Genomic DNA, 72,089 nt, shown 5'->3' with positions numbered 1-72,089 from the left:
ACACATCGGCATTCCTCGCATGTCGTGCTTTGCTCGAGTTGTGACACGTTTACTTCAAGATGCCCTAACTTTAATATAAATTCTAAAATTATTTGATTGTTGGGTTTTGGTTAATTTTAGTATAAAGTGTTTTGGAGATTTATACTAATTATGCCATGCAATGTTTTATTAACAAAATTTCACAAAAAAATAAAAAAGACTAAATTTTAAAAACAATCAAAGTTTAGTGTATATGGTGACACAAAAAAAATAAAAATAAAAAAAATTACCATTCCATTACATAGTGCAAAGTTTAATAAATTTATTTTCGCAATGGATTTTTCTGTTGGAAAATTTGCTTAAAACTAGAAAATTTATGACCAAAAATTCATTGCAGATATTGGAAGGAGGGACCTTTAATGAGTATTTTTTGTGATGCAAAATCCATCACAAATCTGTCTAAGAACTAAGTTTTAATGTGTATTTTTTATTTTATTCATATTATTTAAGACACAAATATTAACATGGTTTGGACTTGGTGCTTATATTCACTCACTATTTCACAACAATGAGATAATACATTGGTGCAAGTTTGCATGAAGAAAGTACAAATCCTCCCACAACACAATTTTTATATGGATAAAATTGAAAACATCCTCTCTCTCTCTCTCTCTCTCTCTCCTCCAAATAATTAGTCACGCACCTTTTAGGACTCTATTTTATCTCGTTGTACCACTAATTTGGGGCACACAACTATAGTAATAAAGCTATTATTGGTATAAATTAGGGATTAGCTATTTATAGAAAGGGACTCCCTCGAATTAGATTTTCTATATCTATTCCTATCCCTAATTCACAGTCATATTGACTTATATCCGAAAACTCGTATCTCCATCAAACTTGAATTTGACAAGCCTTTCAATAGTTTAAGTGAACCCGATGAATAGAATTAATACTGCAACAAATTTGGTCTTTCTTTATGAATTTATTTCTTACACTAAAAATTTCTTAGCAAAAAGTCTAGAATTTGCTATTAAATTGTTAAATTTTAGGCAAGTGAAAGCGTTAATATATTTTTACTACCCAAAGAATTTTTAGCACCATAAGTTTCTTTTTCACTAAAAAAACAAATCTGTCTACTATTAAGTAAAGTAAAGGATTAGAATTGGTTTATTAAAAAAAATTGACAAGCGGATAATGATAAGGGCAAATTACTTAAGAAAACCTAAATTTTACTATTATTTAATTTTTTTAATCAAGGGATTCTATTAAATGCTGCCTGCGCTTTTAATTTTGATTTGTGGGCTTGCCATGTCACCATGCTCCCAGTTCCCCACTCTGCCTGTTTCTCTCGATTGAGCCTTTTATGGGATTTCGCTGTCGCCATTATCCCATCCCTACCTCTCCTCTCTGTCTCTGTGAAGTTTAGACGATGGAAAAGAATATCACTGACGATTACCCAGTCACAGCCAGGTGAGCAAGATGAAGGAAGGGTAGCGGCTCTACAAGCTCACCAACTAGAGGCCCGACCACGTCAGACCAGTCCTCGGCGACTGCCAAATCTCCTAAAGGTCATCGTCGCCACTAGGCCTCTCCGGTCGGCCCATCTCCTTTGGCCACTCGCAGAGCATCCATGGGATCTAGCTAATATATGTGTCTGTGAGTGAGTTGTTTTTGTAGTAGCCCACTTATTTAGTATAACAGATCAAGACATACTCCCAGCGTAGATATTTTGGATGGCAGACTACATGCACAATGCTTTTATTTTCTCTTTTTTTTTTTTGGCAAATTGATATTGGAAGGCCCAAAATCCCCAATATATATTTATCAGAAACAAAAACGAGCTATATATTTAGATACAGAACCAAAACGCACAATCTTTCACTGTTAGAGATTATACTGGTCCATTATCAAATTCTCAACAAAACATAAAAATGAATCCATAGAAAACCCATCAAAGGAGTCTAAATTAAAATCCAGTCTTTCCTTAATCTATTAATTCTAATAAGAGAAGTTCAAGTTGGTGGAAACCCTTGGAGATGATCAATGACGACACAAACAAAATATAATCCGTCATCTCCATTTTCACAGAGAGAGAGAGAGAGAGAGAGAGAGAGAGAGGTTGCCACGACGGGAGCCGACGACTGTAGGAAGGAGGAATAGAAGGCTCAAGCGAGAGAAATGGGAAGAGATACAGTGGGAAAGTGGGGAAAGGTGGGATGGCATGACCACTAATCAAGATTAAAAGTTCAGTCGGCATTTAATAGAATCTTTTAAAGATAAAAGTAACCTCAGTCCAAAATTGAAATGTTGGAAGAATGGATGAATGGAAACAAATAAAATTAAAATTAAAATTAAAATGGATGAATGGAAACAAATAAATAAATAAAGAGGTGTATTTCACTTGCTCTCTTCTTCTCATTTAATATTTGCATTCTCTTACAAGCGCAGCGTCCATCAACTTTTCATTTATTCTCTCTCCCTCTCTTTCAATGATCCACAACACAAAGTATTATTGGTTTGCATTAGTTTCTTAAATATTGCTGTGACAAGAAACTCCTTTTTTTTTTTTCTTTTTGAAGTTTGGATCTAGATAATTATGTAGACAGTTTTAGATACATCCATGGAATTAATTAATCTACAATTCTTTGAATTTAATTTGGAATTGTCTTCCCAATTCATGTAGAGAAGTCAAGTCTGCCTTTTATGCGAATCGTTCTCTGGGCTTTGACTTTGTATTTTTTATGTGGAAAACGTCTTTAGAAAATAAAATCTAAAATCAAAGACCAACGATAGCAAGAATATTAAAATGTTGGAAGAATGTAGATGCTCATTGGGATAGAAAATTATGATAGAAATTATGTTAAATGATGATTGGAATAGTTCTTCTAAGATTATTACTACTTAGACACTTTGTGAGCGACTTTACCTTAGATACAACTCATCAATATATAAATATTATGATCCTAATTAATATATCAAGTTTGAAAAATCAATCATGTCATTTTAGATTACAGAAGTTGTCTTATACGCAGTTGTCACATTCTTTACTTTCAAGCCCTCCCTAGAATTGTTACGCATTTGTTATTCATAGTGATGATGCGGAGCCGATCACCTTCATCTGTCTCGGACCAAGTACCTGCAAAAAGGGTGGGGACTCGCTCCCCGTGATCCCTCCGACGCCCAAGTCAGTTCATAGGGCTTTTGAGGAGTATAATAGTAATGGAAAAATAATATATGAGTCCCTTAGGAGTTAGATCAGATCCGATTGTCATACCTGTAGAGGTTGCCTTCTATTTATAGATGTCCCGTGGCCTTTCCCTTAGGAGATAAGATATATTTCAAAAGGAGAGGTTGATCCCCTTTCCATGGGGAGAAGAGATAATCTTCCCTAATAGAGATAATTCAATGATATTTAAAGATATCATTGGTTGACTTAATCTCCTTCTTTATCTCTTTCCAGTTCAAAATCATAATAAAGATTATAAAGATAAGCAGAGCTCCTAAGTCTTGACACGTGGCGATTGCATATTGGTCTTTACTGGCACACATGGCTCCGAGTTAATGGTAACCTCCCAGGGGTAGTACAGTAAAATTGCCCCCCTGTAAATATTCCCTCATCACTTGCCCCCCACTCCTTGAGCTGATCGAGTAAGGAGGTTGGGCAGCTGAAGGAGTAGTTGTCACTGTTTTTCTAAGCCTCTGTAAAAAAGTTCTACTAAAAATTTGGGTTAGTAGTCTCGGATGCTAAATTCGCTTTTTAAGTCTCCCGGTGCCTTTTCAGTCTTCCCATGCAAAGGGTGATTAGGTCGCTCGAGGTGATAGTGACGTTCGAGAATTTTCCTTATCTTCGAGGCCGCTGGCCGAGGCTGTGTGCCTTGTCTTCGGGGGCCACTGACCGAGGCTATGGTGGCCGAGGCCACGTGCCTGATCTTTGGGGGCCGCTGGCCGAGGCTGCGGTGGCCGAGGCTGCGTGCCTCGTCTTCGGAGGCCGTTGGCTGAGGCTGTGGGGGCCGAGGCTGCTTGCCTTATCTTCGGGGCTGTTTGGCCGAAGCTGTGTTGGTCGAGGTTGTGGTCCCCTTTGGTCTTCGTTTGGCGGAGGTTCGTAGCCTCCGAACTAATGCCTTTTGGTCTTCATTTGGCGGAGGTTCGTAGCCTCCGAACTGGTGCCTTAATTAGTAGGGGTGGTCCCCTTTGGTCTTCATTTGGCGGAGGTTCGTAGCCCCCGAACTGGTGCCTTAATTAGTAGGGGTGGTCCCATTTGGTCTTCATTTGGCGGAGGTTCGTAGCCCCCGAACTGGTGCCTTAATTAGTAGGGGTGGTCCCTTTTGGTCTTCATTTGGCGGAGGTTCGTAGCCCCCGAACTGGTGCCTTAATTAGTAGGGGTGGTCCCCTTTGGTCTTCATTTGGCAGAGGTTCGTAGCCCCCGAACTGGTGCCTTAATTAGTAGGGGTGGTCCCCTTTGAGTCGTTCATGTTTTCTGGTTAAGGGTTCGAGGCCCTGCGAGGATCACATTTGATCCTTTCATCTTGAGTGTTCGGGGGTTCGAGGCCCCCCGAGGATCATATCTGATCCCTTCATCTTGAGTGTTCGAGGGTTCGAGGCCCCCCGAAGATCATATCTGATCCCTTGTTTTTCGGTGTTCAGGGGTTCGGGGCCCCCCGAGGATCACATCTGATCCTTTACTCTTGCGTTGTTGAGGCCTTTCGGACCTTCGGTTTTCATGCGCACATGCTGGCTTGGGTTGTAGTTGATGACGAGATTTCAAATAATATCCTTATTTTATTTTCGCGGTTCGGTGAAATGCCTACGTCCGCAATTAAAGAATAATAATATTTTATCTTCGCGGTTCGGCGTAACGCCTACATCCGCAATTAAAGAATAACAAATATTTTGTTTTCGCGGTTCAGCGTAACGCCTACATCCGCAATTAAAGAATAACAAATATTTTGTTTTCGCGGTTCGGCGTAACGCCTACATCCGCAATTAAAGAATAACAAGTATTTTGTTTTCGCGGTTCGGCGTAATGCCTACGTCCGCAATTAAAGAGAGTATTTTATTTTTGCGGTTCGGCATAACGCCTACATCCGCAGGTGTTCGGGGCGAGCCTTTCGTCTGCTAACATTATTAATCTCGAACATTTTAACAGAATCAATTAAAATTCAAGTCATTGGAGCATATCTATCAAGCAATTCAAATTAAAACCTTTTGTCTCTGCCTATATATCTAGCAATTCTCCAATAGATAGTAGTTAAAACACTAGAATGATAAAACAAGGGAAATAAGTTTTAACCAAAGCGACATTAACGGAGCTTCCGTCACCGCCATTATCGCTACTTATTGCGGCCATCGCCTAGCTCATCCATGGTGATTTCTGGGTATATACCCCTTTTCCAGGAAGTCTTCCCTTTTAATATTATAATATAACACCTATTTTCTTACTTACTCTGCTAGGCTTCTATGAGGAGTTTTTCTCCAACATATATATATATAATATGAATGTAAATGTGTATCATGTATGTATGTGCGTGTGATCTACAATAAAGGCAGAATTACGCTTCTTTTATGTGATTGAACATATATATCCATATATATATATGAATCTTTCGGCCTTCTCTTTCAATTATTTTTACATAAAACAATAATTGAAAAATAAAACTGTAGGAGGCATAGAAAATATTAAATGAGAAACAAGCGTACCCATGATGTACTTGAATAGATTTCCTACGGCTTGAAATTGTACTTGGAAAGCAGAAGGAAAAGACGAAGGCCCCACGGTGGGCGCCAATTGATGATGCGGAGCCGATCACCTTCTTCTGTCTCGGACCAAGTACCTGCAAAAAGGGTGGGGACTCGCTCCCCGTGATCCCTCCGACGCCCAAGTCAGTTCATAGGGCTTTTGAGGAGTATAATAGTAATGGAAAAATAATATATGAGTCCCTTAGGAGTTAGATCAGATCCGATTGTCATACCTGTAGAGGTTGCCTTCTATTTATAGATGTCCCGTGGCCTTTCCCTTAGGAGATAAGATATATTTCAAAAGGAGAGGTTGATCCCCTTTCCATGGGGAGAAGAGATAATCTTCCCTAATAGAGATAATTCAATGATATTTAAAGATATCATTGGTTGACTTAATCTCCTTCTTTATCTCTTTCCAGTTCAAAATCATAATAAAAATTATAAAGATAAGCAGAGCTCCTAAGTCTTGACACGTGGCGATCGCATATTGGTCTTTACTGGCACACATGGCTCCAAGTTAATGGTAACCTCCCAGGGGTAGTACAGTAAAATTGCCCCCCTGTAAATATTCCCTCATCACATAGTTAGCATGTCGTTCTCCGTATGCTGGAACTGCCTATCATTATTCTTGTTGATGCAGTGATAAGCTTGACTCAAAATTCAAATTCATCTACGATTGAGATTCCTAATTTAACTATGATTAGGAGTTTAAATTTGACTGTGATTAAGATATCAAATTTGATTTTGATTGAAATTTATCTCATCTAAAAAAATATTCTCTTGACTTATCTTTTGATCAGGATATAATTTTTTATATATATTTACAGATGAATTTAAGTCTACAAATAGATGCCCAATGCTCTAGAATTAGTATGACTATATCACTTTTGTTATACCAATATAATCTTAGTGATATTTTGTTCTTTTTGCCCGAGATTTTTCCAAATTTGGGTTTCCACATTAAATTATGTGCTTGTTTGTGTGGTTGATGGTTTGATAGTTGTTTGTTTTCGATCTAAAATCATAACAAACTGGTATCAAAACTGTTGGATCAAACCATCAACTGTTGGTAAATCACAGTTGTTGGATCTGCAACTGTTCTTCATCATCTTGGGTATGGTTTCAAATTGCCTAGCTGCTACCATCGACCATCTCACAACTGTCTAGCACTTGCGTCGTTGACCCACAACAACCCATCCTCATCGTCAAACTTCTTTACAGCTCAATTGAATGACCATTACCAACGGTCGACCTCTACCATCGCTGTCGATGTTGACTCCCAAGCTCTCAACCATCGCCAATGACCATTATCTTCGTCCTTAACTTCCAAGCTCTCGGCCATCCTTGACTCGCAAATTCTTTGAGGAAATCTCTTAAAATATGACTTTATAAAAAATATGTTTGTATAAATATGTATAGATGAGATTATTTGAGATTTTGATAAATTTATGCCACAAGATAAAACAAATAATGTAAAGATAAAACAAGACAAACTTGTAGTGGTTCGATGATCCACACACACTTACTTCACTCTCCCAAGGTCTAACCACTCTTAGGGTTTCACTATATCCAAACACCAGGTTTTCACCCTAGTTCATCTTAGAAACTAAATACATACCTAGATTTTTGAAGGTTCTAGGCACCCAATGTGACAACTCGCCTCTCAGAGCCCCTGCTAACATAGAGGATTCGTGAGAAGATTATCATAAGTAATAGTGCAGAAACATCTTGAACAAGGACAAGCAACCTCGAGTCACAAGATCATATATGAGGACAACACAACTCAACAAACTACATAATTCTTCGTTTCCATTGCCAACATATACAACCATTCAAGATAAAAGATACACGGGAGTTAGGCTCCCACTAATTGCAACATATTAATCCATGATCATAAAGTATATACAAGTCCCCAAAATACAAGAATCCAACCAGAACTGGACACACAAATAAAAGACTTCCAAACTTGGTCTTTAGGTGAGCTCTGTACACGTTTAATCCCACAAAGATTTTCCCCTGCTAGGCTCGCCCTCTGCCTTAGCTTTGCCTTTACTTGGAATTATGTAAGTAAGAAAATAAGCCACAAGGCTTAGCAAGTATAACAACAAGATATGGAAAACATGATCAACAAGAATAAGCCACAAAGAAATACAACCCAATATGAGTAAGCCATAATGCCCTATACAAGGTACACCTACCAGAAGGTGAAACACTACCCCAACCACACCATGCACACAAACCCAAGAACAAGGGATGATACATGTACACCCATATCCTAACACTATATACCCATTTAATATCGAACACTCAGGGCTAGACAGATCCACTCCCAAGGTGATGCCCAAGGCCAGTCAACTCCACCTAAGATTTATATACATATCAAATGACACTTGGGGCTAGATAACTCAACTCTAGGTTAACTCCTGAGGCCAGCCAGCTCCACCCAAGGTTTACGCACCACTTATGCCACGAGGTCGTCGAGGCCAGATAACTCAACATCTAGGGGCATGCTCCCATATGCACGCAACCCTAGAGGCCAATCAACTCCACTCAATGCCTTAGCTCCTCCATATAGCATACCCAAATTAACATATGTAAACAACCTTATAATATTCCACCAAATTATCAAACTTGTGTAACCCCAAATCATGCACCAAACCATACCCAAGAATGCCTAGGTAATCCCCTGAGAGCATCTAAATATTCTTAGGGATCCTGAAGAAATCAACCCAAACTCATCCTTTCAAACATAAGCCTCTCATGAATCCCAACTCACATAATACCTCACTAATGAATACATAATTATTTCAAAGAAGAACCCACTCATAACGTGTCCAAATAATTTGAATTATATACCAAATCGAATCTTATTGAGTCTAATTTACAACACAACAAACAGATCTCGAATTGGATATTTCTACTGAAAGTTATGCTCAAAACAGTAGAGCATGTGTAGGTTGCCACAGGGTAAAAACGGTTGACTGATGGGGAAAGCATCTGTCAATCGACAGAGGTTTTTTTTGTAGTTAAATGGTCGACCGATTAAGGCAAATTGTTGATCGACAGAGGCCTAGAATGTGAATAACGAGAAAAAAATCACAAATATAATAAGATACACCCAAAATCTTGCCTAAATCAAAGCTCTAACCAATATAAGTGTAACACCCCGCTTTCTCGGGTGCGTTATGACTTGGGACAATTTTGGGACAATAATTTTTTTTTTTCAAACTTAAAGTTAAATCATATCATTCCTCAAATCCGTCCCAGAATTCTCATCTATTAATCTCGAAAGAGAATCATTATACATATCAAATACGGAAGTAAAGATCGAAACCTGATATCTTAACATTAATCATAAATAAATTCTTACATCTTCAAACATTCCTCAAAACGTTCAAAATCTAAAGTAGCAGAACTTAAATACAGGAGCTATGTTACATACATTTCATTTATCATGCACTCTGCTAAGTGTCATTTCATGCCTCATTCATCCTCGTATCTACTACAATCTCCATCTGGAACGTTTGAATATTCCATGGGCAAAGCCCAAGTTAGATGATGAATCATCTAAGTAAGGGTACATAAAACATATTTCGTGCATGAATGCAATGTCTTTCCTCGTAGGTGTCAACTGCACCCCTCATGCTACCTACCATTTTTGCGACCACCTCTTTCGAAGCCGAGGTGTATGGGTCACTACAAAAAAATTGATTTTTAGCGGCAGTTTCTAAAACTGAGGTAAAAAATGAAATTTTGCGGCGGTTTACAAACCGCCGCAAAATGCTATTTTAGCGGCGATTTTTTTAATATTTTGCGGCGGTTTTCAAAAAACTGTCGCTAAATTTAGAAAATAATTAAATAATTAAAAAATTAAATTAAATTTAGCAATGGTTTTTGAGAAATCGTCGCTAAATTAAAAAAATAATTAAATAATTTAAAATTAAAATTAAATTAACATTTGCGGCGGTTTTCAAAACCGCCGCAAAATTCATCAAAAAAATTTAATTTAACGATGGTTTTTCAAAACCGTCGCTAAATTAAAAAATAATTAAATAATTTAAAATTAAAATTAAATTAATATTTGTGACGATTTTTCAAAACTGCCGCTAATTTAAAATTAAAATTAAATTAATATTTGCAGTGATTTTTCAAAACTGCCGCAAAATTCATTAAAAAATTTAATTTAGCGGCGGTTTTTGAAAAACCGCCACTAAATTCAAAAATAATTAAATAATTTATAATTAAAATTAAATTAATATTTGCGGCGATTTTCAAAACCGCCGCAAAATTCATCAAAAAATTTAATTTAACGGCGATTTTTCAAAACCGTCGCTAAATTAAAAAATAATTAAATAATTTAAAATTAAAATTAAAATTAAATTAATATTTGGGGCGGTCTTTCAAAATCGCCGCAAAATTCATTAAAAAAATTAATTTAGCGGAGATATTTGAAAAAAACTGCCGCTGAATTCAAAAATAATTAAATAATTTATAATTAAAATTAAATTGAATTAAATTAACAAAAAGAAATATAAAATCTTAAAAGAAATTTAAAATTTAATTTAAATTAATTACAAAATCTTTATATATATAAAAGTATGATAGTCTTGAAAAAAGAAATTTCGCCCCAAAACTTGCATTAATGATTTGCAAATAATACTTATTGTATTAATAATTTATATTTTTTAATTTACATTAATAATTTAAAATTTTCAATTGCTTTGAGATAATAAGTAGTAATAAAAATTTTCCCCAAAACTTGCATTAATGATTTGCATTTAATACTTATTGCATTAATAATTTACATTTTGTAATTTGCATATTTATATATATATAAGTAGGATAATCTTGAAAAAAGAAATTTTCCCCCAAAACTTGCATTAATGATTTACAATTAATACTGATTACATTAATAATTTGTATTTTTTAATTTGCATTAATAATTTAAAATTTTCAATTGCTTTGAAATAATAAGTAGTAATAAAATTTTCCCCCAAATTAATGATTTGCGTTTAGTACTTATTGTATTAATAATTTATATTTTTTAATTTGCATCTTTATATATATAAAAGTATGATAATCTTCAAAAAAGAAATTTCCCTCCAAAACTTGCATTAATGATTTCCAATTAATACTAATTGCATTAATAATTTGTATTTTGTAATTTACATTAATAATTTAAAATTTTCAATTGCTTTGAAATAATAAGTAGTAATAAATTTTTCTCCAAATTAATGATTTGCATTTAGTACTTATTGCATTAATAATTTACATTTTGTAATTTGTATTTTTATATATATAAAAGTAGGATAGTCTTCAAAAAAGAAATTTCTCTCCAAAATTTACATTAATGATTTACAATTAATACTTATTGCATTAATAATTTACATTTTGTAATTTGCATTAATAATCTAAAATTTTCAATTGCTTTGAAATAATAAGTAGTAATAAAATTTTCCCTCAAATTAATGATTTGCGTTTAGTACTTATTGTATTAATAATTTACATTTTGTAATTTACATATTTTTATATTTAAAAGTAATATAGTATTGAAAAAAGAAATTTCCCACCAAAACTTGCATTAATGATTTACAATTAATACTGATTGCATTAATAATTTACATTTTGTAATTTGCATTAATAATTTAAATCTTTCAATTGCTTTGAAATAATAAGTAGTAATAAAATTTTTTCCCAAAACTTGCATTAATGATTTGCGTTTAATACTTATTGCATTAATAATTTATATTTTATAATTTACATTAATAATTTAAATCTTTCAATTATTTTGAAATAATATGTACTAATTATTGTAAAATTAATAATAAATTTTAAATATACGACTTTTTCAATGCTAATTGTTTTGTATTAAATTTGCATGAGTTTTATGATAAATATTAATAGACAACTTAAACTATTAATTAAGTCATAGAAAATTATCTATTTATTTAAAATATTATTTTTATATATTTATTCTATGTATATTTATATAATATTAAAATATGATAGTCAAATAAAGTATTTTGCCAAGTGTCAATCAATGGTGAATTTTTTCCCTAAAAAATTTTCATTAAATCAAAGGTAGTGATTAATTAATTATTAATTACTTTTAATAATTATATTATAATCTAGAAAATGTGATGTTTTAACAAATTCATAAAAAATTATTTAAGATTGTCAAATACTAGGGTTTTTCAATACTAATTAATATTTAAGATATCACATTTTTAAGACTGGAAGAAATCAAAATTATTTTTTTTTTAAATTTTGTTATTATTGAAAAAACTTATTCTTACTCATATTTAAGAATTTTAATTTATATTTATAATTATAATATAATAAATAGAAAATAACGAACGTCTTTCAGTGGAAATATTATAGATTTTATGATATTTATTTATAAATAAATAAATATAATATAATAAAAAAATTATAAGTATATTGAATTAAAAATATTCTCCATTAGCATATTGAATAGTGAATAATTAAGTAAACTTAAATATTTTCAACATGATTAAAGATTAAAAAAATTATAATTATCAATTTTGTTAAAATTATTTAAAATAATAAATTTATTTTTTTATTTTTAAATTAAACTCTCCCATATATCACATGGGTTCACCACTAGTTAACTAAAAATTTAATTTAAAAAAATAAAAATAAATTTAACAAAATTTTAATAATTTTAAAATATATATATTTTTTATTTTTAATAAATTAATTTAGCACCTGTCTCGAAATACGTGCATCACCTCGATTTATGTGCCAACCTCAAAATTTGCACAAGTCTCTTCAACTTAAGCCTTAAAGCATCTTAATCACTATAATTATTTAAATAAACATTAAAACCTATTTTTCCATAATTTCTGACATTTTTTTTAATTTTCTTTCTATTTCTTCCTAATTTTCCTCAATAAATTCAAACTAAATATTTCTTAAATATTTTCTCAAATATTCTTCTACGAAAATTGATAAAATAATATTTTTGAATTTCTGAAATTTTTTGGAAAATTTTACTTACCTTAACTTAGCATCTCTGACTTCCTTGGTATGCGTGCCATATCATCGAAATGCGTGCTTGAGCCATTTTCCTCGCTAAAATCTCTGTGATATTACCGAAACACAATTTCCTATTTTTCAAAATTTTCTATGATTTTTCCTCATCATTTTCCTATTTTCTTTTCCTTTCTTTCTTTTTCTTTTCTTTCTTCTTTTCTTCCACTATTCATCATCTTCTCTGCTCCTTTTTCACTGCACCCGCGCACTGCTCCCTCTTCTCTTTTTTCTCCTTTCTTCTTCTTCTTCTTCTTCTTCTTTTCTTTACCTCATTCTCTTCTTTCCCCTACTTCTGTGTGCGCGAATCAGCGCTTGCGCGCTGCCATGGCTGAAACCAGCCATCCCAGCCACCTCCGACTGCCCCTGCTGCTGCCGCTCGAGCCTCCGGTCACCTCCGCGCCGCCCACCATCGCGGCCTCCTCCGTCGCGGCTACTGCCATGCTCGCACTTGCTCGTTGCGCATCGGCCATGGCCAATCGAACCAGCCACTGCCGAGGCTTTCGGCCACCCACGCCGTCGCACCAGCCTCCTCAGCCTCGCCGACCGTTGCCCATGCCCCCGCCGGCCTTCGACTTAGCTGCTACATGCTGAACACGGTCGCGACCGTGGCCCCCTGCTCGCTGGTCGCGGTTCTTCCATCGCTGCCATGGCCGACTTCGACCCAGCTCTCATGAGCTTCTCTTTCTCTCTCTCTCCCGATCTCCCACTTGCTTGCTGCCCTCAATTGGCCAAAATGCATCCCAATTTATACCCTCCACTGCCTTGGCCGCTACTCCATTCGAACGTGTATATATATATATATACACATCCATCATATTAATTCCTCCATCCCTTAAATCTTGCTGCCATATCTTTCTTAAATCCAGCTACTCAAATCCTGCTGCCATAATCTCCCCATTTTGCAGCCGAAATCTCGGCCATTAAAGCTTCACAGAAGCTAACCATAGCCACTCACGCGCACACACATATGCTCTGTATATATATATATATTACATTATCATAATATAAAAATTACATATTAAACCTCAACTTTATCATAATATCACTTGGGCAACTCCATAATTTCAATTATACCCTCAAACACTAGATTAAATTGCATTTTAATACTGAAAACGCAAAATTAATAATTTCAAAACTTAGTTAAAAAAGACGATTTCGCCCCAATGTTCTCACCGGACTGTTGTTTCATCTCGAAACCACTAAAGGATTGCTCATTACGTAAAATCGGAGCCCCCCTAGGGTTCCGTTGATTTTTCGAGAGCCTCATACCACGATTCGGTTTTGCAGCCTAAATGGCAGTTGTATCTTTAGCTGTACCGAAAACTGTTCCCGATCCGATTTCTTTCGATACCATAAATCCTAACTCGAAATGCATATCGAGACCATATCATTTTTCTTAGACAATTTCACTCCGAGGCATTCCCTGCAGTTGATTCGGTACTTATAATTGCTATTAAGCTAATTTTTCGATATTCTAAACTCATTAAAATTACGTGGCAACCTTATACAAAGATGGGGTATTACAATAAGCATCATTCCTTGAGGATTATAGGGTGAAACAAACTTTATTTCAAAACTCAAAAGAGGCCAACAAGATCAAGTAAGAGAAAAAAGAGATTTACAAGATTTTGACATAAATGTCATCCAAGAACAACCTTTTTGAAAAACATGGGGGTTTCATATTTAAACTCTTGATATGCTAAAATCAAACGTTTAGAAGAGGAAGGGAGGAGTAGAACTTGCCTTGATCAAGCTTTCCTTAAAGTCTTGCTTGAAGAAAGACCATCATAACCTCCACACCACTAAAACTAAGAAACCAAGCTAAGAGAAGGAGGAAAAGAAAATGAAACCACTTCTAGCTTACACAAACTTCACTTGAAGCACCAAAAATGAAGAAAACTGGAGAAGTTGAGCCCTAGCTTACTCTCCTTGGTTTCTCGATCCCTCTCTCTTCTCCTCTTTTAATTGCCTTCTAATTCTTGCAAAACTAGCCTCTTTATATATACACACATACACACATGGTACAATTACTTAAATGCCCCCAATGACATATCAACTTAAATGAAAAATTGCTTACATTCCAAGGGCACTTTAGATATTAACTAAACTCCATAAATTTCAAATAACACTTCATGGAACACCTTAACTTATTGTTAGTCCCATTTCCAACAAAGTCAAACCTTTGACTTTTCCATCATGTTGCCTTCTTCGCCAAATCACCTAAAAATATCACATAATCTTTTAAAAATTATGGTTCAAATAAAATAAATATTTTATTCCATTACATATCCCCCGGACCCACTAACGGGTTGTTTCACCCAACCAATCCAACAAATGAGTTTAGTAAATACAGATTTTCTCCACACTTGGACACAAATAAATCAACAATTGAAGCACAATAATAGAAGGCAATCAAGTAAAATGTACAATGGACCTCAACAATTTGGATACTTGGTGTTAGAACAAGAATAACATAAATATCTATATTTAAAATTCAATAGGCCAAAGATAATGTTTAATCAAATAACACATAGTTAATCATGTAATAATCAACCACAGCTTACTCCTAAAATATTCAAACATTTCTTTGTCAAGGAGCTTTATAAAGATATCTGCTATTTGATGATTGTTATCTATGAATTCAAGGTTTATGTCCCCTTTTTAAACATAGTCTCTAATAAAATGATGTTTTATTTCTATGTACTTAGTTCTTGCATGAAATACATGATTTTTTGTTAGAGCTATAACACTTGTATTGTCACATTTTATGGGAATATTTTGAAGTTTTATGCAATCTTCTATTTGATATTTCATCCATAGGATTTGAGCAAAACAACTACCATCTGCAACATATTCAACCTCAGTAGATGATAGTGCCACAATATTTTGCTTCCTACTCGACCAAGATACTAATTAATGCCCTAAAAGTTGTTTGATTTAGGATAAAATAGTTCTAAGCTTGTAGTTCCTTTTAGGTATCTCAAATTCTCTTGATTGCTTTTAAATGAGATTCTTTCAGATTGGATTGGAACCTAGCACACAAACATACACTAAACATAATATCAAGTCTACTAGCTGTTAAATAAAGTAATGAACCAATTATGCTTCTATAAAGTTTGTTATCTATAGCCTTGCCTAACTCATCTTTATCTAGGCTTAGAGAACCACTTATAGGTGTAGCTATAGGTTTGCAATCTTGTACATCAAATTTCTTGAGAAGATCTCTTATGTATTTTTGTTGCGAAATATAAATACCTTCATCTTCTTGTTTTATTTGTAATCCTAGGAAATATTTTAGTTCTCCCATCATATTCATTTCAAATTTTCCTTGCATAAGATTTGCAAATTGATCACATAGAGATTTGTTTGTGCACTACAAAAAAATTGATTTTTTGTGGCGATTGTTTTGTGGCGGTTTTAAAAACCGCCGCAAAACATGGTATTTTGCGGTAGTTTTGAAACCGTTGCAAAATATGATTTTTGTGGCGGTTTTTTTAAAATTTTGCGGCGGTTTCCAAAAAATCGTCACTAAATTTAAAAAGTAATTAAATAATTAAAAAATTAAATTCAATTATGCGGCTGTTTTTGAGAAACCGTTGCTAAATTCAAAAAATTAAATAATTCAAAATTAAAAATAAAATAATATTTGCGGCGGTTTCAAAAAATCGCCGCAAAATTCATTAAAAAATTAAATTTAGCGGCGATTTTCGAAAACCGTCGCTAAATTCAAAAAAAATAAATAATTCAAAACTAAAATTAAATTAATATTTGCGGTGATTTTCAAAAATCGCACAAAATTAAAAAAAAATTAAATTTAGAGGCGATTTTGAAACCGCCGCTAAATTCAAAAAATTAAATAATTCAATATTAAATATAAAATAAGATTTGCGGCGGTTTTCAAAAACCACCGCAAAATTCAAAAAAAAAAAAAATTTCGCGGCGGTTTTTGAAAAGCTGCCGCCAAATTAAAAAAATTAAATAACTCTAAATTAAAATTAAATAAAAATCTTAAATATTAAAATTCATTATTTTCATTAAAAAAATTAAATTTTGCTAGAGAAAATAATTAAAAATTAAATTAATAAAAATAAATATAAAATCTTAAAAATAAATTTAAAATTGCATTTAAATTAATAGCAAAATTCATTAAAAATCTAATTTAAAAAAATAAAAATAAATTTAACAAAATTTTAATATATAAAATTTTAATAATTTTTAAGAAATATATAAAATCTTCTTTTTTATTTTTAATCAATTAATTTATTTAATTTAACTCAATTAATTTATTTTTAATTTATTCTATTATTCTTTTAAAAAATAATCAATTAATAAATATTTTTAATATATATTAGAAAATATAAAATATAATTCAGAAAATTAGTTGTTAGATTAATATATAATATATATATGTCTATATATGTCAAGGGGTGTTTCGCAGATCAAGTGGTTCGGGTGCGCGCTCGTGCACTATGGGTCTTGGGTTCGAAACTTGGGGAGGAGGAAGGTGCTGAGATTTAATTTCCAGCATCGCCACGTGGCGCGTGCACAAATGGCCACATGGCACGCAAGGGTTGGGCGGGGGCAGGGCAGGCGGGATGGGGTCCAGCGGCCGGGCGCAGACTGGGATGGCTCGCGCGGGTAATTAAAAAATTAAAATTTTAATTTTAGCGGTAGTTTTGAAACCACCGCTAAAATTAAAAATTTAATATTTTTATTAATTTTTGCGACGGTTTTGAAACCTCTGCTAAAATTAAAAAATTAATTTTTGCGGTGGTTTTGAAACCGCCGCTAAAATTAAATTTTTTTTTTTAAATTTTTTGCGGCGATTTTTAAAACTACCGCAAAAAATATAATTAGCGGCAGTTATTCCAGCAGTTGCTAAAAATCGCCGCTAAATGCTGATTTTTTTGTAGTGGTGGATCCAAATATGATTTCATCCTGATGGATTCTAACTAATAATATATCCTTGTCATGGTTTCTTATAAATAAGGTTGTATCTACTTGACCTTTTTTGAATCCTTTATCCATGAGAAATTTACTAAGCCTCTCATACCATACCCTAGGGGCTTGTTTTAGACCATATAAAGCTTTAGTAAGTTTAAACACATGGTCCTCATGCTTAAAATTTTAAAAACCGGGAGGTAGTTCTACATAAACTTCTTCATTAATATATCCATTTAAGAAATCACTCTTAACATCCATTTGATATAGCTTAAAGTTTTTATAGCAAACAAATGTTAATAGCATCCTTATGGCTTCTAGTCTAGCAACAGGGGCATAGGTTTCATCATAGTGAATACCCTCTTCTTGGCTATATCATTGAGCCACAAATCTAGCTTTATTTCTTATGACTATGCCATTTTCATCCATTTTATTTCCAAATACCCATTTTGTGCCTATAGTTGGATAGTCTTTTGGTCTTGGTACCAATTTCCAAACTCCACTTCTTTCAAATTGATTTAATTCTTCTTGCATAGCAATAATCCAATTTTCATTATCTAAAGCTTCTTTGACATTTTTAGGTTCAACTTGAGATAATAAAGTGGCATATTGGGATTCATTCCTAATGGATGATCTAGTTTTAATGCCTTTTGATGGATCTCCTATGATTTTATTTTCTTTAACATATTTCCTTTCTTTTGTAAATCTTGGTTCGTTTTCTTCTTGATACTCTTAATCTCTTTCAACTAGATCATTGTCTAGAGTGTTTGATTCATTTTGTTCTAATGAAAGTCTTTCAAGATTTTGAGTTACTTTATTTTCACAATCTTCTCTAGGTTTTGGGATTTCAACATTTATGTCATCAACTATTACTTGAATTGTTTCTTCAACTACTAAAGTTCTTTTGTTGAATACTCTGTAACCTTTGCTTTGAGATGAGTAACTTAGAAATATCCCTTCATCACTTTTGGCATCAAAATTACCTAGAGATTCTTTTCCATTGTTAAGAATATAACAAGTATTGCAAAAACTATGTAGATAAACCTATATTAGGTTTTCTTCCTTTGTATAATTCATAAGGGGTCTTCTTCAAAATGGGTCTTATAGAGATTGGACAAGCGGTATTAACGGCCTCCACCCAAAAATATTTAGGTACGTTTTTATCACAAAGCATTGATCTAGCCATTTTTTGAAGAGATCTATTCTTTCTTTCTACTACCCCATTTTGTTGAGGAGTCATAGCACAAGAAAAACTATGATCTATACCATTTTCTTCACAATATAGTGTTAGAAATCGCCGACCGTGAAGGCTTCGATTCTGCCCAGTTCCAATTCGTAGAGACCCAAGCGCAATCTCCTCTAAGTCGGTTCACACGATCGACCCTTCCACGAACGCTTTGAGTAGTGCTAGCAACCCTAGGTGCCTCTTAAGAGAATACAAATTTTCTTCTTCTTTTTTCTAGCTTCTTAAGCAGCATATAAATAGAGTTCAAAACCCTAATCGTGCCTTGGAAAAACCCTAAACAATTTAGGCTCGGCCCTTAATCACATTGGGTCGACTCTCTCTTTTAAATCATGGAATGGGCTCGACCTAAGTGTGTGACCCCTTAGGTCCACCATTAGACTAAATGTAGGGCCAATTCTATTGCGCTATATCAAGGCCCAACTTATTATGTTAATTAAACTATATAATTAAACTCATGGGCCTTTTATTTAACCCATCTCATGGGCTTCTTAATTAAACTCTTTAATTAATAGTTTTAGAATTAATCAAATTAATTCTAAAACCCTACATATCATTGTTAACGTCTAGCAACATGCCATGAATACCTAGCCAACGATGAAAAACATCGACCTTTTCAATTGCAATTACCATGCAGTAAAATCCTTTCATTAATCTATGTCCCGATTGAATTTAGGGTATGGTTTTATGACTAAACCCTAATCATTCAATAACTATGTATCCATTCTAGATTTATGACTTGATAGGTGAAATCAAAATACTTTTTGATTTCCACCTCACCTTGGCCAAGGATTTCCTCAGTCATGAAATCATTGGAATACATAGGACATCCTCTCATCTTAATGATAAGTGATGAACCATATTTCGACATTCACAAGCCTTCATATATGATATGGTCACACCCAGTGATAGTTTGTTAATGACTCCATTAGAATCCAAAAAAGCACCAAAATATAACCAGTCAAATATAAGACTATCATGATGTCTCAAGTCTAAGGATCAATCTGCATTATTGCAACACATGAATTCGAATTTGACATTAAATAATAACCATTAGGAATTCTATAGCGGGTTAGTTCAGTGTACTTATTCTTATAATAAGCACCCACATATATGCACTAGTGTCCTCACACCAATGTCCATGAAACAAGACATTCTCCTAATTGAGCATGCATCATATGTGCTAGTCTATCCGAGTTATTAGTGTCCAATCTTAATAACTCTATGACTAGGAACATTTAAGATCAAGGCTTGTAAGGAATATGTTTCATGATCGTCATCTCTATGCACGACCATATTCCATGAGCCTATTTGATCTATGAACTTTGTCAAGTATGGAATGCAATAAATAATAACAACAACCATCAATGACAAATAAAAAACATAATGTCTTGCAGTAATAATTGATTGAAAATAAAGAATCCCAATGTAAAGTATGATCAATTACATAAAACATGATTGGCTTGTGGGGCATAACTCTAACACATAGTTTGAAAGATTCATTCTCAAATTCTCCTCCATGATCACTTCTAATTTTTGAAATGCAAAAATCTTTTTCTTTTTGAACTCTTTTACTGAATATTTCAAAAGACTTAAAAGGTTTCATTTTTAGAGGCAAGAAATATTACCCATGTGAATCTAGAATAATCATCTATTATGACCAAAACATATTATTTTCCTCCTAAACTTAAAGTTCTCATTGGACCAAATAGCTGTAAGTGAAGTAATGTTAGAGGTCTAGATGTTGAAACTTCTTTTGTAGGTTTGAATGTTATACTAATTTGTTTACCCTTCATGCATGTACCACAAATATGGTCTCTTTCAAATTTAAGCTTTGGAAAACCATTAACAAAGTCATGTTTGACTAACTTATTTATCAAGTTCATGCTAGCATGCCCTAATTTATTATGCCATAACCAAGTATTTTGAGAAGAGTTAGTTACTAGGCATTTTACTATTCTAGATGATTCTAAAAATGTAAGATAAACATTTCCTACTCTATTTCCTTCTAGTTTTATTTCTTTTGAGTTAGAGTATATAACCTTGCAAGAATTTGTATCAAAGCAAACTTCATAATTCCTATCACATAATTGACTTATACTAATCAACTTGTGTTTAAGACCATCAAAAAGAAACATATTATCTAACACAAGATGTTCAAGGGTGATAGAACCTATGCCTATGATCTTACCTTGGGAGTTGTCACCATAGTAAACATTACCTCCATCTTTGAAGATGACATTGTTGAGAAGCCCTTGATCTCCCGTCATGTGCCTTGAGCACCCACTATCAAGGAACCATTTTCTCCTTGAGACAAGAGTACCCAATGCAACCTATAAAAAGAACACTTCAAGTTGCTCCCTTTGGTACCCAAACCTTTTTGGGTCCATTCATGTTAGTAGACACTACATTCTTTGGAACCCAAATTTGTTTGAATTTTAGAGGATTGTTTCTTATGAAGCACTTGTTGATTGAGTTTCCAACTCTACCACAATAATGGCATGACACCCAACTTTTTGAGAATTTTGGATTGAAAAGGGATTTCTTTTGAGCAAAGTTTAGAGTTGATGCTCTTATAAAACAGTTTTACCAGAGCTTGCTTGGAATGGATCAAATCCAATTTCTTGCTTATCTCCAAAGCTTCTTTGAGAACCTAAGGTAATTTCTAACTTTTTCTTGCCTTCAACTAAGTTTTCAAAAGCTTCTTTCATGTCTTCATTTTCTTTCAGTAGACTTTATTTTTCTCCAATCAAAACATTCTTTTCATTCACTAGGATTTCTTTTTCAGAATTTAAAATGTTAATCTCACTTTCTAATAAACTTATTTCTTTCTTAAGTTATTGTTTTTCAAGCTCATTTGCTCACACTTACTTAATAATTCATTGAATGCATCATGAAGTTCTTCAAATGTGAAAACGTAAACTGAACCAGAGAGTTGAGAAGTTACCTCATTTCCGAGATTAGTGATAGGTTTGAAATGCTATGGCACACACACAAGAAGGAGGGTGAATTGGGTAATTTATATATCAAGTCTTAAACACTTCTTGATATATGAATTTGCTCACACTCACTTAATGACATGTTTCTTTAAGACTTGATATATGAATTTCTTTTTAATGAAAAACACTTCTTGAAACTTTGAAACATAGCAAATACCATATGAAATCGTTGAAATTGATTTTTGAGACACTTAGAAGCAAGTACTTTGAGTTTGAAATCTTTTGGTATAAAACTTGTCATTATTAAAACACTTCTTACAAGACTAAAATATCACAAGTGAGTTTTGCTAGAAAGTCACAAGAGTCTCCTGCGTCGAGGATGGATTTTTCCCAAAGTGAGAATTGCCGGGATGATTGCCCTGGGTTCCATGATAGGGCTAGAATGCTGGTGAAAGCTATGTTAGGGTGTCAATTTATTCATGCATCATTCATTGATGGAATTTATTTTTAACCCTCACTTAGAATATTCATCTTCTAATTTGGACTTTTGTCCCTGGAGTATTTCACATTTCAGGTGAATCGAGCAGTAAGAAGGGAAAAGGAATGGCCAAAGCATAATTTAATTTCAATTCATGATATTCCCTATGTTTGAAGCACAATTTTATATGTTATCTCACCTATTGGATATTGTAATTTATTGGTTGTTAAGAACTGTAAGTCCCCCACCTAGGTCCCCAAAGAATTAGAGCGTGTGCCCTACTAAAATAGAGACAACCTGGTCTGGAAGAACCTGTCATGCATGCAACTGATAAATACTAGAAAAAATGGATAAAGAAAACTTTCCATCCCGGCATGAATATCAAAACCTCAACTTGGTATACAACAACTGATCTCTAGGCCTACATAGCCCAGGCATGCAAAACATACATCACCAACACACCAGCCACGAAAAACAACATAATCCATACATAGCCAAATAAACTAAAGGAAGATACAATCCGAAAGCGACAAAATGAATAAAAAACCCCCCAGGCTGACAATTGCTAGGTCTGCATGGCCTTGTACACTGCTTAACCAAGAGGGAGGGTGAATTACCCAATTTATATATAAAGTCTTAAAAAGAAATTCATATATGAATTACCTAAAGTATTTGAAAGATATATGAGCTTCTAAATGACTTAGCAAGCTCATAAAGAAAGGAAGGACGGATAAAGTAGGTGCTAAGAGTAAACCTGCATCTCAAGTACATAACAAATCAAAACTCATGCATAACAAGCCACACAATCTCATAAACTGATACAGGGACCAACTGTAGAAGTAATAATGTTCACATACAGGATCTTGGGGCCCGAATAAGAAATGCACTAGCACCCAAGTCCTTATAACAAACCTATTACTGCCCTGAAGACAGACTGGATGGGAGCTACCACACCTGCTGGCACGCATAAGAGTCCAAGATGAAAACTGAGGACGCTAAGATGTCCCTAATAACTCGATTCTAAAAACTCGACATCGTACAACTGTATCTCAACACTGGCGCCATGACTCGTGCAGATGCAACAAATAAGGGGTGGCGTAGTAGACTGGACAATATACAATGCCCAGATAAGCCCAACATCCCAGCAATCCTCACCCAACTAATAAAACACACGCTAAATGAAAATGCTCATGCTTAAAAACTAAGTAAATAAATATCATGATCGTGTGACAAGCACTTAAGTTTCATGAAACCCCTAATGCATATCCCAAACCCCTACATGCATACAAACTAACAATATACTAGAAATAAAATAATACACATGCAAATACTCTCGACCACAACAACCTCTAATGAGAACCTACCCGCAGCAACCTAGCTTCATTCCAACAACAAATAGAAGGGAGAACCGAGCCCTATAATTCTCACAAGAATAGACCACTCAAATGTTGGCTAAATGGGTTGAAATATATACCAAAATGAAGCCTATTGAGTGTAGTTTACAGATCTTCAAATGGTTCAAGAATATGATATTTCTGCAAAAAGTTATGTTCAAAATAGTAGAGCATGCACAGACAATCAAGGTTAAAAATAGTCGATTGATGGGAAGGAAACTATCGACCGACATAGGCTTTTTAACCCAAACTGTCAACCGATTAAGGCAATTGTCTACTGGTAGAACCCTCTACACCAAGACAATCGACAGATTATGGAAGACTGTTGATCGATGACACCCTTTAAGCCACAAACAACCCACATAACACCCAAAATAGATGCAAACAATGTCAAATTCTTGCATCGAACTACACCGTAACAATAAGAACACCATTCCTTTTAGAAATACGGGATGAATCGAACCCCCATTCAGATGAAGGGTGCGTTTTATCAAAAATACAAGAAAAATGACATGAGTTGCAACCAACCAAGTTTATGCAAAACCTCATTCCAATGAAAGGTTTTATGGAAACTTAACCCGAAAACGGTGGACTTAAGAATCACGAAGGAAGAAGATGGACACGACATACATAAAAAAGATTCCAAAAGAAGCACTTGACATGGAAAAGAGATGGAATATGAACTTGCCTTGACTAGCTTCACCTTGGATACTTGCTTAAAAGAAATTGCCACAAGGAGGAAGTCTCCCAACCACCACCACCAAAACACGAGAAAAGCCTAGCAAAGAAGAAGAAGAAGAAGAAGAAGAAGAAGAAGAATTTGCCCTCCTGGGTTGTGCAAATGAGCCCCAATTCCTCCCTTTAAACACACTTTGCTTCCTAATTTTCCCTCCCTACTTCTTGCATAATTCCCCACATGTCCCTCCATAAACTCTACATATATATACACATAATTTATTTCTTCCTATTTTCCTTTTTATAAATGGGCTCAAGCCTAAACCCATTCATCCTTCACATATAGTTTAAGCCCAACTCATTTAAGTAGGCCCAACATCTCACAAAACCCAAATGGCTTATTGTCAACTTGGCCCAACACTTAAGGCCCAAAAGATCTATTTTTCACTTGATCCAACCCATTTCATTTAAAATCAACTATGGAATAAATCTATACATAGATAGGCCCAATCTAACTTCATTAAATCCTCAATCTATTTTATTTGATTTCAAAATAATGCCATTATATATATACATACAACAAACTGAAATAAATATCACTAATGGCATATACCCAATAATGGGTTTTTACAAGAACGTTAGTGTATGCTTGTGTTTGTATGAAATTATAGTATCTTTTAGGTTTTGATTCTAGCTTCGACAAGTGTTTAAAGTCACCATTCCTTAGCTTATCATATTGAATGCTGAATGTATTTATATATGGGAATTTTATATTATGGAATTTGTGACGAGGAAAAAAAAAAGAAATCCCAAGAATAATGGCATGCCTGGGTTAGGGTAGGTTGTTACAGTCAGTATCAAATCTAAAAACATACTTGGAGACTTAAGGATTATTGATAAGGGATTTATGATTTTGAAGTTTAGAAAATTTTAGTTACGGATACTATCAAATGAAGATTAAGCCTGATGATGTATTAAAAATCGCATTTCAATCTCGATATGGACATTATGAATACTTAGTGATGCCATTTGGGCTTATCAATACGCCAACCACATTTATGGATCTCATGAAAGGGGTATTTCAGCCCTATCTAGACAAATTTGTGATTGTATTTATTGATGACAGATAATAAAGATGAGCATGAGGAACATTTGAGGATAGTGTTGGAGACTCTTAGGCAACACCAGTTGTACACCAAGTTTTCAAAATGTGAGTTTTGGCTATCTCAAGTAGAATTTTTGGGGCATGTAATATCAGCTGACAGAATTAAGGTGGATCCAGCCAAGATCGAGGTTATTCAAGGGTGGAAACAACCTACTAGTGTAACTAAAGTGCAAAGTGTTTTAGGGTTGGCAAGCTATTACCAAAGGTTTGTGAAGGGATATTCAACGATAGCCGTACCCCTGACAAGGATTATGCAAAAGGGTGTCAGATTCAAGTTGATTGCCAAATGTGAGAAAAAATTTCAAGAATGTAAGGTTAAGCTGACCTCAACACCTGTCCTAGCTATGCTAAGTGAGCCCGAAAGGTATGTTGTGTATACTGATGCCTCAAAAATAGGATTAGGTTACGTGTCAAAGTAACATGGTCGAGTGATTGTGTAACATCCCAGATTTTTCATATTCAAGAAAATAGAATCATAGGAGGTTAGGGGCAAAATCGTAATTTCAAAATATGGGTAAAAGTGTAAGTCTAAAAGTCTTGGAATAACCTAGGGTCCTAAATGTCATGGATTTCAAACTCTTATTAAATATAGCTCTGGATTTAAAAAACTATTTAAATGTGGCTTTGGATTTTAAATCCAATTTGAATCCAACTTTGGGACACATGGCATCATTTGAATGGAAATACATGGAAGTAATGATGATATAGGACACATGGAACCATTTGGATGGAAACACATGGATAATAATAATTATATGGGACACATGACACCATTTGGATGGAAACACATGGAAGTAATAGTTATATGGGACACATGGCACCATTTGGATTTAAACACATTGATAGAAATGATTATATGGGATACGTGGCACAAATTGATTAGTCGGAAGGTAATTATGAGTCATGATGAGGGAACAAGTGGCACAAAGTGATTAGCCACAAATTGGAATGTAATTATGAGTTATGATGAGGGTTCTTAGGTGGCAAGACATGTGGTGAAACACGATTGGCCGAAAACATTTATAAATAGGACCTTTGGGTTGAGTTTTGGGGCATTTCAAATCATTCAAAGCCAAATTTATGTCATATTGAGAGGTGTGAAGGTGAAGAGTGTGTTCTTGATAGGGTGGGGGAGATTCTGGAAGAAAAACAAGGGAAATCGGTGAAGGAACGAAGGAGACATGAGCCTCACCGGAGAAACTGCACGTTATAGGAATTTGGGCCCGAATCTCTGGAAAACAATAAAGTAAGTCCCTTATATATATATATATATATTCCTGTATAGGGATGAAATAGGAGCATGTCGGAAAAATGAGGGTTGAATCGGAGTTAAAACGAAGAAGATATGGCCAAAACACGAAAACTGTGCAAGGCTGGCTGAAAAATAAGGGTGGTACATGGCCAGTCTTCTTGGGGCTCATCCTAACTCCTTTTGCCCTAAAATTTCACACAAAAGCACAATAAATCATGTAGATTAATAATATGTAAAAATATTTGATATTTAGGTTGTAGGAACTGGTATTTTTTACAGAAAAACTATCAAATTCGTTGTTAAACAGGAAAGCTTCTACTTCCTATGCAAGATTCTAATCCTTTGTTTCCTTTATGCAAATTCCCACTCCTCTATTTCTTTCATGCAAACTCTTAATCTTTTCTAAAGTTATTTTCTCTCTCAACAATATGTAAGCTTCTACTTCCTATGCAAGCTTTGGTATGAACAGTTTAGCTCAGTTTATTTATTTGGCCTGTAACATAAGTTCCGGTTGAGTCATGTCCATACTCTAAAATGAGGGTTTTGAACAACCCTCAAATTCTTAATGAATGATGTGTTGTTGCTAGGTTCAGAATACGCAAGGAAGTGTGTCTCCTTGCAAAAAGGATGGTTATGTTAAAAGTCCTAATGGGTGAGGTGCATGAGGAGTCTTGGGAAAGCTCATGAAATGCTAGGTTTAAAGAACATAAGTTAATGATGGGTATGGGTATTAAAGGGTATGAGGTACAAAGCCACTAACTGTCGACCATGGGTCATGACAGACGATGGCTAGATATATGGGCTCCAGTTATCAGTTGTTACGATAAGCGAGAGATGGGTCAGAAGAGCTGGTACTACTAGATTCCCACCTTAACATGTGCATATCATGATATTGTGTGATGCATGGGGTTTGGACTACATTCATTGGGAGAAACATGCTTTTTGTGTGATGGGGTGTGTGAACATTGGCATGACCCAATTGGCCTAAGAGCCAGTTTGGGTACTTTAGGTGAGCATATGCATTTAGAGCATTTCTCATTTGTGTATTCTTATGTGGGCATAACATGGCCTGATGCTCGATTTATGGGGGTCTTGACATCACGTTTATGTTGCAGATGCTAGTGTATTTCTATTATGTGCATTGCATGGTGAGCAAGAGTGACTATGATGAGTGAGGGGGTTATGAAAGACTGGGGGTTCGAGTCCCATAGCAACTAATGAAAGACTGGGGGTCTGAGTCCCACAACAATTACGATATGAGAGACTGGGGGTTCGAGTCCCATAACAACTTATGATCTTGATACGGTTGGGTTCACGGTTCTAATATGACATGATGGCCAGTCCGTGGCAGCTGCAGGTTTGTATGTGGGACTTGGGAGCCAATGCGTGCATTTTATGTGGGCCCTAATGACTAGATATGTGCAGATTACTTTATGTTTATGTAATTAAAGCTAATGCACATATTGTACATGGCATGATATGTTACTGCATTGGCATCAAACACATGGGGTGTGGGAAAAGTTTTACTCTTAACCTGTTGTCTTCATACTATTATGCTTGCGAGCCTTGCGGCTCACGTTTGTGTGCGTCATTCCAGGTAAAAGCAGGGTACCAGGCAAGGGCGAGGTAGGCAGTGCTCAAGGCAGGGTTAAAAGTGTACAGAGTAGTCCCAACCAAAAGGTTCTGGTGGTTTGTTTTTGTCGTGGATGTTGTAATAAGATATCGTGTTAGATTCAGTATTGCCTAATGTAATTAATGTCAATGTATGCTAAGAGTTTATTAAGTGGATTGTTGAGGCAATAGAAGAGTTTTGTTATCAGAAGTAAATATGTTAGCTATTTTATTTTCCTTAAGACTCTGGCTGGTGCCAACTATTCTAACGCTTCCCCTTGAATTCCTCGGCCGGGGTTTCCAAGGAAGAGGTCGCCATGAGTTGTTGGTAGTCGTGCTGGCGTGACATCCCCGGTTAAGGATATATAAATATTAATTATAAAATTAGGGGCGTTACAGATTGCCTATAGGTTACGTCAACTGAAAAGGCACGAAATGAATTACCCAACACATGACTTAGAGCTGACAGTTGTGGTATATGCTTTAAAGCTGTGGAGGTACTACTTGTACGGTGAGATGTTTGAGGTGTTCACAGGCCATAAGAGCCTAAAGTATGTGTTCTCACAAAAGGAGCTGAACGTCAGGCAGGGACGATGGATGGAATTTCTTAAAGACTATGATTGCACCATTTAGTATCACCTTGGGCATGCCAATGTGGTGGTTGACGCTTTGAGTAGGAGTGTGCCTACAATTATGGATGGGTTAATGGCCCATGAGTGGCATCTGTTAAGAGGCTTTTAGCCAACTGGCAGTGAGTGTAGTGTTGAGGAGATCGTCCATCCTTATTGCTGGCATGACGGTTCAGCTGGATTTGATGAAAGAGATAAGGGGAGGCATATGTGGTTGACAAGCGTATACGTTTATGGGTAGATGAGCACGGCCAACCCAAGAATCTCGACTTTGAGATATGGGATGGAATTCTCAATTTTTGGGAAGGATATATGTGCTTAATCTTTGGAAATTAAGGTAAAGGATTCTAGACAAGGCCCACAGAGCTCGGTATACAGTACATCTGACAGGGGCGCGGCCAGGGTACAGGCTGGTGCCTACTGCTGCCTTTTGTCGATTTTCCTTTATTTTTAAAAATTTCTGGTAAAATTATGGGAAAATGATGGATTTTGGGCTCCAAAAATATTTATTAAATTAATATAAATTTTAAAGTATTTTTGGGAAAATTTTTGATCTTTTTGGAAAATAAAATAAATCTGTATTTTCCTTGAATTTGGGAAAATGGATGGAAAAATTAGTGTTTTGAGTTCCAAAAATTTACTTATTAAATGATGGAAATTTGGTGCATTTTGGAAAAATTAATAGAGGTTTGGCTAAGGAAAAATTGATTAAATTTTTCAAAGGGAGATTAACCCAAATATTTTCTAAGGGAATTTGGGAATGAGAAAATGGGTTAATAATTGGGCCAAATATAATTTTCTAATAATTAAGGCCTTGAGCTATAGTGAAGTAAAGCGAGTTGTGGTTTGGTTGTTTTTCTATCGAGTCTTAGGTAAGTTATCCTTTGCTCACCATTATGAGCTAGAAAAGGGTGACGCTCACCAAGGTTTTGGGTTTAATTCAGCAGGGTCTTTTTGATATTCCTTTTCCCGAATCCTTGAGTGAAGCAAAGGGAGGGGTGAAGTCTAGTTCCCACCTAGGGCGTTTCTCATTGAAACATAGTCCATCTCTTCATTATTGCGTTGGTGTGTGAGTAGTCCGGTTGATTATTGTCTAGTGACACCGGTAGTGAGAGCAAGGCATTACATGGGGGAAGGATTTGTAACGACCCATTGTGTGGACTTGGGTATGATTTTTGCATGCCTTGGTGCTAAATAGATCTTGTTATGATTATTAGTTAGTGTATGGTTGTTTCGGGTTAGTGATTAAGTGTGTAAGCTAAGGGATTAAGCTAAGCGTGGTTCGATATGTAACTGTATGTGAGATATTCAGATTTGAGGTGGAGGCATCCGGATGGAAGCATTTTTGGTGTGAAGTATTCGAATAAGGACCTAGGTATCCGGATATGTATGAGTTTTGGGCCTCATTCGGATGGCATATGAGTTATCCGGATATGCCTTGGCTTGAGACTTGCATTTAGATGAAAGGGTATGAACTTTCTTAAGTTTTTGTGAGTACCGTCTGGATGCTACAATGAGACATTTGGATAGGGTATGGGGTATTCGGATGGGAGCTAAGGCATTCGGATGCGCTATGTTTTTTGTGTGCGGTTTTCCCTTTGCATCCCAATTTCAACCTTGATGCATCAAGAAACTATCAATACTCAAAACATAAACATTTTAGATCTTTCTCTTTTCGTTCCATAGCATCTTGAATCACCTCAATCGGAGCTTAGACCAGAGAGTTATGAGTAGAATATGAAGATTTATCGAAATTGTCTAGAATCTCTTAATTAACTCTGTTTTTAATTTAATGGCTCTCATATTTAGATGAGGGGCCTAGTATTCAGATACCACTCTTACAAATTGGCTTAAATGTTGTGTCTTGCATCTGAATGCCCTTTGCCATATCCGGATGGCTCTCACCATCATCAAGCCATCATATTCGGATGTCCTCTCTCCCATTCGGATGACCTCCACTATTAGCGATTCCCAGGCACATTTTCTCGATCTAGATTAGCTTTTCAGGAGGCATGTCAGAGAATTTTCTTCCCATCTCACCACATATATTCCTTTACCTCTCATTGCTTCATATATATATATATATAAATAGGTAGAGTCAGGGGAGGGAAATTAATTACAGAGAGTGGCCGAGAGTAGTGAGGAAGAAGAAGAAGATAAAGAAGAAGGAAAGCTTGAGCTTAGCTTCTAGAGTTAATTTTATTCTCATTTCAGGCAAGTTTTCTTCTTTTATTCTTATTATTGCAAGTTCTTTCTCTTCTTCTCCTTCTAGTGTAAGTTTTTCCCTTCCTTCTTTCGCATATGAGCTTCTGCTCCCTCTGTTCTTATTAATCTTAGTCAATTCAATTACTTTTAGAAGGAGTTGAGTTTTAAGGGTTTTACATGTTGGTATTTTTAGTTGGATCTCAATTGGGTCTTGTTCTAGTGGCCACAGAGAGTTAATTCCCTCTCCAATTTCTTGTGGAATGAAGATAGGTTACCATGAGGGTAGGTTCCAGTTGTGGATGTTGGATTTGGTCTCTATAGTTTCCCGTGTAATGTTATTTCACATGTTACAAAGATGTTGATATTGTGGCCGAGAAAGAGAAGTGCATGTGCTTTATGCAATTTTCCATGTTTTGTCACTATAAATGCATGCAAGGGTTTAGGATTATGCATTTGGAGGTTACATGTGAATGTGTGCTTCGTCATGAGCATGATAGTTACTAGAGTATTTATGTTGCTCGACACGAGCATTCATTCGATATGTGGGTTCCTATGTGGGCGAGCGTGGCTTGATGGATGGTTTATGGGGACTATGTATTACGTTTATGCTCATTATGCCATTGCATTCTATATGTGCATTTTTATGTTTCTTGGCGTCGGTTCTAGTATTACAATTGTACGGTGTCGGGTAATCCGAACCGATTTTATGTTCACGGATGCTCTTGCATGCCAAGCGAGCTTCGGCTCAAGTACGGGTGTTGATCACTCCCACCTGAGTGAGAGTCAGCTAGAGTTACAGGTACAGTTTGCCTTCAGGGCAGCAACAAGTTTGTCATATGGACTTGGGTGCTAGTGCATTTTATTTGGGCCCCAAGATCCAGTATGTGCATGTCTATGTTATGCAATTGGTACCTGTTATTTCGTATATGATTGGTTGTCATGCTTTGCATGAGTTTTTGCACTTGGGTGCGGGTATTCTTTAGCTCTTTATTCTTATCAGCCTTTCCTTCTTATGTACTTGCTGAGTCTTGTGACTCACTCTTGACTCTCTTCATTCCAGGTTAGGGCAAGGCCAAAGTTAAACACTTCAGTATCTATTTACTTTTGATCAGTTCACATGGGTATTAGATATTGGATCTTATGCTCATATTTACACTTCTGTGTATGGCCTTAGAGGTATGAGATGATTAATTCCAACAGAGGTGGACCTATGTGTCGGCAATGGATCAAGAGTTGTTCAATTAGTTATAGGAAACTTTTCATTGGCATTTCCCTCTGGGCTTGTGTTGGATTTGAATAACTATTACTAGAATCCTAGTTTGACTAGGAATATTGTGTTCATTTCTTATTTAGACAAGGATGGATATTCATTTTTATTTAAGAACAATAGTTGTTCATTTTATAAAAATGAGTTGTTTTATGGTAAAGAAACAGTATGTAATGGTTTGTATGTCATTGATGTTGATACTTCTGTTAATAACATAAATATTAAGCGACTTAAATCAAGTGATTTAAATAGCACTTACTTATGGCATTGTTGACTTGGCCATATAAATGAGACTCGTATATCCAACTTGTATAAAAATGGATATCTTAGGACATTTGATTATGAATCATATGGTGCTTGTGAATCTTGTTTGCTTGGAAAGATGACTAACTCTCCTTTTAAAGGAAAGGGAGACAAGGCTACAGAAGTGTTAAGGCTTGTGCACACTAATGTGTGTGGGCCCATGTCCACCCAGGATAGAGGTGAGAATGTCTACTTCATAACCTTTATTGATGATATTATGTTTTGTTATGTGTATCTCATGAGACACAAATCTGCGGCTTTTGAAAAGTTCAAGGAATTCAGATTTGAAGTAGAGAAACAAATTGGTAAAAGCATCAAAGTACTTCGATCGGATTTAATAGTGAGTTTATAGATCACCTGAAATAGAATGGGATTCTCTCACAATGGACTCCACCAAGAACACTAGAGATGAATGGTGTGTCTGAAAGAAGGAATAGGACCCTGTTGGACATGGTCCTGTCCATAATGAGTTGCACTCACTCCCTAGTTCATTTTGGGGATTCACACTCCTCACCGTAATCTTTGTTTTGAACAAGGTTTTATGTAAGCCAGTTACTCAGACTCCATATGAGATATGGAAAGGCAAGAAGCCAAATCTGTATTTCCTTAAGATCTGGGGATGTAAAACTTACGTCAAGCGTGTTGACAGTAATAAGGTAGAACCCAAATCGATGAGATGTTTATTTGTGGTATATCCAAAAGAAACAAATGGATATTACTTTTACTACCCATAAGAAGAAAAAGTATTTGTTGCTAGGCACGCGATATTCCTTGAGAAGGAATTCGTAGATGCTATGGCTAATGGGAGGAATGTTAAGCTTGATGAGATTCTAGGTGAACCATAAACAAATACTCCCCTCAAGGAACCCGAGGAGATGAGACACAAGATGTTGTGTCAATTCCCTAATCTTTCACATAAGGACCTCGTAGGTCAATGAGAGTTTGTCATGAGTCTGAGGGATATGGATTTCTCATCTTAACACATAGAGATGTGCTTTTGGTTGAGAATGAAAAACCAAACACCTATGAAGAAGCAATGTTAGACATTTAACTCTAGGAAATGGCTTGATACCATGAAATCCGAAATGGATTCCATGTACACTAACCAAGTATGGACTTTTTTGATCCACTTGAGGGTATTAGACCCATTGGGTGTAAGTAGGTCTTCAAAAGGAAGACTGACATAGAAGGTAATGTACAAACGTATAAAGCCAAGCTCATGGCCAAAGGTTTTAGTAAAAAACAAGGAGTTGATTATGATGAAACCTTCTCGCCTGTGACAATGATATAATCCCTTCGGATTATACTTGCAATAATTGCCTATCATGACGATGAGATTTGGCAGATGGATGTCAAAATAGCTTTCGTTAATGAAAACTTGGTTAATGATGTGTATATAACACAACTCGAAGGTTTTGTCATCCAAGAACATGCAAATAAGATTTGTAAGTTACAAGGGGTCATTTATGGTCAAAAGCAAGCATCCCAGAGTTGAAATCAAATTTTTGATGAAACGATCAAAGAGTTTGATTTTTCACAAAACGAATATGATCCTTGTGTTTACAAGAAGATTAGTGGGAGCGTGGTGGTCTTTTTAGTCCTATATGTGGATGATATATTACTCATAGGGAATGAAATTCCCATGTTGCAATCATTTGGGAGAAATAACCTATATTCTGGGAATAAGGATCTATAGAGATAGATCCAGGAGCTTGCTAGGACTTTCCCAAAACGCGTACATTGACAAGGTGCTAAAGAGGTTTAGCATGGACGATTCTAAAAGAAAAAATCTTCCCATGTCAGATGCAATACATTTCTCTAAGGCTGTGTTTAAAGACACAAGATGAGAGAGATAGAATGAGTCGAGTACCGTATGCCTCGACTATTGGCTTGATCATATATGTCATGTTATGTACAAGGCCTGATGTCACATATGTTTTGAGCATATGTAGTAGATATCAAGTTGATCTAAGTGAGAAACACTGATTTGTAGTGAAGAATATCCTTAAGTACTTGAGAAGGACTAAAAAGATGTTGTTGGTATATGGAGAAGGAAAGCATACCATGAAGGGGTTCATGGATGCCAATTTCTAATCCGTTGAATATGACATCAAGTCAACGTTAGGTTTATATTCTTCTTAAATGGAGAGGCCATGATTTGGAAGAGTTTCAATAAGAGATAGTGGTAGATTCAACAACTGAAGCCGAATACATAACAGCCTCTGAAGCAGCTAAGGAGGTTGTATGGATCTTTAAATTCATTGATGAACTTAGAGTGGTGTCCAACATTGTTAATCCAATAGCAGTTATTGTGACAACAATGGAGCCATCACGCAAGTGAAGGAACCACAGTCTCATCAACAGACCAAACTTGTATTGCGGCATCACCATTTGATAATGGAGATTATCAGCAGAGGTGACATATATAGAGAAAGTGTCGACGAATGAAAATGCCGTCGATCCCCTCACTAAAGCTTTATCCCAGGAGAAACATGAAAGTCATGTTCGATCATTAGGTATGAGATACATGAGTGATGACTCTAGTGCAAGTGGGAGATTATTGTTAGTGTAGATGCTCTAAACCCAATCAGATTGGGCATGTTGTACACTGACAATTGCAATCATATTTATTATTGCATAAGGAGTTATTCAATTTCACAAGAAATCATTCTATTAGTTTCTAGTTATTATTGTAATGGCCAAATGAAACTAGATAAAAGTCCATATGATTTATACTGTGATTAATCTATAAAAATGTGAGATGATGCATCACAGTTTGTAGACATCATTAAATGTCCCCAAGTTGTAGCAATGTCAAGAATAAACATTGACAACTGTGGTAAGACTTGTATGTGCTATGTTTTTGCTATCTGATAACATTAGGGGTCTCGCACCGATAGGAAAGGGGATGCCTAGACAAGTACATAGGTGACCAATGTTGGAGAACGTGTTACTAGACATTACTCCCCATGATAATCTATTTTGGTTATTTGTTGATGGAATTCTTATACGAGATGAGTGCAATTAATCCTTGGACCTGAGATTGTCACGCTCATCTCATAAGAAGATCGATATATTTTGACATCATTACGATGAGCTTAGACAAAGGATGCACATGGACGATCGTTGGACATATCGTCAGGCTTATGGAGATGGATGCATAACCAATATGGGACTCGTCTATCCCTTGAAAGAGGATGATGTATCTAAAGCGCCTTCGGTGGATTTTCACTTTAAATCCATGGCCATGGTTAAAGAGATTAATAAGGAGTTATTGATTTTCTATTGAGTGAGGATATCCGGAGGACTGAAGAAAACTTATGTGATCGTAATCAAGAAACACATCGTCAGACTTAAGATTACAGAAGATACATTGGCAAGAGGATTAAATTACATGGTAACTGTGCTCGTGAAAGTTTGTTTATGGATTATGAATCCTTCTGAATAATTGGGTAGGCATGATGCCTTGATAGAGGCCAATCTTGTCTTATGTGTTAGTATCGACACATTGCTAACGATTGATGCTCACAAATTCCAAAATTTGTTATATTTTGATTGCCTCTTAATTCATTTAATAAGCTAAAACATCAAAGACACTTGTTTGCAGGCCCAAGGAGGAAGGAGAAACCAAAGGTTGAATGAATCCCCCAAAGGCATGATCAAAAGAGAAAAATATGAAGGAATCATTCGAATGAACTGAGGAAATCAGAAGCTATTCGGATGAAAATGGAGCAATTCGGATGGAAGACAGTAATAGAAGAAAATTGAAGACATTCGAATGAACCGTGAAGATATTCGAATGAGAGGATCACCAAGTCCACATTCGAATGAGAAGTAGCAACTCAAGAAATCAAGGTGATTCGTATCTACCCAAGAGTATTCGTATGAAGATGAGAGCATTCGAATAATGCCTAAGTTATTTGAATGTTTAGAAGAAGTCAAAGAGAAAAATTAGAAATTCATTCGAATGGATTCACTGTTGCATTCGAATGATATAGGAAATCACCGTGCAATAAACAGTAAAGTATGAAATTCATTCGAATGAGTTTTGAATTCATTCGAATGATCCAAGCGACCAAGGAAAATCAAACGCACATTCGAATGAAGACCCAAAAACTCTCTGACATACGCAAATGAACACGGTGGCTCTAAGGTAAATACAACCAACTCTTTCAGCAGCTTTACACCAAGTGGTCCCCCTTTTCCATGTGCGACAAGCGTAAAAAGGAACCAACATCCCTCGGAATCAAGTGTGGTGGATAGCCCAGAATACTCAAAACACACACACACAAAAAAAAAAGAAGAGAATCATTGGAAAGTTACAAGTCTTTTCATTTTGTCTTGTTTAAGTAGTTTCAGTTCTTATCTGTACTTTAAACATTCGCACTCAAGTTATTGTTCTAAAAATTCCTAGTTCTTGTTTCGCTTCAGATAGATTGTAAGTTCCTTATTAAGCTGTAGTTCCTTTTTAGTAATTAATATAATAGTAGTTCGTCTTATTCTCATTATTTGTCATCGCTTATTTTCATTATCGTCATTTTAGATTAGTTTTAGTCGTGCACTTCTCATGAAGATGTGTGGCTAATTCAATCCTTGGGCCAAGGCAAGGACGGTGTCAAAAGCCACTGATAACCCAAAAATAATAGAACTTCAAATGTTTGAGTAACATAAACAAAAATAGCTTGAGAAATGTTCTTAATGAAAACCTTAAGCTTGGATTGGTTCATATGCCTAACTTTGAGCTCCTATGCCATGTATGGGAGTTATTTGACCTGGAAACGTTCTCATACCCAAGCCCCGAGTGATGATCTTGCTAAAACATTATTTATACACTGATTTATGATAGCGGCTTGACATAGAATCTCCATGCCATGTATGGAGGTTGCTTAGAAAAGAGTTATCATTATCTCAGCAGTATATTTAATGATGAAACCCCAAGCTATTTGAACTTTCAGTTATAACAAAGAAAGCTATATGGGAAATCTGTTGGGTTTGGCACCAGATTTGTCTTGACCCAAGAACTCACGATATCCAGATTACAGTTGCATTGTATTAAGTTTAATCTCATCTTATTGTCTTATTGATCAAGTGAACTGGTGTGATTATCTCCTTCCATGAGTAATCTCCCTGAGAATCGACCCGAACTTGCCCGGTAAAAAAATAAATTTCTGCTACAATCACACTCGTGCACTGGCGAGTTTAAACGCCTCACCCTTTCTTTGAACATAAATAACTGCTAAATAATCCAAGTTAATCCTAAAAGAATACATAAAGTGACAAATGCAGGGTGAGTAATGCATCAGCTAACATATTCAAAAGCCTAATGAGTCATACACAAAAGGTACGGTCCCTGGTTTAAACTAGGAGAGCGAACATATGGTTAAGTGGGACACTATGGTAAGAAGTTGTGACGTGTTAGGTTCTCATGAAAAAAGAACAAATAGACATAATGACATCGATTTGACGAGGGGTCGTCATAAACGAAAGAGTTTCATAAAATGACAATTGATTAAATTATGAAGGAGTTTGTAATTTAATAATTTTCTATATTTGTTGGAGTGATAAATAGGAAATAAAATATATATGGGCTTAAATTAATGTTTGGGCTAAATAGAGTATTTGAGTTAAATATTAAATTAAATATTATATTTGGGCTAAATTGGATTTGGACCAAATATTTTATTTAAACTTATTATTGGATCCGGGCCATTTAATTAAGATCCTAGTTGGACTAGGATACAAACTATTTAATTAATTACTAGTTGGACTAGTAAAGAACTAGCCTATATCCATTAGGGTTTAGGAAACACTAGGAGGCCTTACTTTTCTATAAATACCCATTTAAGGTAGCTCAAAAGAGATTAGGGGTTTGTGTGTTATTGTTTCTCGAGTTGAGAAAAAGATTTTCATTCATTCTCTCCCTTTTTTCCTTTCTGCATTGATTTAAAATGGGGAGGTTCTTTCCGTCCATACACAAGCCATGAAAAGGAGAAGGAGCTAGCACTCCTATTCTGCTCTCCTCGTCAAAGGACGCGTGCCTCGTATCACAAGTTGGAGGCCGGACACTTGGATGGCTTGAATTCGCTAACGACTCAGAAATCTAGAGGTTAGATTTATTTTATTATGTATGTGATTGTTTTGATTTTGACATTGATCCAATCATCGAGATTGGGTAAAGTTTAAAATTTTTAAACTACGTTGTTTGCCCCGTAGTGATATTGATTTACTTTCAGTGGATCGTACATTTTGCATATGACTTATTTGGCTTCCGAATATGTTGGTAATGTGTCGTTACTTACACATAAGACAAAATTAGACTCTAGTGTAACATCCCGCATTGAACTATAGGAAAGATTGGAATAACTTACCCTGATGGACCTACGCGAACTTCCCAGGGGGTCATCCATCCTTGAGCTTCCCCAACTCAAGCACGCTTAACCCAGGAGTTCTTTGCCTACATTATCCTAAAAGTTATCCAACTGGTGTTGTTTCCTTCCTTACTTATCCTCGATATATACTACCTTTCTTTGAGCTCTTGGGGTATTGCATCTAGCAAGGCATCATGCCTACCTATTATTCAAAAGGATTCATAATCCATAAACAAACTTTCATGAGCATGGTTACCATGTAATTGAATCCTCTTGTCAATGTATCTTCTATGATCTCAAGTTTGGCGATGTGTTGCTTGATTATGATCACATGAGTTTTCTTTAGTCCTCTAGATATCCTTACTCAATAGATAGTGAATCAATAACTCCTTATTGATTTCTTTCACCATGGTCATAGATTTAAAGTGAATATCCATTGAAGGCACCTTAGATACATCATCCTTTTTCAAGGGATAGATGAATCCCGTCTTGGTTATGCACCCATCTCCATAAGCCTCATAATGTGCTCAACAATTGCCCATGTGCAACCTTTGTCTAGGCCCATCGTATCTATATCAAAGCTTACCAGTCTTCTTATTAGATGATTGTGACAACCTCAGGTCCAATGATTAGTTATACCCATCTTGTATGAGGATTCGATCAACATATAACCAAAATAGATTCTCATGGTGAGTCATATCTAGTGACATGTTCTCTAAGATTGGTCACCTATGTACTTGTCTAGGCATCCCCATGCCTATGGGTGTGAGACCTCCAATGCTATTAGATAGAAAAAATATAGCACATACAAGTCTTACCGTAATTGTAGATGTTCATTTTTGACATTGCTATGACTTGGGACATCTAATGATGTCTACGAACTGTGATTCATCATCTCACATCTTTATAGATTAATCACAGTATACATCATATGGACTTATTACAATCATAACAATAAACTAATAGAATTACTTCTTGTGAAATTAAATAACTCTTTAATCAATAATAAATATGATTACAATTGTCAGTATACAACATGGCCAATTTGATTGGGTCTAAAGCACCTATACTAACAGAAACAACTTGCCACCACATCGTATATGGACCTTAATCTTCAGCTTCTAACCTACCATAAACCTCACATTTTAATTTTTGGACTAATGAACTAAGTAGATCCCAGCCACTATCTTGGCTAAGTGCAGTGGTTTTAACATCACTCTCCATCACATTTTAGTTTTTGGTTAGGTGAGAATTGTTGAACATCGCCCCATCATATGGTTAAGATAGGAGAATCAAACAATCTTTCATGAAATGCACCCTCACATTTTAGTTATTAGACATACCCAATCAGACTGATGAACTCCTATGATTGTGGAAATCAATAATGAATCAAATTCATCGCTTAAATTTAATATTCTTTTGCACATGGGAAGATTTTTGGGACTTCAAAAAAATATGGTCTCATCAACACATCCATTCATTCCATCATACATCATATGCATAATAAAATGAACAAACATATAAAACATAATAAATAGAATGTTTATGGGCTTGGGCACAGATTAAACTCGGGCCTCAATGGTTTAAGCCATGCTTGGATCACATCACACATGACATGACTTCTTTTTGGCTTTGCTACTTCTTGACTTGAGAATCCATCAACACTTAACGTCTTCCCAATCATCACCTTGATGCTTGTCTTCTTTTTAGAACATTTGTAAATAAAGACTAAAAGAAACTACTCGAGACTTATGTCTCATTACGTACTGAATTGAATAAATTATTACATATTAATCAAATTAATATGAAGCCCCTATAACAGTTATTCATTCGCATTCAAGCCCATGTTCATCTTGAACATACATAACAAACATTCCACTTCCACTAAAATAATTTTTGAAAATAGCCATGCATATATTAATAATTAACACTAGGGTATTCATAACCACACGCTCAACATCCACACATCATTGTCCAATGTGAATACCACACAACCAACAACATTAGGCATTTAAAAGCATGCAATTTGGGTAGACCAGACAGAGTCGATTAACTACAACACAAGGGCAGTCGACTGGCTCTATACTGCATAAATAGTCAACTATGGCTACTGGAAATCGACTCTCTGCAAGCGCCAGTCAACTCTCCTATATGTATAATCAAAAAATTTATTCACCTACTGCAACCAAATGCCTAAATACCACAAAACATGACACATATAGTCTCGTATATGCATTAAATGCCAAGTTAACACTCTCATACCATTATTGGAATACATGTATGGCCGTGTAGGTAAATTTTAAAAAACAAATTACACATCAAACATGGACATCGAAAGATATTAATACACACACCATATGTTGCATGGGTATTTAAGCAACACGATATTTCATCATATGAAATAAAATAAATCACACCGAGTATAAAATCAACCTTTCTTTACTCAACTAATATGATTATTCACTCGAGTATAAAATCATGTTAGCTGATTATCAAGAAGATTTCACTCAATTGGTTTTGAGAAAATAGAGAGTTGTATAAATCACTCAACTAACACATATATTTACTTGATTACAAAATACATTAGTCGATTGAACATAAGCTTAACTTGATTGAAATTATACTCATATTTCATAGCTATAGAGATACTCAATTTTTCTCAAAAACTTACTCAAGTGTGAAGGATCATTACTAGATTATAAAAGTACCATACTTGACTTGGTTTTAAGAAAAAGAGCTTTGCAAAAATATACTCAAGTAGGAACTTATGATAGTCAATTGAATCACTTCAGCACTCGATTATTTTGGAAACAAACTTAGCAATTACTCGATTGGATTGAAAGCTATACTTAGCCGATTCTTTCATAAAGATTTTCAGCATACTCGACTAATACAAAAATTATACTCGGTTATTTTGAAGGAGATATGTATATAAACATGAAGTTCTCCAATTTAAAAGAATTTATAAAATATTTTGGAAATCATCAATAAACCAAATTTACAGAAAATATATTTTAAATTTTTTTTTCTCCATAAATCAAAATACAAATTTCTCAATAGCATCATTATCTATAAAAAAAATATGAAATTTTCTTCAGTATAATATGAAGATGCCTTTTAATTAGCCATTATAATTCAAGGGAAACATAATCAATGTTGTTCAGAGATTGTTTAGGCGACTGGTCTATGCATTAATATCTAGCAAAATGCATCATTAAGAAGCTTTACATAAAAATCTTGGTCCATTTTTCCAAGTCCATGATATGTGTGCATGTGCAAGTAATTAGATTAACCATTATCCTAGAGTTAGCTCAAGAGAGATGTCACTTGCATCTCTTATAGATGACAGAGTCAATGTGTTGCTTGTGCTACTTCTAGTGTCTTTTCCTTTACCATTTCCTTGAAAATCATTCCAGATTCTACTATTGTTTTTTACATCATTGCCACCTATCAAAAGCTTCTTTTCTTGGTAATTTCTCTGCAAGAACAAGAGGAAAGGTTTAAAGGCCATTAGTCTTATCAAGCTTAAAGAGAGAGAGCGAGGGAGGGAGAAAGAGAGAGAACCTGGGGAATGTAGCTAAGGGGTAGATCTTTGTAATTCATGCCCACATTTCCCATGGTTGCTTTTAGGTATGAAAGTGGCTCATGAATAACATTATTTTTCTTCCGAGCTTCTTGCATCATTTCTTTCCTGGAAAGATGCCCAAATTTGAAACCAAACAACAACAAATGTGATTTCTATGCATAAAGGTATATTTTGGTGACTAAAATTTTCAAACATGTTTAATAAATTAACCCTATTGTCTTTATTTCATTATCCTAATTGAAAATCTAAAAATTGGAAAGGCAATGTCTCATGAGAACAAATAAGTATTTTCATGTTGTTGTCTTTAAGTTTCTATTCATCCCTAATTAGTTTCAATCCCATAGAAGAATTCACAAAAAGAAAAGAGAAATGAACCATGTTGCTTGCAAGCTAGTATAATTCTTAGGATAAAACTCTTGAAAGCAATGTTGATTTCCATGTCCTCTGCTTGCATTCAGTCCTTGGGCATCATATTGATGACTTTGAATCTTTTCATTATTCCTTTTTGCTACTTCAACTTCTGCAATAGAAAACCATGGAAGTTAAAAGTATGAAATAGTTCATACAACAATCATTCATTTTATGTAAGCTATCATTAGCTTGTAAATCATGTTCAAACCCATAAACGTAATTAAGCAAGATTAGAAAAACATCAATGGTTATCTAATAGTTTTACTAAAAAAAAAAATTAATTATATAGTCAACAATTTAAGATAATCTTTGAATGACCAAGAATGAACCATAGTGAGAAATTCTAAAGGCATTATTATATGGGCCAATTCTGCAATATTTAATCTTATAGCAACCCCTTTAACACCAAAAGCTAATATGGTAAAATAAGCTATTCTAATTACAAAAAGCATAGGCTAACATGTTGGGAAATGATTCCTTGAATTTAGTGAATCGATTGGTTGGAAAATCTTCAAATTAGCATTGGTTAAGCTTAGTAATAGTCCAAGACATCATAGGATGGTTACCCATATAACACCTAACTGTGTTGCACACAAGCTAGAGTACGGTCCAAATCATCAAAAATCCCAATTCATTTATACCCTAATAACCTCCCACCATCAATAACAAAATAATGTATCAATACACCAAATATTTTTGCTATTTCCAATATTGTCCATCAAGTTGAAGGTGTAGTCTATCATTCTTTCATGCATGTAGTTTTTTTTTTCTTTCTTGTCTCTCCAACCAACACAGACCCAAAACAACTAAACTCAACCTTAGCTAATGAGGAATGAAGCTTTTTATTTTTATTTTTTTTAGATAAGCAATGAGGCTCACATGATTATAGATTTTTTTAAGCACTCCTAGATGTTCTCTTAGTTGAGTCTTAAGACTCACATGATTATAGATTTTTTCAAAAATTAAAGAACAATGGTCCATTTAAAAGATTGGAACAAAGAGAATCATTGGTAATTGCTTCCAAAGTTGTATGGAAATAACTAAAAAAATCCAACTATTTAGGAAGGAAGTGATTCAAATAGTTTTAAGGATTAGGATATTTTGAAAAAAGATTTGAGAGAGTCAAATGGTAGAATAGAACATTTTTGTAAATAAAAATCAAGGATATAATGATTATTGGAGGAGGAACAAAATATCAAAACATTTTTGTGCTTCAATAATAGTTATTAGAAGAAAGAGGGACTTCATTTGCAGCATCAAAAAAGAGGTGGGGGAGGTAGTGAAGGACAGAAAAATAGTGGGAGAGAAGTTCATTTAGTACTGCAGTTAGCAATTGTCCTCATGTAATTTAGAGCATGTGGACTAGCTTCTCTATCCAACAATAGAGTAGCACGAAATTAACAAGTTTAGTTAGATCCCTAACTTGGAAAAAATCAAGTAAGTGATTGCATGCTTGTTAGCTTTAAAGGCCCTAGGTCGAAATGGTATGCCTCCATATTTTACAAGTCTTAGTGGGACACAAACCATAGAGATCTCATGAAAATGATTCAAGGCTTTTTAAGAGAAGAGTATATTCTAAGGTAGTTAAGTCATACATTTATAGCCCTTATTCCTAACTCAATCAACAATTACAGGCTAATAAGTGTTTGTAATGTGGCCTACAAAGTAATATCCTATACTTCAGCCAATAGGATCAAACTGATTCTAAGGAAAGTAATATTTTCAATGAAGTCACATTTTGGCCAAGGAAGATGTATTTAAGATAATGTGATGTTATTCCAAGAGATTATGCATAAAATGAGGAAGAAAAGGAAGAGAGGGTCTTATGGCAATTAACTTCAATATGGCGAAGGCTTACTACAATTTCGAGTGGTGCTCAATCATTTTTAGGTTCTTTAAGAACTTGGCCTTCCAATGTGTGTTTTATAAATGTGTAACCATCCCAACATTTTTAGTTATCATCAATGGTGGCCTATGGGCTCCATAAAAAATCAATGAGGTTTCAGAGCTAAGGAGATCCCCTTTTCAATTTTCCTTTTTATTTTGAAAAATGAAGTTAATATATGAAGCTTCCTTAGGTAATCAAAAATGTATCAAAATATCAATTAGAATTAATCTTTTTAACCATTTGATGTTTTCAAATGACTTACTTGAGCTTTATAGTGATAATAAGAAGAATGTGGAAACCACTAAGAAAAACATGGAAATTTTTTAGAATATTTTTGGACAAAAGGTCAACAGAAACAAGTCAACCCTTTTGTTGAGCAAAAAGCATAGAAAGGGAAAGAGCTAAGGAGATTCAAAGTTGGTAGAATTTGAAAAGATGAAAAGAGGATGGGGTTTAGCTAGGTTTGATCATTTTCAGGAAGAAATCAAATCTCCAAACATTTGATTACTTATTGAGAAGATAGATTGGAACTTGAAATGATAGAAGTCCTCCAAGAGCTTGTACTAGGTAGAATTGCTATGGTTAAAGCAACACTATCTTTGATTTTAGGAGCTTATCCATTAAGTTTAGATTTTAATGTCTCCAAGAAGGTAGGCCATTAGTAGAGCTAAAAAGTGGGCTAAGTCTTTGTGGGGAAGGAAAGAACAAAGAGTTGTTCATGCATTTTAATTCATTGAAGACTCTTTATAGGCTAACTAAAGTAAAAGGTCTAGGATTTAGGACTTATGTGACTAATAAGACTCTTCTTACAAAGTTGGAGTGGTAGTTCTATACTATCTATAAGCCGATTAGAGTTCTTTATAGGTGAAGGTCATAAAGGAAAACTGTAATGACCTGTTAATGGGATTGGGCCACTCGGGTGATATTATATGAGAGTTGAATTTTTGCTTTATTTGAGTAACAATTTTTGAGCAATTAATTGTGTTGTTTTAGGTGAGGTGGAAAAGCCAAAGCAAAGGAAGTTATATGTTGAAAAGTCAAGCCAAAAGAAATTATACATATGTTGAATGGTCAACAAAGTCAAAGTAAAAGAAAGTAATTGCAAGTGAAGTGAAATGTGGAAAAGTCAAAAGTGAGTGGGGTGTGGGGCTACTGATTATGCAAGGTATATATATATATATATCTAATATTAGAATTTATTGCATTAGTATATACATATGGAATAAGTTAATGAGGAAAGGGGGTATGTAATTGAGAGAGAGAGAAAGTGGAACCAACGAAAATGTTGGGGGGCGGGGGGGGAGCTTTGAGAGCAAGGGTTTCTACTTCTCTTTTTCTTCATCCTTGATCATTAAAGCTCCATGGAGGAGTTGGAGCTAGCCGGTTCCTGTTTTCCTTCATGTTTTCTTTCCTCTATTTGGTTCTCTGTTTTGGGTGTGTGAAGTGTAAGTTTCTCCCTTGTAGCATATTTCTTCAAGTGAGGACCCAAGGGAAGCTAGATAAGGCAAGTTCTAATATCTCATTTAGGTCTAAAACTCTTGAATCAAGGTATCTATGTGATTTATCATTTAAAACCCTCTACTTTAGAAAAGTGGTTCTTGCAAAATGCCTATGTAGAAAGTATTGTAAATCTCCCTTGTTTCTTGTTAGTTTATGATGAAACCTTTTGGAACTTCAAATAAGGTCTCTTCCACCCTATAATTTTTAAGGAATGACGTTTTTCTTGTTAGGGTTAAGATCTTACAAGTTTTATTGTGGCTTGCATGACTTGTGAGATTCTTGAATGTCATGTTTTGAGCGAAAATATGAGCTTTCGGTAGACTGTTGCCCAGAGGCTGTGGACGATTTTGTGTTGCTTGCATGTGGTGAGCTATGCTCGTCGACAGATGAGCCCATGGCTATCAACTGTTACTGGGGGGTTGTCGACCGTTCCTACTAGCCCTTTACTATTAAAGTCATGTTGTTGCTTAGGAGTTTTTTGTTTTAGTTCCACATCTAGAATAGATGTTTTGGGGGGAATAAATGTGCATGATTAGGCATGATAAAGAGTTAGTGTTGGGCCATATGTGGACTTATGCATGGAAAGCATTTTAAGTGTATGGTTTCATATATTGTGTTGTGTATATATTTATTGTCTTGGGTTGAGCTATAGAGATGGGCCCCAAGGACCATATATTATATGTGTACCAAGGCTTTGGGTTGAGCTAATGGGCCCCAAGGGGCATATGTTGTATGTGAGCATAGACCTTGGGTTGAGCTAATGGGCTCCAAAGACCTCGTGGTGTATGGTATATTTAAGATTTTGGGTTGAGCTAATGGGCCCCAAGGACCATATGTTGTATGTGAGCATAGGCATTGGGTTAAGCTAATGGGCCCCAAGGATCGATTGTTATGTGAATAATAATTTATGTGGTTTTAAGGATATGTATACCTTATTCAGTTGTGTATGAGATGAAGATGCATGGCATGGGTGCATTTTGTGTGGCTAATAGTTCTACGTGCATGAGTTTATTTATTGGTGAGTTCTATTCATGCCTCATGTCGCTTCTTATTATACATGCTGGGCCTTATGGCATATTTTTGCTTTACATCATTTCAAGTAAAGGTAAGGCTCAAGATGAGGGCGAGCCTAATAGGGCTTGGATCTTTTGGGTAGATGTGTACAGAGCTCTCTTGGTTAAAGATCTATGGGGGTTGTTTTGGGATGTAGAAGAAGTTGGTTAGATTTTGTAAGTTAATGCTTGTTGGTGTTATCTTTTGAGAAAGTCTAACGTGATGTAAAGAATGATGCATTTTTGTCGATGAATATTAAATGAATGTTAATGCAAGAAAATAGTTGTGGATTTGATTGTTTATGAAAATAAAGTTGATGCTCTCAATTGAGTTTTATTCTATATCCATTATTTTTGGTTGCTCCATCTCGATTTCCTTGGTCATAGGGACTCCAGGAGAAGGGTCGTCACAAAACTACCTCAAGAAAAGCCATTTTATTGAGGAAAAAAATAGTGTGCCCAAATCTTCTATGTGAATGAGTTTGCCAAGCTCAAAATAAATTATGTGTAAAAGAGCTTGTAGGTTCATTGGTATATAATGAAAGGATTATCAAAGTTCAGTTGAAAACCTTGGATTCCTACAACCAATTGGGTCTTTTTTACCTCAATATAAAATCCTAGGAGTTGAACTTCGTGCAAACTCCAAGACTTGGTTTGTTGGAGATCTAGAAATTGGAGAATAGATAAGCTTGAAAAGCTTTCTTATGATAGAATATTGGAAGGTATTAGGAAAATTCCAACGCCAATTCAAAATGGGTAAGGTTATTGGGAAAAAATTGACGAGAAGAATAAGGAACTCTTTAAAAAATAGCCTTATGATTCAATAGTAGAAGTAGGGGTCTCACTCTTTGAAGTATTTGTAAAGATGTGGAGAAAGATATTGGAATTGAAATTACTTTGAAGGTTGAAAATGCGTTTATGGAAGGTAGTAGCTAATGTTCTCTTTACAAAAATGGATTGAGATTGTATGAAGGGTACAAATCATTGATAAATAATGTTATCTGTGTGACGATTAGGACGAAACTATTATTCACATTTTTCTTGTCAAAAAGAGCTAGAGTAGTCGGGTTTCCTTTTTTAGCGGTTTTAGTATGATTGATTACTATTTCAAGTCATAAAAAGGTTGGATGACATCTATTTTGAATCCGCAAAATTTGAATCTTTAGTCCAAGAAGGAATCGTTCAACTTGGTTACCTTCATAGATAGTATTAATGGCCAAATTAAGTGTGAAGGGCTAGAAATCTTATGAAGATGGAGCAAGTAGAATGCAACAAAGGGGAATATATGAATGAGAGAAAGGAAGCTTGGAAGAAGTATCTAGAGAGTTTCAATAAAGGCTAAGAGACTAATAGGAACAACAAGCACACTACTAAGATAAATGCAAATGCATCTTGGTTGAGGAATTCTGGTATCGGGGGCATTATATCTAGAGATTATATAGGGGAAGTCCTCTTCCCTAGTACAATATATTGTAATGTAGTAAACCCCTTAATATTGAAGCTACAATTGTTAGAGAAACCTTTTCTTGTGTTTTAATAAAGAATGAGAGTCCATGATTATAGAAACGAATTCTTTAAGACTGAATCAACTAGGTGAGGAGAAATAGATGATGCATTAGGCATCCCAAGTTAAAATCTAGCATATCAAAGTTCTTCTTAGGTTATAAGGAGGGTGGAGGATTATTCATACTCACAAAGAAGCTAATGTGACAGTTCATGGACTTTTAGTTTGAGCTAGATTTACTAATTAAGGTGTTTGTTACACTTAGTTTGATAGTCTATATTCATTTGTTAAGGAGTAGTTTGTCAAACACCAATGTGTTAGCTCAAATTCTTTTGTTGAGAAATCTTTTTTAAAGTCTAAGCTATTGTTTTGTTACTCTACACAAGGCTTGGTTCAAGTTTTGGGTTGTTTTTGTTACATTAAGAGCTTTATTCACCCTATTCCCAAAAGAAGAAACATATTGTGAATCTTGGCAAATAAAAAGATTTTTATGTAACATTAATTTAAGAACAACATGCATGAGTAATATAACTCCTAGTCATTAATTATCAAAACAAGCTTTCTTTATGGAAAATGTATTTATAAATTCTCTAAGATTACTTTTAAATAGAGTTAATTGAACCATATATTTGAAATTTGGAATTGAAATTTTAAATTCGTTGTTGGGATATATTTTTGTTTAAAGCATTTGTGTTGTCCAAATCTATAGTGAATTTGAAAGAAAAAAATATATGAATTTGAAATGACACCTCGATAGTGCTTGGATCATGAGATAATGATAAGGGCAATCCATATATTCATGCTTATATATCATACCTCGTGCCAACAACTCATGCCTCGATATCCTGTACATCTGTTGATGACGAAAATCAAACTATTCAGACAAATATTGATAAAAAGAGAACTCAAAACATTAAGAAAAGTCTGAAAAATATAGTTCAAAATACTCTAGAACTGTATCAGAACCTGGAGGTGGCTCTTCACATGTGATATTGTTAGCCCTTTCAAATTCATCAATTGTAAAATCATCTTTGGAGTTGCCCCTACCAAAAGACAAACAAACGAACAAAGGAAGAAAGGAAACATCTCAATATCTTCATAATCTTCCGTTGAAGTCTCACTAAATGTGGAGAGAGAGAGAGAGAGATTACTGTCTTCTCCTCCGAGGCGTTCAACTGCATTCACAAAGCCACAGTGAAGGTCATGGGTCCATCGGAGGCGAGGCGTTTTGGAGCGAACATAGGGCCTGACACCGGGCTTTTGGTTTACCTCCGACACTGGAGTTTTCAAGAAAGGTATTTTTGGCTGATCTTGCTGGTTGACAAGGGAAGAAGAAGAAGAAGAAGAAGATCCCTTCATTTTAGAGAGAGATGGAGGGGGAATTAAGGGGGATACAAGGTTAGACTATGCCGAAACCTGAGTGAGTAAATATTGGGAGAGTAATGACTCTTCTCTGTGCGTTGTCTACCGTGGCATTTTGGAAGTTATTGTCAACTTTCTAGGATTGATAGTCACAAGGATATTGATAAACGGTGCAAAGAAACCGTCTGAATCATTTGTTCGGTGATAGAAAATGACCTTTTTAACCTTCTCAAAGCAGCAAAGTAGGTGGTCCTTTAACATGGGTACATGCATCGACACTGCACATTGATTTGCTTTAAAATTTTCTTTTATCAAAAGAGGATAATTTCCTAAAATAAACAAAAATAAAAATAAAATTACACAAAACTCTCGCAATGATCTTAGGGTAGATCAATTAACATAAAGATTTCTATAAAGGGAAATATATATAATAATCAAAGTAAAATTTTTGACCCTTTGTTGATATAATCACTCTGATGCTAGTTTGACAAAATGCCAAAGTCGGTAGGCAAAATTAGTAAAAATTCACTATGTGATAATATATTCACAAAAATATAAATTATCTTACACACCATCTGAAAAACCAATACACTTGAGGTTTTTGTTACTTGTAAATTTGTAAGCCCATATATGATAAATCAAACAACCATATTTATAGTTACTCTTAACATGCGATGGACCCTAGAGCTAGCCATTATAATTAATGATGCTAGATACTTGTGTGTCATTTTTCATTTACGTGTCATCTATATGTCCCCGTGCACTTGTGACGTGGATATATATTTGACATCATCAACATCCAAACTCACAATCTCATTAAACTTTGTCATTCTCTAAATTACACATCAATTGATGCACGTCCTCCTAATATGATAATTATAAACATAAAATAAATATGAACACATAAATGTCCAAAAATATATTTTGTGTATATGTGGTACTTTGTCAAAATAATGAGATTTTAATCTTGGTCTCAAAATAGAAGGCCTCTTGCTTTGCTTTGTTAGAATGGATAAAATTGTCATTTTCTGTCACCAAACAACTGATTTGGATGGTCTCCTTACACCGTTTATTAATATCCTAGTCAAAGTGGGGAGGAAAATTCCACACGGAATTTCGCACTTGCATATGTTCAAGATTGCTCTCGTCATTGGCTGAAAATTGCCAGCCTGAAACTAGTTTTCTAGAATAAATGAAATAATATGTTTCATAATTTTTATGCAAAAATTAATATTTAAATAATGTTATGTGTTATAGTTCTAATAAATAAATACAAAAAAAAAAAAAAAAAACGCTTGGTACCTTTGATATTTGATTAAAAGATGGTTATACTCCCGAGGTTCTAAAAATAATAATGGCATCCCTCAACTTTGTTGCCCTAGCCTTATGTTGTTACTTAACCCTCGTTAATTTTTCAGACTAAAATGCCTTCATCTTCCTTACTCTCTTCCTTTATCTCTCTTTCCACAAATAATTTAATTCTCTCTCTCTCACTTAAAAAAAATCCACAATCGATTGGAACCATAGCCAAATAAATAATGAGGAACAAGCACTTCCTGTACTCAAATGGAGATTGGAAAGAAGAAGACCCAATTTTGGCGTGCGTCTCGTCGTGATTTTTCAATTTGTTGGTACGGTGCTTGATTTTTATAAGGATAAGGGATTCTTCTAGATTTTTCAATTACTTGAAATTTTTGTCCTCCCCCCCCCCACAATCAAACCCAAGCCATGTTGGGTTCATGTTGTCGCTGGGTGGAAACCCAATAATGCTATGTTGCACACAATTGCTAAACTTCCTCTGCAACCCCACTGAGGTTGAGGTTGCAAAACCCCAACAATTTGCTACGATTCAACTTTGGCAATGTGAAAAGAGTTTTCTCTTTTAAATTTTCATATATTCTACAGTGCTTTCATAGAAAATATTTGGATATAGTTTTAGCACTAAAAAAATATAATTTAGAATTAGATTTTCTAAATATATTCTTATAAAATAAAATTAATCTATATATACATATTTAGTTAAAGATTAGAAAATATAGTTGTTGTAATTAAAATACAATTTCAAGATATATTTTCTATAATTATGATATTTTTTTAGGAAAAAGTATATATCTTTTAGTTTGGATTTAGATTTTCAAGATATTTTTTCAAATGAAATTTATATTTATATATAGAGTTATATTTATATATAGAGTTTAGAGAGAGAAAGAGAGAGGAGAGGAGAGGAGAGGAGAGAGCATAGGGATAAAATGGTCAATTTGTAATAATTTTTACTAGCAATGGTGGTCTTTGCTATTTAAAAAATATGAGAGCTACTTTTGCAATTAGAGCAAAGCTTAGGGTTGGTTATTATCATATATTTTTACAATCATTTTTCTTCCACTAAGAACTCGCAACTACTATTCTTAGGTATTCACTAGGCATGCGTAATAACCCATAAAGTAATGCAATCAGTTAGGTGCATCAAGAAATGAGTTTTGTTGGGTTTATGTAATCTAATGGCACCATATGCCCGAGAGGGTGAATTGGGTGTTTATAATATTTATAAATTTCTAGAGGTTTGCAAGAGATATGAAAGTAGTGAGTTAAATGAAAAAAGATAAAGATCAAAGTATGCAAATGACACCAGGAATTTAGAGTGATTCGGCTCAACCCTGTCTACATCCATTGTTCTAGTTCCCTACTCGAGATTTCAAAATTCACTAAACAATTGTCAAGTTGTAGACCACAACCTATTACACCAACTAACTCCAAGCTAGTTCTTTTAGCACAACCTATTAGGAAAAATACAATACAAGATATTCAAATCTAGCAACACTCTCTCTGAAATCTATCTAGAATAGGGCTTGAAGAAATATTTACAATGAATACAAATAGTGTAATGACCCAGAATTTTGAAAAAAAAGAATAATGAAAGAGAATAAGTAAATTGCTTCTATGTTGATTTAATTATGGCTCGCTAGTTATTTATGGTCTAGGAAGAGGATCACATGTGTAGTTTGAGGATTTAAGTAGCTAAACTTGATGTGGAAGTTCTAAGTTTGAGGTGGGAGGAATTGTATAGAAAGGCTAAGTAAAAGGGAATTATAAACGAGTGGGATATGGAGTGATCGAAGGCAAATGAGGAAGCAAAGATGTTGAATATCTAGGGGTCCAAGTTAGAGGTGTTGGAAGATAGGTTGCTAACGATGTTGGAGGAAATTGGGATCGGTTGATCGACAAATGGAGGGTAGGCTGTCAATAGATTGGTGGGGAGGATTCTGTTTGTCGATAGATGAAAGTGATCTGTCGACAGGTTGTAAGGTAATGGAGGAATCTGTCGATAGATTAGAAAAGGATGGCTTCTAGTAGACGACATATGTCTTCAAAATTGTCAACGAGCTTCTGCTAGGCTAGAGTTTCTTGGCCATTTGGCTTATAAATTCAAGTGGGATAAGGGAGAGAAGTCGGTGGAAGCTTGTAGAAGGTGGGAAAGGGCCGCGAGAGGCGGTGAGTTATCTTCTCTTTTCCTTTTCTTCTTCTCTCTTTCTCCTTTGGTTATTGGTGCTTCAAGAAGGGATTTTAGGGAGAAGAGGCTGATTTTCCATCACCTTCTTCCTTCTCTTGGGTGGTTTCTTCTAGGTTGGTGGAGATTGGATTCTTGTAAAAGCTTTTATTAAGCTTGGATCAAGGGTGGAGTATAGTAAGGAAAGTTCTACTTCCTCTTCTTTTTGTGTAAGAGGCAAGTTCATCTTTTCTTTTGGTTATGGATGTGAGATCCTCTTGTTCCTTTCATCACATGCAAGATCTCTCCCTTTTGTTCTATATGCAAGTTCTCCTCCCTCTTCTCCTTTTAAGAGGCAAGATCTAATATTTCTTTGAGCTCCTTAACTATTGAATCAATGATTCTTTGTGGTTTAATCACCAAAACCTCCTATTTTTGGGGAAAAGATCTTGGGAAGTATCTATGTAAAAAGGATTGTAAATCTCTCTTGATTTTTGTTTATTCTTGTTGAAGTGCTTTGGAACTCAAAATTGGATTTGTTTTACCCTATAATCATTTGGGAATGGTGTGGTTTTTGTTAAGGTATAGATCATGCATGCATTTTTGGTGAAACTTGCATGTTTGTGTGAAATCTCGGGTGGCATGGCATTTTGTCGGTCGAAATATGCCAAGGAACTGTCGACCAATTATAGGAGGCTGTCGATCGATTATGCTTTTGTTCTTCTATAAAAGAAAAGTTGTTTTTTAAGTATTCTCCTCTTAAATTCACATCTTGGATAGATGTTTTTGGGGAATAAATATGCATGTTTGGGCTTATAATCTAGTTAATATTAGGGTCGTTTAGAAATGTAAAATCAAACACATTTAATTTGCATGTTTTCATGTGATAAGTTTTACATGCCATCACACATATATGTTGTGGTGTTGGGGTTCGAGTTGCATTCATTGGGGGCCATGCTTTGTATTTGTTGGGATTGTGAACATTGGCATGACACAGTTGACTTGTTGAGTGCTAACTCATGTATGATAGGCAAGCATATACATGTAGAGCATTTTGCATGTGTGAATTACTACGTGGGCATATCATTGCCGATGCTTGGCTTATGGGAGCCTTGCCATCACATTTATGCTCTAAGAACCATTGCATTTTCTATGTGTTGCATTGCATGGTTACTGATGCGAGCGACGGATTTATATGCATGGTTACTGATGCGCTACGTTATGATGATCTTATATGAGCATTGGCTCGAGTTTGTATTGAGAGTTTTGACTCATACTTTTGTTGTGGTGTTGTGGGGATTGTAGTGGTTATAGTGGTGGTGGTTCTAGTATGAGAGCTCCGACTCATGATTTTTATATTCTAGCTAATTCATGGCAACTGCAGGTTTGTATACAAGACCTTGGGTGCAAATGAATGAGTACCTTATGTGGGCTCCAAGGACCATATGTGTGCATTTATGCATTTATATCGTTGACTTGACATTGTGATTCATAGTATGGGATGACGCATTGAGCATGACTTAAATTGAATAAGGTTCAGTTCTTGAGTCAGTCAACTTCCAGCTTTGTTATTCCTTTTCTTTTGTATACACTTGTTGGGCCTTATGGCTCAAATTTTCTTCTTACCATTCTAGGCACTGGTAAGGGTAAGGACGGGGATGGCCCGTGAAGGGTTTGATCATTGGGGTAGTAGTGTATAGAGCTCACCAGACTGAAAGATCTTGGAGTGTCGATTTGTTCTTTTTAAAGATGCTAGCTAAACTTTTGTGGTCTGGACCCATTGTAATATCTGTTCAAGGCCTAATGTATTGTAAAGAATGTCATATATTTTATTCTGAATGTCAAAGATAGTATATGAAGAATGGTTGTGATGAATTTCTAATGTGTATTACTATAGAGTTGAATGACCTTAATAGAGTTCTTATTTCTGTTTCCATTCTTTTAGCGCTCCCTCTTGAATTCCTGCTTATGGGGTCTCTAGGAGTGAGGTCATTACAAATAGCCTTGATAGAAAAATGAGAGAGAAAAATGAAGTATAAGAAAAACTTGAGAATGTGTAAATGAAACATGAAAGCCCAATTGTTAACAACATCCTCTCAAGATTCAAAATTTCATTTATATATAGGCTTTGTGGGCTCTCTCAATAAATGTAGTTGTTGGAGCCAAAATCTTTAAGAAAAACTATATGTAGAAATCAAGTCTAGTTAGCCATTAAAATTTTGGTAAGAAAACCGATTTACTATTTTTAATAATCGATCGACTAATTCTCAAATGTTTAAAAGAGGGGGTCGACAATTTACAAAATTCAGTTGACAGTTCTTAGAACCTTTGACTGAAAGGATGTAATAATAGTCGACAACAAACAACCATGAGCAAGCAAATCCTATAGTAGATTGCTTTTAAGAACCAGTCAATACTTTTGACTCCAAAATGAGTGCTTTAGTAAAGTTTTGTGAAGCCAATTACCATTATCAAAATATCATCAATGTAACGCCCCATTTTTTCTGAGCGTTAAATAATTTAGAAATTTCAGGGATATATTTTTTTACAATATAAACTCAATATAAATCATTCCCCAACAATCCCGTACTACTTTCTCAACATACCAAAATAAGAATCAATAAGTTAAGATAGGTAATCATTGTAAATGCGGAAGCAATAATCGAAACCTGATATGATATATAACCGAATTCACTTAAATCATAACATAAGAATCCGTGTCATAGTATATCTTCAAATACAAAATACATGGAGACTTATCTTTCAAAGATAATAACTAAATATTTTAGATACAATCAAATGATACCTCAATAATATTGAACAATATTACATGATTGGTTCCTCAAAATATCACTCGAATACATAACACTCTTATATAGTATAAGACTAATCATCAAAAGAGTATAAGATTAAAAATATATCCGTCTCTTCATGATGAAGCAAAATACCAGAACCACATACTGAATCCATCAGACACGTCACCACGTGCCGCCACGTCTTAATCACTTCCATGTCTAAGCTGCAAGTCCTATCTGGAACGTTTGAATGTTCGAGAGGTATAATCCAGTTAGTAGATGAATCTTCTAGTGAGGGTTTAAAAACAGATGAATGCATGATGCAAATACATGAACAACATGTGTAACTTCCCTAGCCCACCAGTCCAGCACGAAACCCTAGGCAGAATCCCGATTTGCTTTCAAGATAATCTTAACGTTGTTCCATCAATTGCCCTTGGAGAATTACGACTACACTATTAGGGTGATATCCCATCCCGACACGAGTATCGATATGCCAATAATATCATGCCGAATGAAATATCATAACCATCGATGCAACAATATATGTATAAATATGACAAGATATGCATAAAATGCATATAACTTAGCCACTTTCATGACTATTGATGTGCTAATATTTTCTATATTATTCTTGATTTTATGCTTAATTATTATGCTTATATATGTTTTCATATTAATTTTAGGTAATTTATCATGTTAATAGGATTTGAAGGAAATGTGAGAAAGAAGAGCAAAAGTTATCGATTTTCGCTACTCAAAGGTCTGATTAGAAAAAAAAATCTGTACCAATTGGAATGTAAAAAAATTATGAAAACAATATATGTGAGAGCTCTATATGTCTACTTTTCTATGCTTCAAACAATATGTAAATCCAAATTTTCTAAAAAAAGTTATGGTTGTTAGAGTGATAGAAAGTCAAAGTTGTCAAAAATTCAGCATTACCTACGAATTTTGCATTCCATTTTCTCCAAGTTGGGCTGATTTGTAGATGGATTAAGAGGCCTTTTAAGGGTTATTTGGGCTGCCTATTTCATGAAGAATTAGGCCCAATTGGACCTAAGAAGCCTAGCCCAAAAGTCTAATTAAATTAAGGTTGTATCTTACAAAAATTCCTAAATTGTAATTCTTGATATTTTGAGGGATTACTTTGTATTGAGTATGGGACCTAAACTTTTGAGTGGACATGGGTGGCATAAAACATGGAGAGGAAAACATGGAAGAGAAAAACATGGAGAGGAAAACACGGAGAGGAAAACATGGAGGTAAGGTATCCTATGTTTTAAGGAGAAAATTAAGGAAAAAAAGAAATGAATGAGTATAAATAGAGAAGGAAGGATGAAAAATTGAAGGAGTTGGAGGTGAGAGAGCTTGAAGGATTGGAGAATTGGAGCACTCTTAGTGGAAGATTTCTTCAAGAATTGGTGATAACATTTTTTAAGAAAGAAATCCTACACATCAAAAAAGTTTTATTCTCTTTCTTCATTTCTTATAAATTCTATATTTTTGTTCATTTGTTTTGTTATGGATTACATCATTTATAATATGAACTAAACTCTATAACTAGGGTGTTTTGATGTAATCTAATTATGATAATTTGATTTTTATGAATTGATTTTCTTTCTTCATGCAAGTGGCTTAATGCTATTAAATACTTGGCTAATATTTGATTGATATGTTGATATAGATTTAGACCGGAAGAAAAAATTTATAACTTGATTTAGATCATAAACACTACAAGAATATAATTGGAACGGAAGTAAAAATTTGACTTGTGTGGTTAATTATCATTGCATGCATAATTAAATTTGGATTATCAACCATTTAAATTAAATTGGATTAATTAGGTGAAATCGAAATACCCTAGTGCTCTCCAAATCTTGAAACTCTCCATATTTACTTTATGTGTTATTATTTTTTTTCTTAAATTAATTCCCCTTAATCAATTGTTTAAATAACCTTTGGGTTAATATAATTTTGATAATTATCACCCGATCCTCGTGTGAACGATATTCTACTCACTACTCTATTACTTGTGCGATCCGTATACTTGTGAAAAATCGCCATCAACTATCATGCTCAACATAGACAAAATATAACATGTATAACCTTTTGGGAAAAATCACTCACATTTAGCACATAATTCAAAAAACCTCGAGAAATGTCCACTACCTCGATTTGCATGCTTGATCTCAATTCTCGTGCACAATCTCGATTTTTGCACAAATCACTTCACTTCAAGCTTCAAAGCACCCTATTCATCATATTTATTCAAATAAGTTTTAAAACCTATTTTTCATAATTTCTTTGGATTTTTCTCTATTTTCTTTCTTTTTTTCTCTTTGAAAAATCTAAAACAAATAACTACTTGAATATTTTTCCAAATATTTTCTCACCAGAATTCCTAAAATAATATTTTAGATAATCTGGAATTTTTCCAAAGTTTTTTGAATTTTCCTCATTTTTTTCTCTAATTTCCATAATCCTCTTTTTCTCAAACATTGCAAAATAAATATTTCTTAAATAATTTCGCATACTTTTCTTAACAATAATTCATAAAACAATATTCCTAATTTTGTGATATTTTTGTTCCTTTTTTCTTCTTTTCTTTCCTTTTCCTTTTCTTTTCTTACCTCTAGTCATTTTCTCCGGCGACGACGACTTTGCCGATGATTCCGATGGTTGATCCGACTCCATAGTCTTGAAGATCTACTCAAACCGATCACAATGGTGCCCTCCGATGATCGAAACACCCGCTAAAAAGGGCTAAATTAGCCTATTTTCAATCCAGCTCCCGTAAACCCCAACTTTCCAATGAACTCTTAAAACCAGCTTAAATCATTTCGAAACGTCATGAAACTTTTCATAAATGATCCTAAAAATATGAGGAACAAAATCCCTTTATCCTCTTCCCTCAATTTGTCCTCAAACATGCGGATTCACGACTCGTCTGATTTTTCAGCGAACTCTTAAAACCTACTCAAATGAACACAAAATCTCACCAATCTTTCCAGAAATGATCATCTGGACATGGGGAACAAAAGCCCCTTATTCACTTCCTTAAAATTTTCCTCAAACACTCGAATTTGAGAGATTAATTTTTGAAGAATTTGAACATCCCATAACCTTTATTTATAGCGAAACCCGAGCCTCGAAATGCCCATGATTGGTCGATCCAACCCCTCTGAGGATTCTATCTTCCACAGATCAATCCAAAACCGTCGATAAAAGCCCCCAAAACCTGGATTTAGTGACCCAATTTTTGGCATGTTTTTCGTCGATATGGCTGGTTTGTCAGCCAAAGAACGGCCTAGGCCTAGCCTTGAGGCCTCTCAACCCATTCCCTCTAGCTTCCCATGGCCAAAAGTGGAAGTTGGTGGCCAGCAAGGTGGCTGGTCAACCATGGCAGAGTTCTCTGCAAGATTTTGTAAAATTACTCTTTGACCCCAACCTCTTTTCATTTTACACTTTGGTCATTTCCTTGAAGCCCCCAAGATTCCCAATAGTGCCATTACGACCTAGAAGTTCTAAACTTTCCATTTCATCTTCGAAGATTTCAAAAATACGTCTTTTCGACCTTCCTTAAGCAAAACTAAGAAATTGCACTTAGGTCTGAATCTACATTTTATCCGTAAACCCTTTTGTTTCTTCCTGAAACCACTGAAGGGTTGTTCCACATACCAAATATAAACCTCCTTGGGGTTCTTTTGACTTCGCGGAAGTCTCCTATGACAATTCAATTTTTTAGCCTAAATCATAGTTGTACCAAAAACTGTCTCTGATCCGACTTTTTTCGATGCCATAAATTTTACCTCGAAATACTTGTCAATGCCATATCATTTTACTTAGATATCTTAGCTCTAGAGAACTCTCTACAGTCAATTCGGTCATTCACAACTGTACCAAAAATTACATTATAGTATCTTCTGAAAATTTCATTTTCGCCCCAAGATAAATTTCTCTTGATCCCTTTGCAAATTCTCGGGTATTACAATCACAATTAGTACAACAATCTCCCCCTTGTTGATGATGAAAAAACTTTAATAAAGATATTGTAAATTATTTTTAACTACTTATTTATCTCTCTCCTTTTATCATAAATCAAAAAGGTAAGCAATAATTCCCAAATAACTCCCTCTTTTTTGACATAAAATTTGAGAAAAATTTTGACAAGATAAGTCCCCCCAAAGTGAAAATGATTTTAAAAAATAGTTTTGCAAACCAAAACATAAAGGTAAGCATGTGAGATAACTTAATGATAACATATCATCCAAAGTCATCAAAATTATAAACTATCAAATGCATGGAGAGTTGAGAAATAGGGATATACCATCCAATGTTGAAATTTAAAACTTCCTACTCGTGGTTGGCAATTTGAGGGGTGATTTCTTTCTTCCTTCTTTTCTTCATTCTTGATTCGTCCTTTAATGTTTTAACTTTGTAACTTCATTTGAATGTCATGCATACCTAAAAGATTTAGGTATCCACAAGATTTTGGTGGCTAAACTGTAAGAACATATAGGAGTGTCCACCTAAGCGATGGGGTGAATTGAGTGTATTGAAACTTTTCAGTAATTTTGAAATCTATGCATAAAATCTAATTTTGAGTAGTTTAAAATTTAAACAAGTATAGTTCCTAAGTATAATGATTATCAATGAAAAAACTTTGGGAATTGCAAAAACTTTGTTTCATGAGAAAACATTTAAGCTTGAAGATATAAATTCAAACTGATGACATGAAATAAAAATATGCAGCAAGAAATGATTAAAGTGAAATGAAAACTGTTAGGATTTTGGATCGATAACAAACCACAATCAAACCATCAAGCACACAAACTAACACAAAATATAATGTGGAAAACCCAAATAAAAAAAACCATGGGCAGAAAAAAATACAAAATCACTAAGATGATATTGGTACAATAATAGTGATATAGTTGTCACCAAAATATCACTAAGATGATATCGTTACAATAATTCTAGGGTCTTGAGTACTTATTTATAGATTTAACACTCATCTACAGATGTAGATAGGAAATTATATCTTGATCTGAAGATAAGCCAAGAAGATAAGTTTTCAATTGAGATAAATCCCAATCATAATCAAATTTGATATCCTAATCATAGTCAAATTTGAAATCCAAATCATGGTCAAATTAGGAATCCCAATCATAGACGAATCTAAATTTTGGGTCACAATTATCACAATCTCCACCTTAATACAAAATTCAAATATGGAATTATCCAAAATTCTTTCTTCCAACAAAACCATGGAGAATTAATCTCCCTGATGAATACCACGCAAATCCACACCACGAGGAATACCAATCAAATCCACACAATGCTCACTATAGTCGATATCTTCAGCTATACTCAAAGCATAGGAAACAAGATCAGCCTCAACATCCGTTTAAGGGGGTTTGATATTTCTTCTGGGTATATCTTTAACAATCCAATATTATGATGGATCGAGACTCTCATTGCACTTAATTGGGGGCTTAACTTAATTTGAGATGATAACTCAAATATATGACTCTTATCAATTTCAAGCTCCACCTGAATGTCAAAACTCTACTAACCTGTAAGGTTAGATTCTTTTGTAGAGAACCACGACGTATAGTAATTTCATCATAAATGACATCTATGCTATTGACAACATTAGATGTTTCTGGATCCCATAACTTATAACTCTTAACACCAGATTTATAGCCAAGGAAGAGACATTGTTTAGACAATTAGTTCTAATTTTTCGTCATTATCGTGAACAAATGTAGAACATCCAAAAATTTTCAAATCAAAATAGTTTTCAAAATTACTAAACCATACATTTTCTAGAGTTTTCTTATCGATAGCAAAGGAAGGAGACTGATTAACCAGAAAACATGTCATGTTTGTAGGCTCAGCCCAAAATGACTTATATAAACCAGAATTAGATAGTATACATCATACCTTTTTCACCACGGTTCTATTCATCCGCTCAGTTACACCATTTTGTTGTGGTGTACCTTCCTTAGAATTCATTTTCTTACAGAAATCATTATATTCATTTGAACAAAATTATAAACCATTATTAGGGCAGAGGCCCTTAATCTATTTTTCAATTTGTTTCTCAATCATAATCTTCTATTGTTTGAAAGTAGCAAAAAAATCAGTCTTCTGTGTCAAAAAAGAATACCCTAACTTTCCTAGAAAAATCATCGATGAAAGTTAACATATATCTGGCACCATCTTTTGAGGGTACTCTAGCAAAACCCCATGAATCAAAATGGATATAGTCTAATATCCCTTTTGTATTGAGAATGTCTTTATTAAATTTGACTTATTTTTTCTTACCAAAGACTCAATGCTCACAAAACTCCAGTTTTCCAATACTCTGTCCTTCAAGAAGTTCTCTTTTGCTTAATTCTTCTATACCTATTTCACTCATATGTCCAAAATGTGTATGCCACAATTGAGTTATATTTGTATCTGACAAAGAAGAAGTAGAAATAACAACACCACCTATAATAGAAGAACCCTATAGAACGTATAATCTACCAAATTGCTTTTTATCTTTCATTACAACAAGAGCACCTTTACTAACCTTGATGACTTCACATTCACCAATGAATTTGTACCCATTTAAATCAAGAGTACTCAATGAAATAAAATTTCTCTTGAGATTGGGAATATGTCTGTGTGACGACCTGTTTGTAGGTCCAGGTGATATATTTTGGATTGATATATTTATTTTATTAGATTAATAATTTGGTGAATTATATGTGATATTTTTAGGTGATGTGCAATGGAAGTGGAAAAGTCAAATATTTGACTTAAATGGTAGTGGGACCCGCATTGGCTTAAGGTATGTGTGGAAATATTGTATAGTATTGATTTAATGTTTAAGCTATTATTTAAACATATGGAATTCTTATTTAAGTGTTTTGGCACCAAGGGCAAGAAGGTAGGGTTCTTCTCCTTCTTTCTCCTTGGGTGTTTGGGCTCCAAAGAGGTTAAGAGGTTGGGTATATATTCATCATCTTCTTCTCTTTCTCTTCTTGCTAGGCTTACTTGTTGAAGGTGTGAAGTTAAGGGTATTTGGAGGCATCATCTCAAGTGAGATCATCAAGAAATACTTTTAATGCAACTTTTAGTCCCTCTTATCTTTCTTAAGCTTCTAGTCTTGATGTTTGGGGATTTAAGCGTGGAAATTATATTTTTTCCTAAAAGATAGTTGTGTTGAAGGGTTATGTAGAAACCTTTATAAATCTCCAATGTTTCTTGTTTTACCTTGTTGGTCTCTCTTGGGTTTCAAAGTAGGGCTAGTGTCACCCTACAATCCTAAAAGCAATGGTGCTTTGGGGATAGGGGTTGATGGTATGAACCTTCCTCTATTTTTCTTGCATTTGGTATGTCTTGAGAGGGGTTTTGTTCTTCTTTCGGTTGACAATTTTGGAGGAAACTGTCAATCGTTTGCAGCACCTATTGACCATTTTTGAAAGGCAGACGACCGTTTTTATCTTTGGGCATAACTTTCAATAGAAAATTCTGATTCGAGATTTGTTTGTTGCATTGTAAACTAGACTCGATAAGATTTGATTTGGAATAGAATCTGAATTATTTGGAAAAGTTTGTGGTGGTTTTTTCTTGGCCCCAAAATAGGTCTAATTATTCTTGGCGGGTGGTTATGCATTCATTAGCATGGCATTGAACCCCATTTGTGTGCATTTGAAAGGGGTTAGAGGACACTACATGAGCATGTTTTACTTATACATACGTGGTTAATGTGCATAGTGTGGGCTTATTGGCATTATTTTTTCCTTGTGCATGGTATAAGGGTGTATTGAGGCATTGGGTGGGACCAGAATGTCCTTAAGGGTGTATGTACTCATGAGCATCACCCTAGGAGTGAGCTTTATGGCCCCAATAACCTCGTGGTTTGTTTTATGGTTATAACCTTGGGTGGGAGCTGCATATCCGCAAGGGTTGTGTGGAAAGAGGGCCCAGCCCTAGGAGTAAGCTTTATGTCCCCAAGTGTCAGTGGTGGTTGTGGATGCAAGATGTCATGTCAAGGTGTTGCTTATGTTTGCATTTACTCTCGGGTTGTTTGGTATGCATGGCATTAGCATGATTCCTTAGCTTATACAACTATTTTGATTGGGTTGCTAGTGATGAGTTATTGATATTTCTTTATTCTTGGATCATGTCTTCTTTACTCGTTGTTATGAGCCTTGTGACTCATTCTTTTGCTTTGCATGATTCCAGGTAAGGGCAAAGACAAGGCTGAGGGCAAGTCCAATAGGGGCTAATCTCGTGTCATGTAGATGTGTATAAAGCTCACCTGAAGAAAGGTCCTGGGGTATTTTATGTTGCATTGCTAGAGCTAGTTAGAGTCTCGAGCTCGAACGTGTATAGATGTTTTTATGGTTTTGACTTGATGATTGTATTTAGAGGATGTATCTTTTGTCAGGTTAAATGTGTATGCCTAATGGTTTCATTATCATGTTTCATATGTTATTTATGTGGCATGTGATGGTGGTGTGGTTTAAGTTGCTTTTATATCATTCTACTAATGACTCTCATGGATCCTCTATGCTAGTGGGGGCTCTGAGAGGCAAGCCATTACAGTCTGACATCAGTTAAAGTTCTAACAATACCATCAAATATCTTAATTTTAACTGTTACAATGCTAGCAATTTTACAAGAAAAATTATTTTCATCAACACATCACCAGTAGTCAAACTTTTATATGTTAAAAACTAATCCCTATTAGGAGACATATGAAACATGCATACCGTGTCAAGGATCCAATCTTCATAAGTCTTGGCAATCTTATTAGTTACCACCATAAGTTCCCAATCACTACTATTATCTTCAACAATATTGGTTTCACCTAAAGTCTGGTTGTTTTCCTTTCTCATCAGATTCTTATCTCTTAAGTTTATTCTACAGTTTATAACACTCCTTCTTAATGTGTTTTTTTTTTTTTTTACAATAATTACAGGTTTTGTTTTATTTCTAGACTTAGACCTTTTCTTTCGCCAACAAAATTTCTATCATGTGTTCTCCCTCTAATTAACAGACCTTCTCCTTGATTTTCAAAATTTTCCAATAATTGCTTATCAATTTTCTCTTTCAAGAACCAAACATCATAAACTTCATCTAAAGTTATAGTGTCATGGCTATAGAGTATAGTGTCTCTAAAAGTTAAATATGAGGTTAGTAGAGAACATAACAAAATTGTACCTAAATCTTCATCATCATATTTAACTTCCATACTTTCCAAATCAGAAACGATTTCCTTAAAACATGTTAAATGGTTTTCAATAGACATACCTTCTTCCATTCGATGAGAATATAGCCTCTGTTTGAGATGCAACTTACTGGTTAAGCTTTTAATTATACATAGCTGTTTTAATTTCAACCATAAAGTAATAATAGTTTTTTCTTTAAAAACATCTTGCAAAATTTGTTTTTGTTAAATGAAAATGTATTTGAGATAAGACTTTACAATCGATACACTTTTTTTCTTCAGTACTCCATGATTGTGGAATTTTATCATAGCCCAAAAGTGTATCATCTAAATCAATTAGTGCCAAAATTGCACACATCTTAACCTGTTATAGTAAGAATTTAATATTCCTATCTAATAATCGAATATCATACTTCAAAGTAGCTATTACAAAAATTAAATAACCCCAAATAATGTCAAAAGATTGATAAATAAAATTCCAATAGAAAAGAAACCATAATAGTGAATCTAGGTAGCAAATCTAGGTAAATCTGGGCTGGACATATCTGGCAGGTCGGATCTAGTCTGATGGGTCAGATTTGAAGCAGATATGGATCTTTGTAGGTTAGGCAGGTCTAAACTAGATCGTTCAGATTTGGGTAGGATCTGGGTTAAGCTAAAGATTAGCTTGAACTACGCATTAATGGTAAAGATAAAGTAGATCAACAGTAGAAAGGGGAGGCCAACAGTCAAACGGTCACTGGTGGAGGAGCGATCAATGGAAGAGTAGAGGAATATGACTGGAGAAGATAGTTGACAGCATTTGTAGTGAAGATTGATGATGGTGGTCGGTCGATCGAGAATCTAAGGTAGTCAATGGCCACTGTGGCTAAAAAAGAAAAGGAGAAGTTGACGCAAAATAATAGCTGTGGAAAGCACGATGGTGGACGAATAATCAGACAAGAAAACAAAATGATGACACCGACTGTTTGTTAGTTGGTCGCAAAAGAGATCACCAGAGAAGACACATCAATTAGGGGAGGCATAATGACATGAAAGCCACCTAGTCAGATGCGATAGATGGTGACTGGAAAAAGGTCGTCAGTGGTCGATGATGAGGTGGTCGACAAACCAGAGCTAGTAATAGCTAGCATCGGTGACAGCGACAGTGACGATAGCGGTAGCTAGGGAAACTTGAAACCTTAATTGAAAAGTATGATGAAGACTTATAAATCCAAAGGGTGAGATCTTTCAAAAGATGGTGGTTTGGTCCAATGGCTTTAATATCACTTTGTTAGGATTTTGGATCGATAAAAACCATAATCAAACTATCAAGCACACAAAGTAACATAGAATTTAACGGGGAAAACCAAATTGGGAAAAACCACAGGTAGAAAAAACAAAATATCACTAAGATGATTTTGGCACAATAATAGTGATATAGCTACTGTAACGATCAAAATCTAATTATGCAATGTTTATTATGTGTTGAGATTGAATTAGTTAGCCTAAATGTGTAGTAGGTAGTTTTTAGTAATTATTTTGTAAGTATTTGGATGTATGGGTGTGGTGTATGTGTATATATTTAAAAATTTATTGAAATATCCAAATAGGGCATGAGGCTATTCAGATAGGTAGTCATTGTTATCCGGATATAGTGTGGAGCATTCGGATGATTTCTTTGAGTTATGTGAGTGATATCCAGGATGGTTGGAGGGATATCTGAATGTCTCTTTGAGTTTTTGTGAGTGAGATCCGTATATGGGACTATAACATTTGGATATGAATTGGTGATATTTAGATATGAGCTTTTGCATCCGGATGGCCATGTTTCAGCATTGTAGTTACCACCTTTCAACCCAATTTTGACCTTGATCCCGCCCGAATCTCAAAAAACTTAAAACAAGAAAGTTGTACATTTTTCTCTTGTATTTCCATAGCATCTTGAATCACATCAATCGGAGAACGGACGAGAGAGTTATGCACAAAATTTGAGAATGTGTCAAATCTATCCAGAATGTTCATTTTTTTCAGCTATTTCCCCTCACATTCGGATGCCTCCTTCCAGCATCCGGATGAACTCAATTAATCTTGAAATCCCAGGGCATTATCTCGGGGGAATGGAGCTTAGGCGGTGGAGAATTATCTTCGGTGTTTGACTTGTGTCCCACTCATGTTCTAAGCGCCTTGATTATATATATATATAGCTGAGAGAGATAGCTCATTGTTGTTTGGCAGAGAAGAAGAAACGCATTGAAAAAGAAGAAGAAGGAGAAGAGGAAGGAGAAGTCCTGTAGGCAAGCTCTTCCTTTTCATTTCCCTTCCCTTGTTTCCTTTGAGGTTCCTTAATTTAGCTTGCGTAGGTGAGTGGGTTGGTTCTTTGTTATGAATGTATAGTTATGTATATATATATAAATACGTATATACATGGGTGAGGAGCATGGTTATACTTCGAGTTAAGTGGCAGAAGGGTGAATTATATCTATATATTGCCGAGATTCTATGCCCATGGTGTGACTCTTAATTGTACTATTTAGTCGAGACCCTAGGCATGGCTGAGACCTTGTGTGGATTAAATTATGGTTCATGTAGCTATATATGTTTTTTATTCAAACATTCAAACATGGGCAGGTGGTTTTGAATATTCCTTTTGGGTTGCTTTTGTGTCCTGCAGGGAGCAATCTAGATGAAGTATTGAGTCTTTGAAATGGCTCGGGAGAGTTTGTTCACTCTTGATGAGTGCATAATTGCATATATTTATTTTCCTTACATATGGTCTCTTGGGTGAGATTTATGCCTTATTGTGTTGATTTATACTTATTTTTATGGTTAAGGCAATTTTGGATAGGTTAGAATAAATTGGGCTTTTACTTACAAAATTTCAGCTTTTTAATATTTTGACCTTTCGGGCTTCTTGCAGATTTTCGAACATGTTAGAGTTCAAGAAAATGAATAATATCTTCAGATATTTTGTATAGGACTTCTTGGGGTTTCCATAATGGTATGACTTGTCCAAATCCGAGTTCGTTTGGGCCTCCAAATATTTCTTGAAGTTAGGGTCGAAAAGCTGGGCCAAATCCTAATTAGATTAGAATTCTGCACAAACATGAAATCTTTAAAAGGCCATAACTTGAGCTTCTGAAGTCAAAATCGAGTGATTCAAAAGCCTGAATTCATATAAACATTCTGAACTACAATTATTAAGAAGGGGACAAAGCCCAAAACGCTCTTTATACGACCCAAAACCGGATTTTAAGTTACGGGAGTCTAGGAGCCCTAATTCCTAGGTTGATTTGGATTCTTTTGTTGGGGGATATTTAAAGTCTTGATCCAAGCTCGAGGGGGGGGGGGGACGTCTAGGAAGAAAAAGAGGCAGAGAAGCACATCGAAGAGGGGGAAGAGGCATCCTTTTCATATTTTTCTCTTCTTTTTGTGTTATTTCTCTCATTATGTGTGGCTAAACTTTGGTTTTTCGGTAGAAGGATATTTTGAAGCCATGGTGAAGAACACTGTGAGATCTTTTTGAGTTTATTTGCAATCTGATTTTCTCTTGAATATTCATGTATCTTCTGATTTTAATGTTTATGATTGTGTGTTTTGATTGCATAGACGACCGCTATTCAATTCTTGATGCATGATCTATTGCTAGCTTGAATACCAAATCCGTAATAGTTTGGTCTTTCTTGCATAAGTAGCAACTAGGCTTGATGATTATGGATAAGTTTTCATTCAATTCCTAGGGAGTACATGTGTTGAATTAAATAAACTGAGCTTGTGTGTTTATTGTTCAGATTTGGTCTTGTTTCTACAAAGTTTAATGCTGCCATTGAATCAAATTCTAGAGAGCTTGTTCTAGGGTTGTTTGAAGGTAAGGGTTAATTGAAGAGCTTGTTTTAATTAATTAAAAAGTATGGGAAACATTGAATGAACAAAGCTTGTTGTTCTTTCTAAGGTCAAGTATTCAAGGAAAATTAGTGACTTTGGCATCAATGATCAGTGTTATAACCATTGGTGAGAATCAATCCTTTCTACTGGAAGCGTTTCTATTGATTACTTTAATTTTGTTACATTCTGATTTGTCTTATTAATTTAGAATAATATTTTATTTTTAATTGTTTAAATTTCAAAATACAAACCCGCCAATCGTTTCTTCTATTTATTCTATTTTTTTCAAAGGAATAGATCTAACCAATCCCTGTGGATACGACCTTGCTCATCACTATCACAATTCATATTTTTAAGAGCAAGAATTTATTATTTGTTGGATTTGACACCCATCAACTCTTATTTTCTTTCGTCGGAATGAAGATAGGTACCTTCGGGGTGGAGTCTAGCTAGTGTCCATAGGGGATATTTGTATGTTTTATCACAATACTTTCCCTATTCCAACCAATTAATCACATACGATATTTTCAAATGCATGTTTTGTATGCTTGAGACTAGTTTTTGCATTTTGGGTGGTCCATTTAATCTTGAGTGCTTGTCACACGACCATGATATTTAGTTATTACTTATTAAGAACGAGCATTTCCATTTGGTGTGTGTTTTGCTATTTAGGCGAGGCTTGGCAAGATGCTTGGCTTATGGGGGCTTTGTTGTAATGCCTCGTTCCCACTTACGGGTGCCACTCGTGAACAATCAACCGAATTGCTCACATGCCCAGCCTTATGTGAAGAGTAGACTATGTTTCAACATGAAATGCCCTAGGTGGGAACTAGGCTTTGTTATTCCATTCCCTCACCCCCAGGATCTATTAGCAAATTTGGATTTTAACCATACCACACTTGACTATTTAATTTCTATTAAAATTGCTCCAATTGCCATTTTTTATTTATTTTAATTCTTCTTCTTTCTAAGAATTCCACCGGGTTCCATAAAATCACCATTTTAATCAACCCATTGATTTCCCAAGATTCAAGGAAAAACTCAAAATTTTCATTTTTTAAAAATTCAGCATTTATCTCAAAAAATGCCCGAAAATCCCTTTATTTTGAAAATTCCTCCGGGACCCAAAATCAATTAAGAAATGCCCCAATAATCCCAAATTTTAATTTTTTTTTAAAAAAAATTGGCCAGTAGGGCCTACTGGAGTGCCCAGGGTCCACGCGGGGCCCCGCAGTGCGCCAACTACGAGGGACCGCGCACGCCTACCGCGTACCCGCACGGGGCCGCACACCCGTACGGCCACCAGCGCGCCCGCGCTCGCGCGCCTCTGCACCCCCGCGCGGCCTATCGCTCCCCTGCCCGCTCACCCGCGCGGCCCGGCATGCCCCCGCACGCTTGCTATGTCGCCTATTACTCGCTATGGCCCCTTGCGGGCCACATGCGGGGCCCGACTGCTGCCACCTGCCAATCTTACCCCTTTTTTTTTTCTTTTTTTTTTCTTGGGCCTTTCTAACCCAAAATTTTTAGAATTTAAATACCCAATTTTAACATCCAAAAAGCCTCATTTCACAAACAAATACTCCTTTTTTCTTCTTCCACAACACTTACACAACAAAGGAAAAAATAATGCATCTCGCACCCATTCATGGTGCTTATTACAACACAAATAAATACAACCACAAAATAGGCTTTCATAAGCCACACTATGGTATTGAATCTTCCATCCCATGCATCTACAAGCCATCCCACCATTGCCTTGACTTTCTCATGCCTGACATCCTATAAGTGAGGGTAAAACCCTCATGAGCTATTAAGCTCAATAAGGGTGTAATGCAAAGTAAATATGAACATAACAAGATTATATGATGCCAAATGCATGCAAGTGTGGCTAGGTCTCTTTGCCCTCACAACCCACCATGGTTAGAGGCATCAACCCACCATTCCCACCATGTTCCCAAACTACCCTATGGCCATAAGTCTCATGAACACAATAGAACATGCAAAATGCAACATACACATTTATGAACCATACTTACATCACATTGCAAGGCCACCCTCCCATGGGGCCATCCCTTACCTCATTCTTGAAATCTTGAAATCTTCATCTCAAGAGAGCTCCCATCATCATCTTCTCCCATATAAGATGGCATTCCAACAAGCAACTTAC

General features: G+C 35.0%; 1 protein-coding gene across 1 annotated transcript; it reads right to left on the bottom strand.

The window, feature by feature from the left end:
* Window positions 1-42,539: 42,539 nt before the first annotated feature.
* On the bottom strand, window positions 42,540-50,544 carry LOC127794753 (protein PHR1-LIKE 1-like). The gene is made up of 6 exons (XM_052325999.1): window positions 50,337-50,544; window positions 50,152-50,228; window positions 50,002-50,059; window positions 43,206-43,350; window positions 42,809-42,935; window positions 42,540-42,722 (listed from the first exon to the last, which is right to left on the bottom strand). Exons 1-6 carry the CDS (start codon window positions 50,542-50,544, stop codon window positions 42,540-42,542), a joined length of 798 nt encoding a protein of 265 aa, XP_052181959.1.
* Between the last annotated feature and the right edge of the window lie 21,545 nt (window positions 50,545-72,089).

This window comes from Diospyros lotus, chromosome 2 (assembly GCF_014633365.1).
Source record: "Diospyros lotus cultivar Yz01 chromosome 2, ASM1463336v1, whole genome shotgun sequence".
In the NCBI taxonomy this organism is placed as follows: domain Eukaryota; kingdom Viridiplantae; phylum Streptophyta; class Magnoliopsida; order Ericales; family Ebenaceae; genus Diospyros; species Diospyros lotus.
Note: the sequence above shows the minus strand (reverse complement) of the source record. Positions and strands in the feature narration are given on the sequence as shown.

Excerpts from the sequence above, each read along its gene's own strand:
- LOC127794753 (XM_052325999.1), bottom strand. The coding sequence starts at position 50,544 with ATGAAGGGATCTTCTTCTTCTTCTTCTTCTTCCCTTGTCAACCAGCAA. Across the intron at positions 50,229-50,336 it reads ACGCCTCGGAGGAGAAGACA|GGGCAACTCCAAAGATGATT; the intron begins GTAATCTCTCTC and ends GTCTTTTGGTAG. Across the intron at positions 42,936-43,205 it reads ACTAGCTTGCAAGCAACATG|GAAAGAAATGATGCAAGAAG; the intron begins GTTCATTTCTCT and ends GCATCTTTCCAG.